We start from the raw sequence: 72,089 nt of genomic DNA on the forward strand, positions 1-72,089 counted from the left end.
GCATTGAATATTTTTTCTGACAGAATATATTCAGAGCAATTTTGTTTTTAACATTGGTGTGCCTAGTTTATATGTAGAATTTTTTCGATTCGCTTAAATATAGAATTTCTGTATTTTACATGAGAGAGCATACTGAGTTAATGTATATACTGCAAAACAGAGTAGAATAAGGCATTGTATATTTTTTTTAACAGACTATATTCAGAGCCATTTTTTATTAACGTTGGGGCGTGTAGATATTATGAAGAGTTTTTCAGTCCACGTAAAATTAGAATTTCATTATTTTACATGAGAGAGCATACTGAGTTGGTGTATATACTCCAAAACAGAGTAGAATAAGGCATTGTATATTTTTTCCAACAGACTATATTCCGAGCCATTTTCTTATAACTTTGGGGCGCCTAGATATTATTTAGATTTCTTTCGATTCGCGTAAAATTAGAATTTCGGTAATTTACATGACAGAGCATACTGAGTTGGTGTATATGCTCCTAAACCGAGTAGAATAAGGCATTGTATATTTTATCTAACATACTATATTCCGAGCCATTTTCTTTTAACTTTGAGGCGCCTAGATATAATTTAGATTTTTTTGGATTCACGTAAAATTATAATTTCTGCATTTTACATGAGAGAGCTTATTGAGTTGGTGTATATACTCCAAAACAGAGTAGAAAAGGGCATTGTATATTCCTTCTTACAGATTATATTCAGAGCAATTCTGCTTTCAACATTGGGGTGCGTGGATAATATTTAGATTATTTTCGATTCGCTTAAATATAGAATTTCTGTATTTTACATGACAGAGCATACTGTGTTGGTGTAAATACTCCAAAACAGGGTAGAATAAGGCATTGAATATTTTTTCTGACAGAGTAGATTCAGAGCAATTTTGTTTTTAACATTGGGGTGCCTCGATTATATGTACATTTTTTTCGATTCGCTTAAATATAGAATTTCTGTATTTTACATGAGAGAGCATATTGAGTCGGGGTATATACTCCAAAACAGAGTAGAATAGCGCATTGTATATTTTTTCTGACAGATTATATTCAGAGCAATTTTGTTTATAACATTGGGGTTCCTAGATAATATTTAGATGTTGTCGATTCGGGTAAAATTAGAATTTCTTTTTTTACATGAGAGAGCATACTGAGTTGGTGTATATACTCCAAAACAGAGTAGAATAAGGCATTGTATAGTTTTTCTGACAGATTATATTCAGAGCAATTTTGCTTTTAATATTGGGGAGCCTAGATTATATTTAGATTTTTTTCAATTCGCTTCAATATAGAATTTCTGTATTTTACATGAGAGAGCATATAGAGTTGCTGTATATACTCAAAAACAATGTAGAATAGGGCATTTTATATTTTTTCTAACAGATTATATTCAGAGCAATTTTGTTTTTAACATTGTGGTGCCTAGAAAACATTTACATTTATTAGATTCGAGTAAAATTAGAATTTCTGTATTTTACATGAGAGAGCATACTGAGTTGGTGTATATACTCCAAAACAGAGTAGAGTAAGGCATTGTACATTTTCTCTAACAGACTATATTCAGAGCCAGTTTCTTTTAACTGTGGGGTGCCTAGATATTATTTAGATTTTTTTCAATTCACGTAAAATTAGAATGTCAGTTTTATATGTGAGAAGGCATATCGAGTTGGTTTATATAATCCAAAAAGGGTAGAAAAAAGAATTGTATATTTTTTCTGAACAGATTATATTCAGACCAATTTTGCTTTTAACATTTGTGTGCCTAGATAATATTTAGATTTTTTTCGATTCACGTAAAATTAGAATTTTGGTATTTTACATGAGAGAGCACACTGAGTTGGTGTATATACTCCAAAACAGAATAGAATAAGGCATTTTATATTTTCTCTGACAGATTATATTCAGAGCAATTTTCCTTTTAACATTGGGGTGCCTAGATAATATTTAGATTATTTTCGATTCGCTTAAATATAGAATTTCTGTATTTTACATGAGAGAGCATATGGAGTTGGTATATATACCCCAAAACAGAGTAGAAAAGGGCATTGTATATTTTTTCTGACAGTTTATATTCAGAGCAATTTTGCTTTTACCATTCGGGTGACTAAATAATGTTTACATTTTTTTCGATTCACGTAAAATTAGAATTTCCGTATTTTACATGAGAGATCATACTGAGTTGGTGTATATACTCCAAAACAGAGTAGAATAAGGCATTGTATATTTTTTCTGACAGACTATATTCAGAGCTATTTTGAATTTAACATTGGGGTGCCTAGATTATATTTAGATATTTTTCGATTCGCTTTAATATAGAATTCCTGTATTTTACATGAGAGAGCATACTGAGTTGGTGTATATATTCCAAAACAAAGTACAATAAGGCACTGTATATTTTCTCTAACATACTATATTCCCAGTCATTTTTTTTAAATGTGGGGTGCCTAGATATTATTTAGATTTTCTTCGATTCGCGTAAAATTAGAATTTCGGTATTTTAATTGAGAGAGCAAACTGAGTTGGTATATATACTCCAAAACAGAGTAGAATAGGGCATTGTTTATTTTTTCTGACAAACTATATTCAGAATAATTTTGTTTTTAACATTGGGGTGCCTAGTTATTATTTAGATTTTTATCAATTCACGTAAAATTAGAATTTCGGTATTTTACATGAGAGGGTATACTGAGTTGGTGTATAGACTCCAAAACAAAGTAGAATAAGGCATTGTATATTTTTTCTAACAGACTATATTCAGAGCCATTTTATTTTAACTTTGTGGCGCCTATATATTATTTAGAGTTTTTTCGATTCACGTAAAATTAGGATTTTGGTATTTTACATGAGTGTGCAAATTGAGTTGGTGTATATACGCCAAAACAAATTAGAAAACGGCATTGTATATATTTTCTGAGAGATTATATTCAGAGCAATTTTGCTTTTAACATTGTGGTGCCTAGATTGTATTTAGATTTTTTCGATTCGCTTAAATATAGAATTTCTTTATTTTACATGAGAGAGCATATTAAGTTGCTTTATATAATTTAATACAGAGTAGAAAGGGGCATTGAATATATTTTCTGACCGATTATATTCAGAGCAATTTTTCTTTTAACATTCGGGTGCCTAGATAATATTTAGATTTTTCTCGATTCACGTAAAATTAGAATTTCTGTATTTTACATGAGAGAGCATACTGAGTTGCTGTATATACTCCAAAACAGAGTAGAAAAAGGCATTGTATATTTTCTCTAACACACTATATTCAGAGCCATTTTCTTTTAAGTTTGGGAGGCCTAGATATTATTTAGATTTTTTTTGATTCGCGTAAAATCAGAATTTCGGCATTTTACATGAGAGAGCATAATAACTTGGTGTATATACTACAAAACAGAGTCCAAAAAGGCATTGTATATTTTTTATGACAGATTATATTCAGAGCAATTTTGCTTTTAACATTGAGGTGCCTAAATAAATTTTAGATTTTTTTCCATTTGCTCAAATACAGAATTTTTGTATTTTACATGAGAAAGCATATGGAGTTGGTGTATATACTCCAAAACAGAGTAGAATAAGGCATTATATATTACTTCTGACTGATTATATTCAGAGCAATTTTGTTTTTAACATAGGAGTGCCTAGACAATATTTAGATTTTTTCGATTCGAGTAAAATTAGAATTCCTGTACTTTACATGAGAGAGCATATGGAGTTGGTGTATATACTCCATAAAAGAGTAGAATAGGGAATTGTATATTTTATGTGACAGATTATATTCAGAGCAGTTTTGTTTTTAACATTGGAGTGCCTACAGTATATTTAGATTTTTTGATTCGGGTAAAATTAGAATTTCTGTATTTTACATTTGAGAGCATATTGACTTGGTGTATATACTCCAAAAAAGAGTAGAATAGGGCATTGTATATTTTTTCTGACAGATTATATTCAGAGCAATTTTTCTTTTAACATTGTGGTGCCGAGATTGTTTTTAGAATTTTTTCGATTCACGTAAAATTAGAATTTCAGTATTTTACATCAGAGAGCATAGTGGGTTGGTGTATATACTCCAAAAGAGAGTAGAATAAGGAATTGTATATTTTTTATAACAGGCTATTTTCAGAGCCATTTTCTTTTAACTTTCGGGCACCTGGATATTATTTAGATATTTTTTGATTCGCGTAAAATTACAATTTTGTTAATTTACATGAGAGAGCATATAGTGTTGGTGTATATACTACAAAACACAGTAGAAAAGGGCATTTTATATTTTTTCTGACAGATGATATTCAGCGCAATTTTACTTTTAACATTGGGGTGCCTAGATAGTATTGAGTTTTTTTCGATTCGCTCAAATATAGAATTTCTGTTTTTTACATGAGAGAGCATATGGAGTTGGTGTATATACTCCAAAACAGAGTAGAATAGGGCATTGTATATTTGTTCTGACACATTATATTCAGAGCAATTTTGTTTTTAACTTTGGGGTGCCTAGATAATTTTTAGATTTTTTCGATTCGTGTAAAATTAGAATTTCTACATTTTACATGAGAGAGCATACTGAGTTGGTGTATATACTCCAAAACAGAGTAGAATAAGGCATTGTATATTTTTTCTGACAGACTATATTCAGAGCCATTTTCTTTTAACTTTGGGGTGCCTAGATGTTATTTACATTTTTTTCCATTCGTGTAAATTTAAAATTTCAGTATTTTACATGAGGGAGCATACTGAGTTGATGTATATACAATAAAACAGAGTAGAATAAGTTATTGTGTATTTTTCCTTACAGACGATATTCAAAGCCATTTTCCTTTAACTTTAAGGCGCATAGATATGATTTAGATTTTTTTTAATTTGCGTAAAATTAGAATTTAGGTATTTTACATGACAGAGCATATTGAGTTGCTGTATATACTCCAAAAAAAAGTGGAGAAGGGAATTGTATATTTTTTCTGACACACCGTATTAAGAGCAATTTTGCTTTTAACATTGGGGTGCCTATATAACATTTAGATTTTTTTCGATTCACGTAAAATTAGAATTTCAGTATTTTATATGAGACAGCATAATGAGTTGGTGTATATACTCCAAAACAGAGTACAATAAGGCTTTGTATATTTTTTATAACAGACTATATTCAGAGCCATTTTCTTTTATCTTTGGGGTGCATAGATATTATTTAGATTTTTGTCGATTCGCGTAAAATTATAATTTAGGTATTTTACATGACAGAGCATATTGAGTTGGTGTATATACTCCAAAACAGAGTAGAAAAGGGCATTGTATATTTTCTCTGACAGATTATATACAGAGCAATTTTGCTTATAATATTGGGGTGCCTGGATAATATTTAGATTTTTTTCGATTCACTTAAATATAGAATTTCTGTATTTTACATGAGAGAGCATATGGAGTTGGTGCATATATTCCAAAACAGAGTAGAATAGGGCATTGTTTATTTTTTCTGACATACTATATTCAGAGCAATTTTGTTTTGAACATTGGGGTGCCTAGATATTATTTATTTTTTTTTCGATTCATGTAAAATTAGAATTTCGGTATTTTACAACAGAGAGAATACTGAGCTGGTGTATAGACTCCAAAACAAAGTAGAATAAGGCATTTTATATTTTTTCTAACAGACTATATTCAGAGGCATTTTCGTTTAACTTTGGGGCGCCTAGATATTATTTAGATTTTTTTTTATTAGCGTGAAATTATAATTTCCGTATTTTCCACGAGAGAGCATATTGAGTTGGTGTATATACACCAAAACAGAGTAGAAAAGGGCATTGTATATTTTTTCTGACAGATGATATTTAGAGCAATTTTGCTTTTAACATTGGGGTGCCTAGATAATATTTAAATTTTTTTCGATTCACGTAAAATGAGAATTTCCGTATTTCACAAGAGAGAGCATACTGAGTTGGTGTATATACTCCTAAACCGAGTAGAATAGGGCATTGTATATTTCTTCTGACAGATTATATTCAGAGCAATTTTGTTTTTAACATTGGGGTTCCTAGATAATATTTAGATTTTTTTCGATTCACGGAAAATTATAATTTCTGTATTTTACATGAGTGAGCATACTGAGTTTGTGTATATACTCCAAAACAGAGTAGAAAACGGCATTTTATATTTTTTCTGACTATATTCAGAGCAAATTTATTTTTAATATTGGTGTGCCTAGATAATATTTAGATTTTTTTATTCACGTAAAATTTATATTTCCGTATTTTACATGAGAGAGCCTATTGAGTTGGTGTATATATTCCAAAACAGAGTAGAAAACGGCAGTGTATATTTCTTCTGACAAATTATATTCAGTGAAATTTTGCTATTAACATAGGGATGCCTAGATAGTATTTAGATATTTTTCGATTCGCTTAAATACAGAATTTATGTATTTTCTATTAGAGAGCATATTGAGTTGGTGAATATACACCAAAACAGAATGGAAAAGGGCATTGTATATTTTTTCTGACAGATTATATTCAGAGCAATTTGCTTTTAACATAGGGATTCCTAGATAATATTTAGATTGTTTTCGATTCGCTTAGATATACAATTTATGTATTTTTTATTTGAGAGCATATTAAGTTGGTGTATATACACCAAAACAGAGTAGAATAGGGCATTGTATATTTTTTCTGACAGACTATATTCAGAGCTATTTTGTTTCAAACATTGGGGTGCCTAGATAATATTTAGATTTTTTCAATTCGGGTAAAATTAGCATTTCGGTATTTTACATGAGAGAGCAATAGTTAGTTGGTGTATATACTCCAAAACAGAGTAGAATAAGGCATTGTATCTTTTCTCTAACAGACTATATTTAGAGTCGTTTTCTTTAAACTTTGCAGCGCCTATATATTATTTAGAGTTTTTCGATTCTGGTAAAATTTAAGTTTCGATATTTTACATGAGAGAGCATAATGAGTTGATGTATATACTCCAAAACAGAGTAGAATAAGGCATTGTATATTTTTTATAACAGACTATATTCAGAGCCATTTTCTTTTAACGTTGGGTCGCCTAGATATTATTTAGATTTTTCTCGATTCGTGTAAAATTAGAATTTTGGTATTTTACAAGACAGAGCATATTGAGTTGGTGTATATACTACAAAACAAAGTGGAAAAGGGTATTGTATATTTTTTCTGACAGATTAAATTTAGAGAAATTTTGCTTTTAACATTGGGGTGACTAGATAATATTTAGATTTTTTTCGATTCGCTTAAATATAGAATTTCTGTATTTTACATGAGAGAGCATATGGAGTTGGTTTATATGCTCCAAAAACTAGTTGAATAGGGCATTGTATATTTTTTCTGACAGTTTATATTCAGAGCAATTTAGATTTTAACATTAGGGTGCCAAGATAATATTTAGATATTTTTCAATTCGCTTAAATATAGAATTTCTGTATTTTACATGAGAGAGCATATGGAGTTGGTGTATATACTCCAAAACAGAGTCGAATAGGGCATTGTATATTTTTCAGAGAGTTTATATTCAGAGCAATTTTGATTTTTACATTGGGGTTCCTAGATAACATTTAGATTTTTTTCGATTCACCTAAAAATAGAATTTCGGTATTTTACATGAGAGAGAACACTGAGTTGGTGTATATACTCCAAAACAGAGTAGAATAAGGCATTGTATGTTGTTTCTGACAGATTATATTCAGAGCAATTTTTCTATTAACATTGGGGTCCCTAGATTATATTTAGATTTTTTTTGATTCACATAAATATAGAATTTCTGTATTTTACATGAGAGAGCATATGAAGTTGGTGTCTATACTACAAAACAGAGTAGAATAGGGCATTGTATATTTTTCTGACAGATTATATTCAGAGCAATTTTGGTTTTACATTGGGGTGCCTACATAATATTTAGATTTTATTTGATTCTCGTAAAATTGGCATTTCGGTGTTTTACACAAGAGAGCATACGGAGTTGGTGTATAAACTCCAAAAGAGAATAGAATAGGGCATTGTATATTTTCTCTAACAGACTATATTCAGAGCCATTTTCTTTTTGCTTTGGGGCGCCTAGATATTATTTAGATTTTTTTCAATTCACGTAAAATTAGAATTTCGGTATTTTACATGAGAGAGCATATGGAGTTGGTGTACATACTCCAAAACGGAGTAGAATAAGGCATTTTATATTTTCTCTGACAGATTATATACATAGCAATTTGGCTTATGATATTTGGGTGCCTAGATAATATTTACATTTATTGCAATTCGCCTAAATATAGAATGTCTGTATTTTACATGAGAGAGCATATGTAGTTGGTGTATATACTCCAAAACAGAGTAGAATAGGGCATTGTATATTTTGTCTGACAGATTATATTCAGAGCAATTTTGTTTTTAACATTGGGGTGACTAGATAATATTTAGATTCTTTCGATTTGGGTAAAATTAGAATTTTTCTATTTTACATGAGAGAGCAAACTGAGTTGGTGTATATACTCAAAAACAGAGTAGAATAAGGTATTGTGTATTTTTTCTAACAGACTATATTCAGAGCCATTTCCTTTTAACTTTGGGGCGCCTAGATATTATTTAGATTTTTTTGGATTCGCGTGAAATTAGAATTTTTGTATTTTACATGAGAGAGCATATTGAGTTGGTGTATATACTCCAAAACAGAGTAAAAAAGGGCATTGTATATTTTCTCTGACAGATGATATACAGAGCAATTTTGCCTATAATATTTGGGTGCCAAGATAATATTTAGATTGTTTTTGATTCGCTTAAATATAGAATTTCTGTATTTTACATGAGAGAGCATATGGAGTTGGTGCATATACTCCAAAACAGAGTCCAATAGGGCATTGTTTATCTTTTCTGACAGACTATATTCAGAGCAATTTTGTTTTTAACATTGGGGTGTCTAGATATTATTTAGATTTTTTTCGATTCACGTAAAATGAGAATTTTGGTATTTTACATCAGAGAGAATACTGAGTTGGTTTGTAGACTCCAAAACAAAATAGAATAAGGCATTTTTTACTTTTTCTAACAGACTATATTCAGAGGCATTTTTGTTTAACTTTGGGGCGCCTAGATATTATTATTATTATTTTTTTTTTTTTAATTTTTTATTTGATTATAGGTTTTTGGGTACATGAGCAGAGCATACGAGACTGTTGCGTAGGTACACACATGGCAGTGTGCTTTGCTTTTCTTCTCCCCTTCACCCACATTTGGCATTTCTCCCCAGGCTATCCCTCCCCACCGCCCCCTCCCACTGGCCCTCCCCTTTTCCCGCCAATAGACCCCAGTGTTTAGTACTCCCCTTTCTGTGTCCATGTGTTCTCATTTTTCATCACCCACCTATGAGTGAGAATATGCGGTGTTTCATTTTCTGTTCTTGTGTCAGTTTGCTGAGGATGACGTTCTCCAGATTCATCCATGTCCCTACAAACGACACGAACTCATCATTTCTGATTGCTGCATAATATTCCATGGTGTATATGTGCCACATTTTTCCAATCCAGTCTATTATCAATGGGCATTTGGGTTGATTCCAGGTCTTTGCTATTGTAAACAGTGCTGCAATGACCATTCGTGTACACGTGTCCTTATAGAAGAACGATTTATAGTCTTTTGGATATATACCCAGTAATGGGACTGCTGGGTCAAATGGAATTTCTATTTCTAAGGCCTTGAGGAATCGCCACACTGTCTTCCACAATGGTTGAACTAATTTACACTCCCACCAACAGTGTAAAAGTGTTCCTTTTTCTCCACATCCTCTCCAGCATCTGTTGTCTCCAGATTTTTTAATGATCGCCATTCTAACTGGCGTGAGATGGTATCTCAATGTGGTTTTGATTTGCATCTCTCTGATGACCAGTGACGATGAGCATTTTTTCATATGATTGTTGGCCTCATATATGTCTTCTTTCGTAAAGTATCTGTTCATATCCTTTGCCCACTTTTGAATGGGCTTGTTTGTTTTTTTCCTGTAAATCTGCTTGAGTTCTTTGTAAATTCTGGATATCAGCCCTTTGTCAGATGGGTAGACTGCGAAAATTTTTTCCCATTCTGTTGGTTGCTGATCCACTCTAGTGACTGTTTCTTTTGCCATGCAGAAGCTGTGGAGTTTCATTAGGTCCCATTTGTCTATTTTGGCTTTTGTTGCCAATGCTTTTGGTGTTTTGTTCATGAAGTCCTTGCCTACTCCTATGTCCTGGATAGTTTTGCCTAGATTTCCTTCTAGGGTTTTTATGGTGCCGGGTCGTATGTTTAAGTCTCTAATCCATCTGGAGTTAATTTTAGTGTAAGGTGTCAGGAAGGGGCCCAGTTTCTGCTTTCTGCACATGGCTAGCCAGTTTTCCCAACACCATTTGTTAAACATGGAATCCTTGCCCCATTGCTTGTTTTTGTCAGGTTTATCAAAGATTGTATAGTTGTATGTATGTTGTGTTGCCTCCGGTACCTCTGTTTTGTTCCATTGGTGTATATCTCTGTTTTGGTACCAGTACCATGCTGTTTTGATTACTGTAGCCTTGTAGTATAGTTTGAAATCCGGTAGTGTGATGCCCCCCGCTGTGTTCTTTTTGCTTACAATTGACTTGGCTATGCGGGCTCTCTTTTGGTTCCATATGAAGTTCATGGTGGTTTTTTCCAGTTCTGTGAAGAAAGTCAGTGGTAGCTTGATGGGGATAGCGTTGATTCTGTAAATTACTTTGGGCAGTATAGCCATTTTCACGATATTAATTCTTCCTAACCATGAACATGGAATGTTTCTCCATCTGTTTGTGTCCTCTCTGATTTTGTTGAGCAGTGGTTTGTAGTTCTCCTTGAAGAGGTCCCTTACGTTCCTTGTGAGTTGTATTCCAAGGTATTTTATTCTTTTTGTAGCAATTGCGAATGGCAGTTCGCTCTTGATTTGGCTTTCTTTAAGTCTGTTATTGGTGTAGACGAATGCTTGTGATTTTTGCACATTGATTTTATATCGTGAGACTTTGCTGAAGTTGTTTATCAGTTTCAGGAGTTTTTGGGCTGAGGCAATGGGGTCTTCTAGGTATACTATCATGTCGTCTGCAAATAGAGACAGTTTGGCTTCCACCTTTCCTATTTGAATACCCTTTATTTCTTTTTCTTGCCTGATTGCTCTGGCTAGAAGTTCCAGTACTATATTGAATAGGAGTGGTGAGAGAGGGCATCCTTGTCTAGTGCCAGATTTCAAAGGGAATGCTTCCAGTTTTTGCCCATTCAGTATGATATTGGCTGTTGGTTTGTCATAAATAGCTTTTATTACTTTGAGATACGTTCCATCGATACCGAGTTTATTGAGGGTTTTTAGCATAAAGGGCTGTTGAATTTTGTCAAATGCCTTCTCTGCATCAATTGAGATAATCATGTGGTTTTTGTTTTTGGTTCTGTTTATGTGGTGAATTACGTTGATAGACTTGCGTATGTTGAACCAGCCTTGCATCCCCGGGATGAATCCTACTTGATCATGATGAATAAGTTTTTTGATTTGCTGTTGCAATCGGCTGGCCAATATTTTATTGAAGATTTTTGCATCTATGTTCATCATAAATATTGGCCTGAAGTTTTCTGGTTTTTTGAAAAGATCAACAAAATAGACAGACCACTAGCCAGATTGATTTAAAAAAAGGGAGAGAACATCCAAATAGATGCAATAAAAAATGATAAAGGGGAAATCACCACAGATTCCACAGAAATTCAAACCATCATCAGAGAATATTACAAACAACTATATGTGCATAAACTAGTAAACCTGGAAGAAATGGATAAATTCCTGGACTCCTGTGTCCTCCCAAGCCTAAACCAGGAGGAAGCTGAAACTATGAATAGACCAATAACAAGGTCTGAAGTCGAGGCAGCAATTAAGAGCCTACCTCACAAAAAAAGCCCAGGTCCAGACGGGTTCACAGCCGAATTCTACCAGACACACAAAGAGGAGCTGGTACCATTCCTTCTAAAACTATTTCAAACAATCCAAAAAGAGGGAATCCTTCCCAAATCATTTTATGAGACCAACATCATCCTGATACCAAAACCCGGCAGAGACCCAAGGAAAAAAGAAAACTTCAGGCCAATATCCATGATATTATTTAGATTGTTTTTGATTCGTATGAAATTATAATTTCCGTATTTTCCACGAGAGTGCATATTGAGTTGGTGTATATATGCCAAAACAAATTAGAAAAGGGCATTGTATAATTTTTCTGAGAGATTATATTCAGAGCAATTTTGCTTTTAACATTGTGGTGCCTATATTGCATTTAGATATTTTCGATTCGGTTAAATATAGAATTTTGGTATTTTACATGAGAGAGCATACTCAGTTGGTGTATATACTCCAAAACAGAGTAGAATAGGGTATTGTATATTTTTTCTGACAGATCATATTCAGAGCAATTTTGATTTTAACATTGGGGTGCCTAGATAATATTTAGATTTTTTCGATTCAGGTAAAATTAGAATTTCTGTATTTTACATGAGAGAGCACACTGAGTTGGTGCATATACTCCAAAAAAGATTAGAATAAGGCATTGTGTATTTTTTCTAAAAGACTATATTCAGAGCCATTTTCCTTTAACTTTGGGGCGCCTAGATACTATTTAGATTTTTTTCGATTCACGTAAAATTAGAATTTCGTTATTTTAAATGAGAGTGCATATGGACTTGGTGTATATACTCCAAAACAAAGAAGAAAAGGGCATCGTATATGTTTTCTGACACATTATATTCAGAGAAATTTTGCTTTTATTATTCGGGTGCCTAGGTAATATTTAGATTATTTTTGATTTCCGTAAAATTAGAATTTCGGTATTTTACATGAGAGAGCATACTCAGTTGGTGTATATACTCCAAAACAGAGTAGAATAAGGCATTGTATATTTTTTCTGACAGAATATATTCATCGCAATTTTGCTTTTAACATTGGTGTGCCTAGATAATATTTAGATTTTTGTCAATTCGCTTAAATATAGAATTTCTCTATTTTAAATGAGAGAGCATATGGAGTTGGTGCATATACTCCAATACAGAGTAGAATAAGGCATTGTATATTTTTCCTAACAGACTATATTGAGAGCCATTTCCTTTTAACTTTGGGGTGCCTAGATATTATTTAGATTTTTTTCGATTCGCGTAAAATTAGAATTTCGGTATTTAACATGAGAGAGCATACTGAGTTGGTGTAGACACTCTAAAACAGAGTAGAAAAGGGCATTGTATATTTCTTCAGACAGATTATATTCAGAGCAATTTTGCTTTTAACATTGCGTTGCTTAGATAATATTTAGATTTTTTTGGATTCACGTAAACGTAGAATTTCGTTATTTTACATAAGAGAGCATAGTGAGTTGGTGTATATACTCCAAAACATAGTAGAATAGGGCATTGTATATTTTATTAACAGACTATATTCAGAGCCATTTTCATTTAACTTTGTGGCACGTATATATTATTTAGATTTTTCTCGATTCACGTAAAATTAGAATTTCGGTATTTTACATGAGAGTGCATATTGAGTTGGTGTATATTCGCCAAAAGAGAGTAGAAAAGGGCATTTTATATTTTTTCTGAGAGATTATATTTAGAGCAATTTTGCTTTTAACATAGTGGTGCCTAGATTATATTTATATTTTTTTCAATTCGCTTAAATATAGAATTTTGGTATTTTACATGAGACAGCATATTGAGTTGGTGTATATACTCCAACACAGAGGAGAATAGGGCATTGTATATTTTTTCTGACAGATTATGTTCAGAGCAATTTTGTTTTTAACATTGGGGTGCCTAGAAAATATTTACACATTTTCAAATAGGGTAAAATTAGACTTTCTCTATTTTATATGAGAGAGCAAATTGAGTTGGTGTATATACTCCAAAACAGAGTAGAATAAGGCATTGTATATTTTTTCTAACAGACTATATTCAGAGGCATTTTCTTTTAACTTTCGGGCACCTAGATATTATTTAGATTTTTTTCGATTCGCGTAAAATTAGAATTTCTCTATCTTACATGAGAGAGCATACTGAGTTGGTGTATATACTCCAAAACAAAGTAGAATAAGCCATTGTGTATTTTTTCTGACAGGTTATATTCAGAGCAATTTTGTTGTTAACATTGGGGTGCCTATATAATATTTAGATTTTTTTCGATTCGCTTTAATATAGAATTTCTATATTTTACATGATTGAGCATATGGAGTTAATTTATATACTCCAAAACAGAGTAGAATAAGGCATTGTATATTTTTCTAACGGACTATATTCACTGGCATTTTCTTTTAAATTTGGGTTGCCTAGATATTATTTAGATTTTTTTCTATTCACGTAAATTAGTATTTCGGTATTTTACATGAGAGAGCATATTGAGTTGGTGTATACACTGCAAAACAGAGTAGTAAAGGGCATTGTATATTTCTAATGACAGAGTATATTCAGAGAAATTTTGCTTTTAACATTGGGTTGCCTAGATAGTATTTAGATTTTTGTAGTTTCGCTTAAATATAGATTTTTGGTATTTTACAAGAGAGAGCATATGGAGATGGTGTATATACTCCAAAACAGAGTAGAAAAGGGAATTGTATATTTTTTATGACAGACTATATTCAGAGAAAATTTGTTGTTAACATTGGGGTGCCTAGATAATATTTAGATTTTTTTATTCACGTAAAATTTGAATTTTGGTATTTTACATGAGAGAGCATACTGAGTTGGTGTATATACTCCAAAAGAGAGTAGAAAGGGCATTGTATATTTTTTCTAATGGACTATATTCAGAGCCATTTTATTTTAACTTTGTGGCATCTAAATATTATTTAGATTTCTTTTAATTCACCTAAAATTAGAATTTCGGTATTTTACCTGAGAGTGCATATTGAGTTGGTGTATATACGCCAAAACAGATTAGAAAAGGACATTGAATATTTTTTCTGAGAGATTATATTAAGAGCAATTTTTCTTTTAACATTGTGGTGCCTAGATTGCATTTAGATTTTTTCGATTCTTTTAAATATAGAATTTTGGTATTTTACATGAGAGAGCATATGGGGTTGGTGTATATACTGTTAGAGTAGAATAGGGTATTGTATATTCTTTTCTGACAGATTATATTCAGAGCAATTTTGCTTTCAACTTCGGGGTGCCTACATAATATTTAGGTTTTTTTCTATTCACGTAAATTTAGAATTTCTCTATTTTACATAAGAGAGCATACTGAGTTGGTGAATATACACCAAAACAGAGTAGAATAGGGCATTGTATATTTTTTCTGACAGATTATATTCAGAGCAAGTTTGTTTTTAACATTGGGGTGCCTAGATAATATTGAAATTATTTTGAATCGGGTAAAATTCGAATTTTGGTATTTTACATGAGAGAGCATACTGAGTTGGTGTATATACTACAAAACAGAGTAGAATAAAGCATTGTATATTTTTTCTAACAGAATATATTCAGTGCCATTTTCTTTTAACTTTGGGGCGCCTAGATATTATTTAGAATTTTTTCGATTAGCATAAAATTAGAATTTCGGTATTTTACATGAGAGAGCATATTGAGTTGTTGTATATACTCCAAAACAGAGTAGAATAGGGCATTGTATATTCTTTCAGACACATTATATTCAGAGCAATTTTGTTTTTAACATTGGGGTGCCTAGATAATATTTAGATTTGTTTTGATTCGCTTAAATATAGAATTTCTGTATATTCCATGAGAGAGCATATGGAGTTGGTGTATATTCTCCAAAAAAAAAGTAGAATAGGGCATTGTATATTTTTTCTGACAGATTATATTCAGAGCAACTTTTCTTTTAACTTTGGGGTGCCTAGATAATATTTAGATTTTTTTAGATCCACGTAAATTTGGAATTTCTCTATTTTACATGAGACAGCATAGTGAGTTAGTTTATATACACCAAAAAAGAGTAGAATAGGGCATTGTATATTTTTTCTGACAGATTATATTCAGAGAAATTTTGTTTTTAACATTGGGGTGCCTAGATAATATTTAGATATTTTCAATTACGGTAATATTATAATTTCGGTATTTTACATTAGAGACCATACTGAGTTGGTGTATATACTTTAAAACAGAGAAGAATAAGCCATTGTATATCTTTTCTAACAGACTATATTCAGAGCCATTTTCTTTTAAGTTTTGGGCGCCTAGATATTATTTAGATTTTTTTCGATTCACGTAATTTCGAATTTCTGTATTTTACGTGAGAGAGCATATTGAGGTCTTGTATATACTACAAAAAAGAGTAGATGAGGGCATTTTATATTTTTTCTGTCAGATTATATTAAGAGCAATATTGCTTTTAACATTGGATTGCCTAGATAATATTTAGATTTTTTTCCATTCGCCTAAAATTAGAATTTCGGTATTTTAACTGAGACAGAATACTGAGTTGGTGTATATACTCCAAAAGAGAGTAGAATAGGGCATTGTATATTTTCTCTGACAGATTATATTCAGAGCAATTTTGTTTTTAACATTGGGGTGCGTAGATAATATTTAGATTTTTTTGATTCGGGTAAAATTAGAATTTCTTTATTTTACATGAGAGAGCATACTGAGTTGGTGTATATACTACAAAACAGAGTAGAATAGGGCATTGTATATTTTCACTGACAAATGATATTCAGAGCAATTTCGCTTTTAACATTAGGGTGACTACATAATATTTCGATTTTTTTCGGTTCACATAAATTTAGAATTTTGGTATTTTACATGAGAGACCATATTGAGTTGGTGTGTATTCTCAAAAACAGAGTAGAATAAGGCATTGTATATTTTTTCTCACAGACTATATTTAGAGCCATTTTCTTTTAACTTTGGAGCACATAGATATTATTTAGATTTTTTTTGATTCACGTAAGATTAGAATTTCGGTATTTTACATGAGGGAGCATATTGATTTGGTTTATATACTCCAAAACAGAGTGGAAAAAAGCATTGTATATTTTTTCTGACAGATTATATTCAGAGCAATTTTGCTTTTAAGATGCGGGTGCCTAGATAATATTTAGATTTTTTTCGATTCGTTTAAATACAGAATTTTTGTATTTTAAATGAGAGAGCAAGTTGAGTTGGTGCATATACACAAAAACAGAGTAGAATAGGGCATTTTATATTATTTCTGACAGTTTATATTCAGAGCAATTTTGTTTTTAACATTGGGTTGTGTAGATAATATTTACATTTTTTTTTGATTCATGTAAAATTATAATTTCAGTATTTTTACATGAGAGAGCATACTGAGTTGTTGTATATACTCTAAAACAGAGTAGAATAGGGCATTGTATATTTTTTTTTACAGATTATATTCAGAGAAATTTTGTTTTGAACATTGGTTTGCCTAGATAATATTTAGATTTTTTCGATTTGGGTAAAATTATAACTTCTGCATTTTACATGAGAGCATACTGAGTTGGTGTATGTACTCTAAAACAGAGTAGAACTAGGCATTGTATATTTTTTCTAAAAGACTGGATTCAGAGCCATATCCTTGTAAGTTTGGGGCGCCTAGAAATTATTTAGATTTTTTACGATTCGCATAAAATTAGAATTTTGGTATTTTAAATTAGACAGCATACTGCGTGGGTGTATATACTCCAAAACAGAGTAGAATAGGACATTGTATATATTTTCTGACAGATTATCTTCAGAGCAATTTTGTTTTTAACATTGGGGTGCCTATATAATATTTAGATTTTTTCATTTCGGGTAAAATCATAATTTCGGTATTTTACATAAGAGAGCATACTGAGTTGGTGTATATATTCCAAAACAGAGTAGAATAAGGCATTGTATATTTTCTCTAACACACTATTTTCAGAGCCATTTTCTTTTAACTTTGGGGCGCCTAGATATTATTTAGCATTTTTTGATTCGTGTAAAACCAGAATTTCGGTATTTTATATAAGATAGCATATTACCTTGATGTATATACTACAAAACAGAGTCGAAAAAGGCATTGTATATTTCTTCTGACAGATTATATTCAGAGCAATTTTGCTTTTAACATTGGTGTGCCTAGATAATTTTTAGATTTTTTTCGATTCGCTTAAATAGAGAATTTCTGTATTTTCCATGAGAGAGCATATGGAGTTGGTGTATATACTCCAAAACAGAGTAGAATAGGGCATTCTATATTTTTTATGACAGATTATATTCAACGCAATCTCGTTTTTCACATAGGGGTGCCTAGATTATATTTAGATTTTTTCGATTCAGGTAAAATTAGAATTTCTCTATTTTACATGAGAGAGCATATTGAGTTGATGTGTATACTCCAAAACAGAGTAGAATAGGGTATTGTATATTTTTTCTGACAGATTACCTTCAAAGCAATTTTGTTTTTAACATTGGGGTTCCAGATAATATTTAGATTTTTTCGATTTGGGTAAAATTATAATTTCTGCATTTTACATAGCATACTGAGTTGGTGTATAAACTCCAAAACAGAGTAGAACAAGGCATTGTATGTTTTCTCAAAAAGACTATATTCAGAGCCATTTTCTTGTCACTTTTTTGTGCCTAGACATTATTTAGATTTTTTCGATTCTCGTCAAATTATGATTTCGGTATTTTAACTGAGAGAGCATACTGAGTTGGTGTATATACTCCAAAACAGAGTAGAAAAGGGCATTGTATATTTTTTTCTGACAGATTATATTCAGAGTAATTTTGCTTTTAACATTGGGGTGCCTAGATAATATTTAGATTTTTTCGATTCGGGTAAGTTAGAATTTCGGTATTTTACATGAAAGAGCATACTGTGTTGGTGTATATACTCCAAAATAGAGTAGAACAAAGCATTCTATATTTTTTCTAACTGATTATATTCAGAGCCATTTTCTTTTAACATTGGGGTGCCTAGATATTATTTAGATTTATTTCGATTTGCGTAAGATTAGAATTTCGGTATTTTACATTAGAGAGCATATTGAGTTGGTGTATATACTCTAAAACATAGTATAAAAGGGCATTGTATATTTTTTTTGACAGATTATTTTCAGAGAAATTTTGTTTTTAACATTGGGGTGCCTAGATAATATTTAGATTTTTTTCGTTTCTCTTAAATGTATAATTTCTGTATTTTACATGAGAGAGTATATGAATTTGGTGTATATACTCCAAAACAGAGTAGAAAAAAGCATTGTATATTTTTTCTGACAGATTATATTCAGAGCAATTTTGCTTTTAACATTGGGGTGCCTAGATAATATTTAGATTTTTTTTTGATTCGCTTAAATAGAGAATTTCTGTATTTTACATGAGAGAGCATACGGAGTTGGTGTATATACTCCAAAACAGAGTGGGAAAGGGCATTGTATATTTTGTCTGACAGATTATATTCAACGCAATTTTGTTTTTCACATAGGGGTGCCTAGATTTTATATAGATTTTTTTGATTCGGGTAAAATTAGAATTTCTGTATTTTACATGACAGAGCATACTTAGTTGGTGTATATTCTCCAAAACAGAGTAGAATAAGGCATTGTATATTTTTTGTAACAGCCTATATTCACAGCCATTTTCTTTTAACTTTGCGGCGCCTAGATAGTATTTAGATTTTTTTGGATTCGCTTAAATATAGAATTTCTGTATTTTACATGAGAGAGCATGTGGAGTTGGTGTATATACTCCAAAAAAGAGTAGAATAGGGCATTGTATATTTTTTTCTGACAGATTATATTCAGAGCAATTTTGTTTTCAACATTCGGGTGCCTAGATAATATTTAGATTTTTTCGATTCGGGTAAAAATACAATTTCTGTATGTTACAAGAGAGAGCAGACTGCGTTGGTGTATATACTTTAAAGCAGAGTAGTATAAGACAATGTATATTTTTTCTAACAGAAAATATTCAGAGCCATTTTCTTTTAACTTTTTGCAGCCTAGGTCTTATTTACATTTTTTTCGATTTGCATAAAATTAGAATTTCTGTATTTTATATGAGACAGCATAGTGTGTTGGAGTATATACTGCAAAACAGGGTAAAAAAGGACATTGTATATTTTTTCTGACAGATTATATTCAGAGCAATTTTGCTTTTATTATTGGGATGCCTAAATAATATTTAGAATTTTTTCAATTCACGTAAAATTATAATTTCGGTATTTTACAGGAGAAAGCAATCTGAGTTGGTGTATATACTCGAAAACAGAGTAGAATAAGGCATTGTATATTTTTTTGACAGATTATATTTAGAGCAATTTTGTTTTTAACATTGGGGTGCCTAGATTATATTTAGATTGTTTCGATTCGGGTAAAATTAGAATTTCTGTATTTTACATGAGAGAGCATATCGGGTTGGTGTATATACTCCAAAACGGAGTAGAATAAAGCATTGTATATTTTCTATGACAGAGTATATTCATAGCCATATTCTTTTAACTTTGGCGCGCCTAGATATTATTTAGATTTGTTTCGATTCGCGTAAAATTTGATTTTCTGTATTTTATATGAGAGAGCATATTTAGTTGGTGTGTATACTCCAAAACAAAGTAGCAAAGGGCATTGAATATTTTTTCTGACAGATTATATTCAGAGAAATTTTGTTTTTACCATTGGGGTGCCTAGATAATATTTAGATGTTTTTTGATTCGGGTAAAATTAGAATTTCTGTATTTCACATGAGAGAGCATATGGAGTTGGTGTATATACTCCAAAACAGAGTAGAATAGGGTATTGTATATTTTTTCTGACAGATTACCTTCAAAGCAATTTTGTTTTTAACACTGGGGTGCCAGATAATATTTATATTTTTTGATTTGGGTAAAATTATAATTTCTGCATTTTACATATGAGCATACTGAGTTGGTGTATATACTTCAAAAGAGAGTAGAACAAAGCATTGTATATTTTCTCTAAAAGACTATATTCAGAGCCATTTACTTGTAACTTTTTTGTGCCTAGATATTATTTAGATTTTTTTCGATTGTCGTCAAATTAGAATTTCAGTATTTTAACTGAGAGAGCATACTGAGTTGGTGTATATACTCCTAAACAGAGTAGAATAGGGTATTGTATATTTTCTCTGACAGATTATATTAAGAGCAATTTTGCTTTTAACATTAAGGTCTCTAGGTAATATTTAGATTTTTTTATATTTGCTTAAATATAGAATTTCTGTATTTCACATGAGAGAGCATATTAAGTTGGTTTATATACTTTAAAACAGAGTAGAAAAGGGCATTGTATATTTTCTCTGACAGATTATATTCAGAGCAATTTTGCTTTTAACATTCGGGTGCCTAGATAATATTTAGATTTTATTTGATTCACGTAAAATTAGAATTTCAGTATTTTACATAAGAGAGCATACTGAGTTGCTGTATATCATCCATAACAGAGTAGAATAAGGCATTGTATATTTTCTCTGACAGATTATATTCAGAGCAATTTTGCTTTTAACATTAAGGTGCCTAGGTAATATTTAGATTTTTTTCGATTCGCTTAAATATAGAATTTTTGTATTTTACATGAGAGAGCATAAGGAGTTGGTGTATATACTCCAAAACAGGGTAGAATAGGGCATTGTATATTTTTTCTGACAGATTATATTCAGAGCAATTTTGTTTTTAACATTGGGGTGCCTAGATAATATTTAGCTTTTTTCGATTCGGGTAAAATTAGAATTTTGGTATTTTACATGAAAGAGCATACTGACTTGCTGTATATACTCCAAAACAGAGTAGAATAAGGCATTGTATATTTTTTCAAACAGACTATATTCAGAGCCATTTTCTTTTAACATTGGGACGCCTAGATATTATTTAGATTTTTTTCCATTCTTGTAAAATTAGAATTTTGGTATTTTAAATGAGAGAGCATATTGAGTTGGTGTATATACTCCAAAAAAGAGTGAAATAGGGCATTGTATATTTTTTCTGACAGATTATTTTCAAAGCAATTTTGGTTTTATCATTGGGGTTCCTAGATAATATTTAGATTTATTTCGATTCACGTAAAAATAGAATGTCGGTGTTTTACATGAGAGAGCACATTGAGTTGGTGTATATACTCCAAAACAGAATAGAATAAGGCATTGTATATTTTTTCTGACAGATTATATTCAGAGCAATTTTTCTATTAACATTGGGGTCCCTAGATTATATTTAGATTTTTTTCGATTCTCATAAATACAGAATTTCTGTATTTTACATGAGAGAGCACATGAAGTTGGTGTCTATACTACAAAATAGAGTAGAATAGGGCATTGTATATTTTTCTGACAGATTATATTCAGACCAATTTTGTTTTAACCTTGGTGTGCCTACATAATATTTAGATTTTTTTTGATTCTCATAAAATTAGAATTTCGGTATTTTACACGAGAGAGCATACTGGGTTGGTTTATAAACTCCAAAAGAGAGTAGAATACGGCATTGTATATTTTCTCTAACAGACTATATTCAGAGCCATTTTCTTTTAGCTTTTGGGCGCCTAGATATTATTTAAATTTTCTTCGATTCATGTAAAATTATAATTTCAGAATTTTACATGAGAGAGCATATGGAGTTGGTGTATGTACTCCATAACAGAGTAGAATAAGGCATTGTATATTTTTTTTGACAGATTATATTCAGTGCAATTTTGTTTTTAACATTGGGGTGTCAAGATAATATTTAGATTATTTCGATTCGGGTAAAATTAGAATTTCGGTATTTTACATGAGAGAGCATATGGAGTTGGTGTATATACTCCAAAACAGAGTAGAAAAGGCCATTTTATATATTTTCTGACAGATTATATTCCGAGAAATTTTGCTTCTAACATTCAGGTGCCTAGATAATATTTAGATTTTCGTTGATTCACGTAAAATAAGAATTTCGGTATTTTACATGAGAGAGCATACTGAGTTGGTAAATATACTCCAAAACAGAGTAGAATAGGGCATTGTATATTTTTTCAAACAGACTATATTTAGAGCCATTTTATTTTAACTTTGTGGCGCTGATATATTATTTATATTTTTTTCGACACAGGTAAAATTAGAATTTTGGTATTTTACTTGAGAGTGCATATTGAGTTGGTGTATATAAGCCAAAACAGATTAGAAAAAAGCATTGTATATTTTTTATGAGAGATTATATTCAGAGCAATTTTGCTTTTAACATTGTGGTGCCTTGATTGTATTTAGATTTTTTTCGATTCGCTTAAATATAGAATTTTGGTATTTTACATGAGAGAGCCTATGGGGTTGGTGTATATACTCCTAAACAGAGTAGAATAGGGTATTGTATATTTTTTCTGGCAGATTATATTCAGAGCAATTTTGTTATTAACATTGGGGTGCCTAGATAATATTTAGATTTGTTCGATTCAGGTAAAATTATAATTTCTGTGTTTTACAAGAGAGAGCACACTGAGTTGGTACATATACTCCAAAAAAGATTAGAATAAGGCATTGTTTATTTTTTCTAACAGACTATATTCAGAGCCATTTTCTTTTAACTTTGAGGCACCTAGATATTATTTAGAATTTTCGATTCGCGTATAATAAAATTACGCTATTTTACATGAGAGAGCATATTGAGTTGGTGTATATACACAAAAACAGAGTTGAAGAGGGCATTGTATATTTTTCCTGACAGATTATATTCAGAGGAATTTTGCTTTTAACATTGTGGTGCCTCGAAAATATTTAGATTTTATTTTGATTCACGTAATATTAGTATTTCAGTATTTTACATGAGAGAGCATACTGAGTTGGTGTATATACTCCAAAACAGAGTAGAAGACGGCATTGTATATTTTCTCTGACAGATTATATTCAGAAGAATTTTGCTTTTAGTATTGTGGTGCCTGGAAAATATTTAGATTTTTTTCGATTCACGTAAAATCAGAATTTCGGTATTTTACATGAGAGTGGATATTGAGTTGGTGTATATACGCAAAAAGAAAGTAGAAAAGGGCATTCTATATTTTGTCTGAGGGATTATATTCAAAGCAATTTTGCTTTTAACATAGTGGTGCCTAGATTGTATTTATATTTTTTTCAATTCGCTTAAATATAGAAATTTGGTATTTTACATGAGAGAGCATTTGGAGTTGGTGTATATACTCCAAAACGGAGGAGAATAGAGCATTGTATATTTTTTCTGACACATTATATTCAGAGCAATTTTGTTTTTAACATTGGGGTGCCTAGAAAATATTTAGATTATTCGAATAGGGTAAAATTAGAATTTATGTATTTTACATGAGAGAGCATACTGAGTTGGTATATATACTCCAAAACAGAGTAGAATAAGGCATTGTATATTTTTTCTAACAGACTATATTCAGAGGCATTTTGTTTTACCTTTGGGGCACCTAGATATTATTTAGATTTTTTTCGATTCGCGTAAAATTAGAATTTCGGTATTTTACTTGAGAGAGCATTTGGAGTTGGTGTATATACTACAAAACAGAGTAGAATAGGGCATTGTATATTTTCTATGACAGATTATATACAGAGTAATTTTGTTTTTAACATTTGGTTGCCTAGGTAATATTTAGATTTTTTCGATTCACGTAAAATTAGAATTTCTGTATCTTACATGAGAGAGCATACTGAGTTGGTGTATATACCCCAAAACAGTGTAGAATAAGCAATTGTATATTTTTTCTGACAGATTATATTCAGAGCAATTTTGCTTTAAACATTGTGGTACCTAGATAATATTTAGATTTTTTCGATTCGGTTAAATATAGAATTTCTCTATTTTACATAAGAGAGCATATGGAGTTGGTGTATGTACTCCAAAACAGAGTAGAATAAGGCATTGTATATTTTTTTTGACAGATTATATTCAGTGCAATTTTGTTTTTAACATTGGGGTGTCAAGATAATATTTAGATTTTTTCGATTCGGGTAAAATTAGAATTTTGGTATTTTACATGAGAGAGCATATGTAGTTGGTGTATATACTCCAAAACAGAGTAGAATAAGGCATTGTATATTTGTTCTGACAGATTATATTTAGAGCCATTTTCTTTTAACTTTGTGGTGCCTAGATATTACTTGGATTTTTTTCGATTCGCGTAAAATTAGAATTTCGGTATTTTACATGAGATAGCATATTGAGTTAGGGTATACAGTCCAAAACAAAGTACAAAAGGGCATTGTATATTTTTTCTGATAGATTATATTCAGAGCAATTTTGCTTTTAACATTCGGGTGCCTACATAATATTTAGATTTTTATCGATTCACGTAAAATTAGAATTTCAGTATTTTACAAGAGAGAGCATACTGAGTTGGTGTATACACTCCAAAACAGAGTAGAATAAGGCATTGTATATTTTTTCTAACAGACTATATTCAGGGCCATTTTCCTTTAATGTTGGGGCGCCTAGATATTATTTAGATTTTTTTCGATTCACGTAAAATTAGAATTTCAGTATTTTACATGAGAGAGCATATTGAGTTCGTGTATATACTCCAAAACAGAGTAGAGAAGAACATTGTATATTTTTTCTGACAGATTATATTGAGAGGAATTTTGTTTTTAACATTGGGGTGCCTAGATAATATTTAGATTTTATTGATTTGGGTAAAATTAGAATTTCTGTGTTTTACATGGGAGAGCATATTGACGGTGTATATACTCCAAAACAGAGTAGAAAAGGGCATTGTATATTTTTTCTGACAGAGTATATTCAGAGCAATATTGCTTTCAACATTGGGGTGCCAAGATAATATTTCGATTTGTTTCGATTCACTTAAAATTAGAATATCTGTATTTTACATGAGAGAGCATACTGAGTTGCTGTATATACTTCGAAACAGAGTAGAATAGGTCATTGTATATTTTTTCTGACAGATTATATTCAGAGCGATTTTGTTTTTAACATTGGTTGTCTAGATAATATTTAGATTTTTTCGATTCAGGTAAAATTGAAATTTGTGTATTTTACATGAGAGCCCATATTGAGTTGGTTTATATACTACAAAACAGAGTAGAAAAGGGCATTGTATATTTTTTCTGACAAAGTATATTAAGAGCAATTATGCTTTTTACATTTGGGTGCCTAGAGAATATTTAGATTTTTTTCGATTCGCTTAAATAGAGAATTTCTGTAATTTACCTGAGAGAGCATATTGAGTTGGTGTATATACTTCAAAACAGAGTAGAAAAGGGCATTGTATATTTTTTCTGAAAGATTATATTCTGAGCAATTTTGCTTTTAACATTGGGGTGCCATGATAATATTTAGATTTTTTTCGATTCACATTAAATTAGACTTTCTGTATTTTACATGAGAGAGCATACTGAGTTGGTGTATATACTCGAAAACAGAGTAGAATAAGGCATTGTATATTATTTCTAACAGACTATATTCAGAACCATTTTCTTTTAACTTTGGGCGGTCTAGATATTATTTAGATTTTTTTCAATTCACGTAAAATTACAATTTCGGTATTTTACATGAGAGAGTATATTGAGTTGGGGTATATACTACAAAATAGAGTAGAAAAAAGCATTGTACATTTTTTCTGACACATTATATTCGGAGCAATTTTGCTTTTAACATTGGGGTGCCTAGATAATATTTAGGTTTATTTGGATTCGCTTAAATATAGAATATCTGTATTTTACATAAGAGAGCATATTGAGTTGGTGTATATACTACGAAACAGAGTAGAATAGGGCATTGAATATTTTTTCTGACAGATTATATTATGAGCAATTTGTTTTTAATATTGGGGTGCCTAGATCATATTTAGATTTTTTTCTATGTGGGTGAATTTAGAATTTCTGTATTTTACATGAGAGAGCATATTGAGTTGGTGTATATACTACAAAACAGAGTAGAAAAGGGCATTGTATATTTTTTCTGACAGATTATATTCAAAGAAATTTTGCTTTTAACATTGGGTTGCCTATAACATAATTAGGTTATTTTCGATTCACGTAAATTTAGAATTTCGGTATTTTACATGAGAGAGCATACTGAGTTGGTGTATATACTCCAAAACAATGTAGAATAGGGTTTTGTGTATTTTTTCGGTCAGATTATATTTAGAGCAATTTTGTTGTTAACATTGAGGTGCCTAGATAATATTTAGATTTTTTTCGATTTGCTTAAGTATAGAATTTCTGAATTTTACATGAGAGAGCATACTGAATTGTTGTATATACTCCAAAACAAAGTAGAATAAGGCATTGTATATTTTGTCTAACAGACTATGTTCAGAGCCATTTTCATTTAACTTTGGGGCGCCTAGATATTATTTAGATTTTTTTTGATTCTCGTCAATTTAGAATTTAGGCATTTTACATAAAAGAGCATATTCAGTTGGTGTATATACTCCAAAACAAAGTAGAGAAGGGCGTTGTATATTTTTTCTGACAGATTATATTCAGAGAAATTTTGCTTTTAACGTTGGGGTTCCTAGATAATATTTAGATTTCTTTTGATTCACGTAAAATTGGAATTACAGTATTTTTCATGAAAGAGCAAAATGAGTTGGTGTATATACTCCAAAACAGAGTAGAATAGGGCATTGTGTATTTTTTCTGACAGATTATATTCAGAGCAATTTTGTTTTTAACATTGGGGTGCCTAGATAATATTTACATTTTTTTGATTCGGGTAAAATTAGAATTTCTGTATTTTACATGAGAGAGCATAGTGAGTTAGTGTATATACTCCAAAACAGAGTAGAATAAGGCATTGTATATTTTTTCTAACAGACTATATTCAGAGTCATTTTCTTTTAACTTTGTGGTGCCTAGATATTATTTAGATTTTTTTCGATTCGCGTAAAATTAGAATTTCGGTATTTTACATTAGAAAGCATATGGAGTTGGTGTATATACTCCAAAACAGTGTAGAATAGGGCATTGTATATTTTCTCTGAGACATTATATTCAGAGCAATTTTGTTTTAAAAATGGAGGTGCCTAGATAATATTTAGGTTTTTCCATTTCGGGTAAAATTAGAATTTCTGCATTTTACATGAGAGAGCATACTGAGTTAGTGTATATACTCCAAAACAGAGTAGAATAAGGCATTGTATATTTTTTCTAACAGACTATATTCAGAGTCATTTTCTTTTAACTTTGTGGTGCCTAGATATTAATTAGAATTTTTTTGATTCCCGTAAAATTAGAATTTCGGTATTTTACATTAGAGAGCACATGGAGTTGGTGTATATACCCCAAAACAGAGTAAGAAAAGGGCATTGTATATTCTTTTCAACATTGTATATTCAGAGCAATTTTGCTTTTTACATTGGGGTGCCTAGATTATACTTAGATTTTTTCGATTCGGGTAAAATTTGAATTTCGGTATTTTACATGAGAGAGCATATTGAGTTGGGGTATATACTACAAAATAGAGTAGAAAAGGGCATTTTATATTTTTCTGACAGATAATATTCAGAGCAATTTTGCTTTTAACATTGGGGTGCCTAGATAATTTTTAGATATATTTCGATTCACATAAAATTGAATTTCAGTATTTTACTTGAGAGAGCATACTGAGTTGGTGTATATACTCCAAAACAGTGTAGAATAGGGTTTTGTATATTTTTTTCTGACAGATTATATTCAGAGCTCTTTTGTTTTTAACATTGGGGTGCCTAGATAATATTTACCTTTTTTCAATTCGGGTAAAATTAGAATTTCTGTATTTTACATTAGAGAGCACACTTAGTTATTGTATATACTCCAAAACAGAGTAGAATACGGTATTGTATATTTTTTCTGACAGATTATATTCAGCGCAATTTTGCTTTTAACATTGGGGTGCCTAGATAATGATTAGATTTTTTTGGAATGTCTTAAATATACAATTTCTTTATTTTACATGAGAGAGCATATGGAGTTGGTGTATATACTCCAAAACAGTGTAGAGTAGGGCATTGTATATTTTCTCTGAGATATTATATTCAGAGCAATTTTGTTTTAAAAATTGGGGTGTCTAGATAATATATGGTTTTTCTCAATTCGGGTAACATTAGAATTTCTGTATTTTAAATGAGAGAGCATACTTAGTTGGTGTATGTACTCGAAAACAGAGTAGAATAAGGCATTTTATATTTTTTCTTACAAACAATATTCAGAGCCATTTTCTTTTATCTTTGGGGCGCCTAGATATTATTTAGATTTTTATCAATTCACGTAAATTTAGAAATTCTGTATTTTACATGAGAGAGCATACTGAGTTGGTGTATATACTCCATAACACTGTAGAATATGGCACTATATATTTTTTCTAAGAGACTATATTCAGAGCCATTTTCTTTTAGGTTTGCGGTGCCTAGATATTATTTAGATTTTTTTCTTCGTGTAAAATTAAAATTTCGGTATTTTACATGAGAGAACATACTGAGTTGGTGTATATACTCCAAAACAAAGTAGAATAAGACATTGTATACTTTTTCTAACAGACTATGTTCAGAGACATTATCTTTTAACTTTGGGGCGTCTAGATATTATTTAGATTTTATTCGATTCGCGTAAAATTAGAATTCTGGTATTTTACATGAGAGAGGATATTGAGTTGGTTTATATACTCCAAAACAGAGTAGAAAAGGGCATTGTATATTTTTTCTGACAGATTATACTAAGAGCAATTTTGCTTTTAACATTGGGGTGCATAGATAATATTTAGATTTTTTTCGATTCGCTTAAATATAGAATTTCTGTATTTTACATGAGAAAGCATATTTAGTTGGTGTATATACTCCAAAACAGACTAGAATAAGGCGTTGTATATTTTATCTAACAGATTATATTCAGAGCAATTTTGTTTTTGAAATTGGGCTGCCTAGATAATATTTAGATTTTGTCGATTCGGGGAAAATTATAATTTCTGTGTTTTACATGGGAGAGCATATTGAGTTGGTGTATATAATTCAAAACAGAGTAGGAAAGGGCATTGTATATTTTTTCTGACAGATTATATTCAGCGCAATTTTGATTTTAACATTGGGGTGCCTAGTTAATATTTAGATTTGTTTTGATTCACTTAAAATTAGAATTTCGTTATTTTACATGAGAGAGCATGCTGAGTTGGTGTATATACTTCAAAACAGAGTAGAAAAGGGCATTGTATATTTTTTATGACAGATTATATTAAGAGTAATTTCGCTTTTAACATTGGGGTGCCTAGAGAATATTTAGATTTTTTTCGATTCGCTTAAATATAAAATTTCTGTAATTTTTCATGAGAGAACATATGGAGTTGGTGTATATACTACGAAACAGAGTATAATAGGGCATTGTACATTTTATCTGACAGATTTTATTCAGAGAAATTTTGTTTATAATATTGGGGTGCCCAAATAATATTTAGATTTTTTTCGATTCCAATAAAATTAGAATTTCTGTATTTTACATGAGAGAGCATACTGAGTTGGTGTATATACTCCAAAAAAGAGTAAAATAAGGCATTGTATATTTTTTCTAGAAGCCTATATTCAGAGCCATTTTCTTTTAAGTTTGGGGCGCCTAGATATCATTTAGATTTTTTTCGATTAGCGTAATATTAGAATTTCAGCATTTTACATGAGAGAACATATTGAGTTCGTGTATATAATACAAAACAGAGTAGAGAAGGGTATTGTATATTTTTTCTTAAAGACTATATTCAGAGTAATTTTGCTTTAATCATTAATGTGCATAGATAATATTTAGATTTATTCAATTCGGGTAAAATCAGAATTTCTGTATTTTACATGAGAGAGCACACTGAGTTGGTGTATATACTCCAAAACACTGTACAATAAGGCATTGTATATTTTTTCTAACAGACTATATTCAGAGCCATTTTCTTTTACCTTTGGGTCGCCTAAATATTATATAGATTTTTTTCGATTTGCATAAAATTAGAATTTCTGTATTTTACATGAGAGAGCATATGAAGTTGGTGTATATACTACGAAACTGAGTAGAATAGGGCATTGTATATTTTTTCTGAGAGACTATATTAAGAGCAATTTTGTTTTAACATTGAGATGCCTACATAATATTTAGATTTTTTTGATTCGGGTTAAATTAGAATTTCTCTATTTTACATGAGAAAGTATACTGAGTTGGTGTATATACTCCAAAACAGAGTAGAATAAGACATTGTATATTTTTTCTAACAGACTATATTCAGAGCCAATTTCTTTTCATTTTATTGTGCCTAGATAATATTTAAATTTTTTTCGATTCACTTAAATACAGTATTTCCGTATTTTACATGAGAGAGCATACTGAGTTGTTGTATATACTACAAAACAGAGTAGAAAAGAACATTGTATATTTTTTCTGACAGATTGTAGTCAGAGCAATTTCAATTTTAACATTGGGGTGCCTATATAATATTTGGATTTTTTTGTTTTGGTTAAAATTAGAATTTCTGTATATTACATGAGAGACCATATTGAGTTGGTGTATATAGAAGGAAACAGCATAGAAATGGGCATTGTATATTTTTTCTGACAGATTATATTCAGAGCAATTTTGCTTTTAACATTGGGGTGCTTAGATAATATTTAGATTTTTTTGATTCGGGTAAAATTAGAATTTCTGTATTTTACATGAGAGAGCATACTGTATTGGTGTATATAATGCAAAACAAAGTTGAAGAAGGCATTGTATATTTTTTCTAACAGACTGTATTCAGAGCCATTTTCTTTTAACTTTGGGGCTCCTAGATATTATTTAGATATTTTCCGCTTCACGGAAAATTATAATTTCAGTATTTTACGTGAGAGAGCATATTGAGTTGGAAATATACTACAAAATAAAGTAGAAAACGGCATTGTATACTTTTTCTGACAGATTATATTCAGAGAAATTTTGCCTTTAACATTGGGGTTCCTAGATAATATTTAGATTTTTTTTCGATTCACGTAATATTAGAATTACGGTATTTTACATGAGAGAGCATAATGACTTGGCTTATATACTCCAAAACAGAGTAGAATAGGGCATTGTATGTTTCTTCTGACAGATTATATTCAGAGCAATTTTGTTTTAACATTGAGGTGCCTACATAATATTTATATTTTTTCAATTCCGGTAAAATTAGAATTTCTTTATTTTACATGTGAGAGTACACTGAGTTTGTGTATATACTCCAAAACAAAGTAGAATATGGCATTGTATATTTTTTCTAACAGACTATATTCAGAGCCATTTTCTTTTAACTTTGGGGCGCCTAGATATTATTTAGATTTTTTTTGATTCGTGTAAAGTTATAATTTCAGTATTTTACATGAGAGAGTATATTGAGTTGGGGTATATACTACAAAACAGAGTAGAAAAGGGCATTGTTTACTTTTTCTGACAGATTATATTCAGAGCAATTTTGCTTTTAACATTTGGGTGCCTAGATAATAATTAGATTTTTATTGATTCGCTTAAATATAGAATTTCTGTAATTTTACATGAGAGAGCATATGGAGTTGGTGTATATACTACGAAACAGAGTAGAATAGGGCATTGTATGTTTTTTCTGCTGGATTATATCCAGAGCAATTTTGTTGTTAATATTGGGCTGCCTAGATAATATTTAGATTTTTTTCGATTCAGGTAAATTTAGAATTTCTGTATTTTAGATTAGAGAGAATAGTGAGTTGGCATATATATTTTAAAACAGAGTAGAATAAGGCATTGTATAGTTTTTCTAACAGAGTATATTCAGAGTCATTTTCTTTTAACTTTGGGGCCCCTAGATATTATTTAGATTTTTTTCGATTCGGGTAAAACTAGAATTTCTGTATTTTACATGAGAGAGCATACTGAGTTAATGTATATACCCCAAAACAAAGTAGAATAAGGCAGTGTATAATTTTTCTAACAGACTATATTCAGAGTCATTTTCTTTTAACTTTGGGACGCCTAGGTATTGTTTAGATTTTTTTCGATTCACGTAAAATTAGAGTTTCGTTATTTTACATGAGAGAGCTTATTGAGTATGGTTATACACTAAAAAACAGAGTAGAAAAAGGCATTGTATATTTTTTGTGACAGATTATATTCAGAGCAATTTTGCTTTTGACATTGGGGTGCCTAGATAATATTTAGATTTTTTCGATTTGCTCAAATATATAATTTCTGTATTTTACATAAGAGAGCACATGGAATTGGTTTATATAGTACGAAACAGAGTAGAATAGGGCATTGAACGTTTTTTCTGACACATTATATTCAGAGCAAATTTGTTTTTAATATTGGGGTGCCTGTATAAAATTTAAAATTTTTTCGATGCGGGTAAAATAAGAATTTTTGTATTTTACATGAGAGAGCATATTGAGTTGGTATATATACTAAAATACAGAGTAGAAAAGGGCATTGTATATTTTATCTGACATTGTATATTCAGAGCAATTTTGCTTTTTACATTGGGGTGCCTAGATTATATTTAGATTTTTTCGATTCCGGTAAGTTATAATTTCTGTATTTTACGTGAGAGAGCATATTGAGTTGGTGTATATACTACAAAACAGAGTAGAAAAGGGCACGGTAAATTTTTTCTCACAGATTATATTCAGAGAAATTTTACTTTTAACATTGGAATGCCTAGATAATATTTAGGTTTTTTTCGATTCACGTAACATTGAATTTCGGTATTTTACATGAGAGAGCATACTGAGTTGGTGTATATACTAAAAAACAGAGTAGAAAATTTTATTGTATATTTTTTTGACAGACTATATTCAGAGCAATTTTTCCTTTATCATTGGGTGCCTAGATAATATTTAGATTTTTTCGATTCGGGTAAAATTAAAATTTCTGTATTTTACATGAGAGAGCATATTGAGTTTGGGTATATACTACAAAACAGAGTAGAAAACGGCATTGTATATTTCTTCTGACCGATTATATTCAGAGCAATTTTGCTTTTAACATTGTGGTGCCTACATAATATTTAGATTTTGTTTCGATTCACGTAAAATTAGAATTACGGTATTTAACATGAGAGAGCATAATGACTTGGTGTATATACTACAAAAGAGAGTAGAATAGGGCATTGTACATTTCTTCTGACAGACTATTTCAGAGCAGTTTTGTTTTTAATATTGGGCTTCATAGATAATATTTAGATTTTGTCGGTTCGGGTAAAATTAGAATGTCTGTATTTTACATGAGAGAGCATACTGAGTTGGTGTATATACTCCATAACACAGTAGAATATGGCACTGTATATTTTTTCTAACAGACTATATTCAGAGCCATTTTCTTTTAGGTTTGCGGCACCTAGATATTATTTATATTTTTTTCGCTTCGTGTAAAATTAAAATTTCGGTATTTTACCTGAGAGAGCATATTGAGTTGGGGTATATACTAGAAAACAGAGTAGAAAAGGGCATTGTATATTTCTTCTGACAGATTGTATTCAGAGCAATTTCGCTTTTAACATTGGGGTGTCTAGGTAATATTTAGGTTTTTTGATTCCGGTAAAATTAGAAATTCTGTATTTTACACAATAGAGCATATTGAGTTTGTGTATATACTACAAAAAAGAGTAGAAAAGGGTATTGTATATTCTTTCGGACAGACTATATTCAGAGCAATTTTTCTTTTATCATTGGGTGCCCAGATAATATTTAGATTTTTTCGATTTGGGTAAAATTGGAATTTCTGTATTTTACATGAGAGAGCATACTGAGTTGGTTTATATACTCCAAAACGGAGTACAATAAGGCATTGTATATTTTTCCTAACAGAGAATATTTAGAGCCATTTTCTTTTAATTTTGGGTCGCCTAGATATTATTTAGATTTTTTTCACTTCGCATAAAATTAGAATTTCAGTTTTTTACATGAGAGAGCATATTGAGTTAAGAATATACTACAAAACAGAGTAGAAAATGGCATTGTATATTTTTTCTGACAGATTATATTCAGATCAATTTTGCCTTTAACATTGGGGTTCCTAGATAATATTTGGATTTTTTTTCGATTCACTTAAATTTAGAATTACGGTATTTTACATGAGAGAGCATAATTACTTGGTTTATATACTCCAAAGCAGAGTAGAATAGGGCATTTTATATTTTTTCTGACAGATTATATTCAGAGCAATTTTGTTTTAACATTGAGGTGCCTACATAATATTTAGATTTTTTCAATTCAGGTAAAATTAAAATTTCTGTATTTTACACGAGAAAGCATACTGAGTTGGTGTATATACTCCAAAACAGAGTAGAATAAGACATTGTATATATTTTTTAACAGACTATGTTCAGAGCCATTATCTTTTAACTTTGCTGTTCCTAGATAATATATAGATTTTTTTGATTCACATAAATACAGAATTTCTGTATTTTACATGAGAGAGCATACTCAGTTGGTGTATATAGTCCGAAACATAGTAGAATAAGGCATTGTATATTTTTTCTAATAGACTATATTCAGAGCCACTTTTTTTTTAAATTTGGGGCGTCTAGATATTATTTAGATTTTATTCGATTCGTGTAAAATTAGAATTTCGATATTTTACCAGAGAGGATATTGAGTTGGTGTATATACTCCAAAACAGAGTAGAAAAGGGTATTGTATATTTTTTCTGACAGATATTACTAAGAGCAATTTTGCTTTTAACATTGGGGTGCATAGATAATATTTAGATTTTTTTCGATTCGCTTAAATATAGAATTTCTGTATTTTACATGAGAGAGCATATTGAGTTGGTTTATATACTCCAAAAAAGACTAGAATAAGGCATTGTATATTTTATCTGACAGATTGTATTCAGAGCAATTTTGTTTTTAACATTGGGATGCCTAGATAATATTTAGATTTTGTCGATTCGGGTAATATTATAATTTCTGTGTTTTACATGAGAGAGCATATTGAGTTGGTGTATATAATTCAAAACAGAGTAGGAAAGGGCATTGTATATTTTTTCTGACAGATTATATTCAGCGCAATTTTGCTTTTAACATTGGGGTGCCTACTTAATATTTAGATTTGTTTCGATTCACTTAAAATTAGAATTTCTTTATTTTACATGAGAGAGAATGCTGAGTTGGTGTATATACTTCAAAACAGAGTAGAAAAGGGCATTGTATATTTTTTCTGACAGATTATATTCAGAGTAATTTCGCTTTTAACATTGGGGTGCCTAGAGAATATTTAGATTTTTTTCGATTCGCTTAAATATAAAATTTCTGTAATTTTACGTGAGAGAGCATACGGAGTTGGTGTATATACAATGAAACAGAGTATAATAGGGCATTGTACATTTTTTATGACAGATTATATTGAGAGAAATTTTGTTTATAATATTGGGGTGCCCAAATAATATTTAGATTTTTTTCGATTCCAATAAAGTTAGAATTTCTGTATTTTACATGAGAGAGCATACTGAGTTGGTGTATATACTCCAAAAAAGAGTAAAATAAGGCATTGTATATTTTTTCTAGCAGACTATATTCAGAGCCATTTTCTTTTAAGTTTCGGGCGCCTAGATATCATTTAGATTTTTTTCGATTAGCGTAATATTAGAATTTCGGCATTTTACATGACAGAACATATTGAGTTCGTGTATATCCTACAAAACAGAGTAGAGAAGGATATTGTATATTTTTTCTGAAAGACTATATTCAGAGTAATTTTGCTTTAATCATTAATGTGCATAGATAATATTTAGATTTATTCAATTCAGGTAAAATTAGAATTTCTGTATTTTACATGAGAGAGCACACTGAGTTGGTGTATATACTCCAAAACAGTGTACAATAAGGCATTGTATATTTTTTCTAACAGACTATATTCAGAGCCATTTTCTTTTACCTTTGGGTCGCCTAAATATTATTTAGATTTTTTTCGATTCGCGTAAAATTAGAATTTCAGTATTTTACATGAGAGAGCATATTGAGTTGGTAAATATACTACAAAATAGAGTAGAAAAGGGCATTGTATATTTTTTCTGACATTATAATCACAGCAATTTTGCTTTTAACATTGGGGTGCCTAGATAATATTTAGATTTTTTTCAATTCCCTTAAATATGGAGTTTCTGTATTTTACATGAGAGAGCATATGGAGTTGGTGTATATACTCCAAAACAGTGTAGAAAAGTCATTGTATATTTTTTCTGACAGATTATATTCAGAGCAATTTTGTTCTTAACATTGCGGTGCCTAGATAATATTTAGATTATTTTTCGATTCACTTAAATAGAGAATCTCTGTATTTTACATGGGAGAGCATATTGAGTTGATGTATATACTACAAAACAGAGTAGAAAAGGGCATTGTATACTTTTCCTGACACATTATATGCAGAGCAATTTTCTTTTAACATTCGGGTGCCTAGATAATATTTAGATTTTTTTCGATTCACGTGAAATTAGAATTTCGGTATTTTATATGAGAGAGCACACTGAGTTGCTGTATATACTCCAAAACAGAGTAGAATAGGGCATTGTATATTTTCTCTAACATACTATATTCAGAGCCATTTTCTTTTAAGTGTGGGGCGCCTAGATATTATTTAGTTTTTTTTCAATTCACGTAAAATTACAATTTCGATATTTTACATGAGAGAGAACACTGATTTTGTGTATATACTCCAATACAGAGAAGAATAGGGCATTGTATTTTTTTCTGAAAGATTATATTCAGAGCAATTTTGCTTTTAACATTGGCCTGCCTAGGTAATATTAAATTTTTTTCGATTCGCTTAAATATAGAATTTCTGTATTTTACATGAGAGAGAATATGTAGTTGGTGTATATACTCCACAAAAGAGTACAATAAGGCATTGTATATTTTTTCTAACATAGTATATTCAGAGACATTTTCTTTTAACTTTGGGGCGCCTAGATATTTTTTAGATTTCTTTCAATTTGCATAAAATTAGAATTTCGTTATTTTACATGAGAGCGCATTCTGGGTTGGTGTATATGCTCCAAAACAGAGTACAATAAGGCATTGTATATTTCTTCTAACAGACTATATTCAGAGCCATTTTTTGTAACTTTTAAGCGCCTGGATATTATTTAGATTTTTTTTGATTCGCATTAAATTAGAATTTCGTTATTTTACATGAGAGAGTATATTGAGTTGGTGTATATACTCGAAAACAGAGTACAAAAGGGTATTGTATAATTTTTCTGACAGATTATATTGAGAGCAATTTTACTTATAACATTGGGGTTCCTAGATAATATTTAGATTTTTTTCGATTCGCTTAAATATAGAATTTCTATATTTTACTTGAGAGAGCATATGGAGTTGGTGTATATACTCCAAAACAGAGTAGAATAAGGCATTCTATATTTTTTTTAACAGACTGTATTCACAGCCATTTTCTTCAAACTTTTAAGTGCCTAGATATTATTTAGATTTTTTTTTGATTCGCGTACAATTAGAATTTCGGTATTTTAAATGAGAGAGCATACAGAGTTGGTGTATATACTTTAAAACAGCGTAGAATACGGCATTGTATATTTTCTCTGACAGTTTATATTCAGAGCAAATTTAGTTTTAACATTGGGGTGCCTAGAATATATTTAGATTTTTTTTTGATTCACGAAATATTAGAATTTCGGTATTTAACCTGAGAGAGCATACTGAGGTTTTGTATATACTTTAAAACAGAGTAGAATAAGGCATTTTATATTTTTTCTGACAGATTATATTCAGATCAATATTGTTTTTAACATTTGGGTGCCTAGATAATATTTAGATTTATTTCGATTCGCTTAAATATAGAATTTTTTTATTTTTCACGAGATATATTCTCCAAAACAGAGTAGAATAGGGCATAGTATATTTTTTCTAACTGATTATATTAAGAGTAATTTTGTTTTTAACATTGGGGTGCCTAGGTAATTCTTGGATTTTTTCGATTCGGGTAAAATTAGAATTTCTGTATTTTACATGAGAGAGCATACTGATTTGGTGTATATACTCCAAAAAAGAGTAGAATAAGGCATTGTATATTTTTTCTAACAGACTATATTCAGAGCCAATTTCTTTTAACTTTGAGGCGCCTAGATATTATTTAGATTTTATTTCGATCCGCCTAAAATTAGAATTTCGTAATTTTACATGAGAGAGCATATTGAGTTGGTGTATATACTACAAAACAGAGTAGAAAAGGGCATTCTATTTTTTTTCTGGCAGATTATATTCAGAGCAATTATGCTTTCAACATTGGGGTACCTAGATAATATTTAGATTTTCTTCAATTCAAGTAAATTTAGAATTTTGGTTTACATGGGAGAGAATACTGAGTTGGTGTATATATTCCAAACCCGAGTACAATAGGTCATTATATATTTTTTGACAGATTACATTCAGAGCAATTTTGTTTTTAACATTGGTGTGCCTCGATAATATTTAGATTTTTTCGATTTTGGTAAAATTAGAATTACTCTATTGTACATGAGAGAGCGTACTGATTTGGTGTATATACTCCAAAACAGAGTAGAATAAGGCATTGTATATTTTTTCTAACAGACTATATTCAGAGTTAATTTCTTTTAACTTTGAGGCGCCTAGATATTATTTAGATTTTTATCGATCCGCCTAAAATTAGAATTTCGTAATTTTACATGAGAGAGCATATTGAGTTGGTGTATATACTCCAACCCAGAGTAGAAAAGGGCATTGTATATTTTTTCTGACAGATTATATTCAGAGCAATTTTACTTTTAGCATTTGGGTTCCTAGATAATATTTAGATTTTTATCGTTTCAAGTAAAATTAGAATTTCAGTATTTTACATGAGAGAGCATATTGAGTTGGTGTATATCCTCCAAAACAGAGTAGAATAAAGCATTGTATATTTTTTGAAACAGAGTATATTTAGAGCCATTTTCTTTTAACTTTGGGGCGCCTAGATATTATTTAGATTTATTTCGATTCACGTAAAATTAGAATTTCTATATTTTACATGAGAGAGCATACTGATTTGGTGTATATACTCCAAAACAGAGTAGAAAAGGGCATTGTATATTTTTTCTGACAGATTTTATTCAGAGCAATTTTGCTTTTAACATTGGGGTGAGTCGATAATATTTAGATTTTTTTTGATTCGTGTAGAATTAGAATTTAAGTATTTTACCTGAGACAGCATATTGAGTTGGTGTATATAAGCCAAAACAGAGTAGAAAAGGGCATTGTATATTTTTTATGACAGATTATATTCAGAACAATTTTTCTTTTAACATTGGTGTTCCTAGGTAATATTTAGATTTTTTTCAATTCGGATTAATTTAAAATTTCGGTATTTTACATGAGAGAGCATACTGAGTTGTTTTATATACTCCAAAACAGATTAGAAGAAAGCATTGTATATTTTTTCTGAAATATTATATTCAGAGTAATTTTGCTTTTAACATTGGGGTGCCTAGATTATATTTAGATTTTTATCAGTTCATGTTATTTTATAATTTTGGTATTTTACATGAGAGAGCATATTGAGTTGGTGTATATACTCCAAAACAGATTAGAAGAGAGCATTGTATATATTTTCTGAGAGGCTATATTCAGAGCAAGTTTTCTTTTACCATTGGGGTGCCTAGATAATATTTAGATTTTTTTCTATTTGTGAATAATTAAAATTTCGGTATTTTACATGAGAGAACATATTGATTTTGTGTATATACTCCAAAACAGAGTAGAAAAGGTCATTGTATATTTTTACTGACAGTTGACATTCGGAGCAATTTTGCTTTTAACATTGGAGTACATAGATTATGTTGAGATTATTTTCTATTCGCGTAAAATTTGAATTTCTAGATTTTTCATGAGAGAGCATATTGCATTGGTGCATATACTCCAAAAGAGAGTAGAAAAGGGCATTGTATATTTTTTCTGACAGACTATATTCAGAGCAATTTTCCTTTTAACACTGGAGTGCGTAGATAATATTTAGGTCTTTTCGATTCGTGTAAATTTAGAATTTCTGTATTTTACATGAGAGAGCATATTGTGTTGGTGTATATACCCCAAACATGGTAGAAAAGAGCATTGTATATTTTACCTGAGAGATTATATTCAGAGCAATTTTGCTTTTAACATTGAGGTGCCTAGATAATATTTAGATTTTATTCGATTTGCGTAAAATTGGAATTTCTGTATTTTACATGAGAGAGCATACTGAGTTGGTGTATATACTCCAAAACAGAGTAGAAAAGGGCATTGTATATTTTTACTGACAGTTGACATTCGGAGAAATTTTGCTTTTAACATTGGAGTACATAGATTATGTTGAGATTATTTTCTATTCGCGTAAAATTTGAATTTCTAGATTTTTCATGAGAGAGCATATTGCGTTGGTGCATATACTCCAAAACAGAGTAGAAAAGGGCATTGTATATTTTTTCTGACAGATTATATTCATAGCAATTTTGCTTTTAACTTTGGCGTGCCTAGGTAATATTTAGATTTTCTTCGATTCGTGTAAATTTAGAATTTCGGTATTTTACATCAGAGAGCATATTGATTTGGTGTATATACTCCAAAACAGACTAAAATAGGGCATTGTATATTTTTTCTGACAGATTATATTCAGAGAAATTTAGTTTTTACATTGTGGTGCCTAGATAATATTTTGATTTTTTTCGATTCACGTAATATTAGAATTTCCGTATTTTACATGAGCGAGCATATTGAGTTGGTGTATATACTCCGAAACAGAGTATAAAATGGCGTTGTATATTTTTGCTGAGTGATTGTATTCAGAGAAATTTGGATTATTACATTGGGGTGCCTAGATAATATTTAGATTTTTTCTGATTCGCGGAAATTTAGTATTTCGGTATTTTACACGAGAGAGCATATTGAGTTGGTGTATATACTCCAAAACAGAGTAGAATAGGGCATTGTATATTTTTTCTGACAGATTATATTCAGAGCAATTTTGCTTTTAACATTGAGGTGCCTAGATAATATTTAGATTATTTTCGATTTGCGTAAATTTAGAATTTCTGTATTTTGCATGAGAGAGCATATTGAGTTGGTTTATATACTTTAAAACAGAGTAGAAAAGAGCATTGAATATTTTTTCTAAGAGTTTATATTCACAGCAATTTTGCTTTCAACATTGGGGTGCCTAGATTATATTTAGATTTCTTTCGATTCGCGTAAAATTAGAATTTCGGTATTTTACATGAGAGAGCATATTGAGTTGGTGTGTATACTCCGAACAGAGTAGAAATGGGCATTGTATATTTTTTCTGACAGATGATATTCAGTGCAATTTTGCTTTTAAGATTGGGGTGCCTAGATAATATTTAGATTTTTTTATATTGGCGTAAATTTAAAATTTCGGTATTTTACATGAGAGAGCCTATTTATTTGGTGGATATACTCCAAGAAACAGTAAAAAAGGGCATTGTATATTTTCTCTTACACACTATATTATATGCAATTTTTCTTTAAGCGGTGGTGTACATAGAAAATATTTATATTTTTTGTAACCGTGTAAATTGAGAATTTAAATATTTTACATGAGAGCTTATTGATATGGTGTATATACTCCAAAACAGTGTAGAAAAGGTGCTTGTATATTTTTTGGAACAGATTTTCTTTAGAGCAATTTTGCTTTTAACATTGTGTTACATAGATAATATTTATATATTTTTTATCCGCGTAAATTTAGAATTTTAATATTTTACATGAGAGAGCATATTGATTTGGTGTATATACTCCAAAAGAGTGTAGAAAAGGGCATTGTATATTTTTTCATACAGATTATCATTAGAGCAATTTTGCTTTCAGCATTTGGGTAATTAGATAATATTTATGTTTTTCTATTCACGTATATTTAGAATTTTGTTATTTTACATGACAAAGAATATTGAGATTGTGTATATACTCCAAAAGAATGTGGATGAGGGCATTGTATATTTTTTCTAACAGATTATTTTTCGAGCAATTTTGCTTATATCATTCGGGGACATAGAGGATATTTATATTTATTTCTAACAGCGTAAATTTAGATTTTCAGTATTTTACATTAGAGAGAATGTTGAGATGGTATATATACACCATAAGAGAGTATAAAAGAGCATTGTATTTTTTTCTAACAGAGTATCTTCCACACAATTTTGTTTTTTACATTGTGGTGCATAGAGAATATTTATATTTGTGTCTAACCACGTAAATTTAGAATTTTTGTATTTTACATGTGAGAGAATATTGAGATTGTGTATATACTAAAAAAGAGTAAAAAAGGCATTGTGTATTTTTTCTAACTGAGTGTCTTTAGAGTAATTCGGTTTTTAACATTGAAGTCAAACGGAAATACTTACAATTTGTCTATCCACGTAATAATAGAATTTCCATGTTTTACAAGAGGGAATATGGAGATGGTGTATATACTTTAAAACAGAATAGAAAAGGGCATTGTATATTTTTTCTAACAGAGTATTGTCAGAACAATTTTGTTTTTAACGTTGGGGTAAAAAGAGAATATTTATATTTTTAGTAATTTTGTGTTTAACATTTGTGTTAAAATGAGTATGTATATATTCTGTAACCGCATAAAATTAGAATTTCCATATTTTACAAGATAGAGAATATTGAGTCGGTGCATATACTTTAAAACATAGTAGAAAATTGCATTGTATATTTTTTCTATCAGAGTGTCTTCAGAGTAATTTTTTTAAGGTTAAATTAGAGTATTTATATTTTCTGTAACTGCATAAAAATATAATTTTTGTATTTTACAAGACAGCCACTATTGTGACGGTGTATATACTTTAAAATAGTGTAGAAAAGGGCCTTGTATATTTTTTCTAACACAGTATTTTCATAGTAATTTACATTGTGTGTGGGGAGCAAATTTCTCAAATCCCTTTGAACATATTCTCCCTCTCCCCTGTTTTTCTCTTTGCTCACTATTGAATCATGTTCAGGTTTCTTGAATTCTTATCTTTTCCCTATGAGCATTTTAGCTTCTGTCCACTTCTAATTTCAGAATTCTTCAGCTACCAAGACCCACCTCCTCAGAGAGTTGCTGGAGATTTTAGTAACAAAAATTTTCTCTGTCACATTTAGGAGACGTGCTTCCTTATCTTAATTCTATCAAGCTGGGTGAATTTACACAAAACACTTTATATCTTAGAACCAGTTTCCTCTCTGCAGAATGTAGCTAACCTCTGTTCTGTGGTCAAAAGGATCATCAAAATAAAAAATAATCATAGTTAATATGTGTGGCTTACTAACCATGTTCTAGAAACCATGTCAAGTGCTTTCTGCAGATGGTTCCACTTTTATTATACTATTGGAACTATCGTCAACCCTACTTCGCAGACTACTAAATTGAGTGTCTGAGCTGCTAAGCCACTTGTCCAACGATATACAGCCAGTAAGTAACAGAATGAGGATCAGCATTTGAGATAGAAATATTCTACACAAAATGTACTGTTACAGTGAAACTAGAGTGGTATCATCTCAGATAAGCGTTCATGCCTGTTCGCTTATCGAATCGGCCGAATACATTAAATGCATTCAGGAGATTGGGAGACATTGTTTAAATTTTCCCCAAAACCCAGAAGAACTCAAAAGTACTCATTGTCTTGGCCTTATTGGTATTTGACTATGAATACAATAGATCCCATAGAAGCAAGTCTAGTAGAGTGGCCTTGGAAAAAGGCTGGGATTTAGGAGCAGGTTTAGGCAACTCAAGCCTTCTCGGCTTCCATTTTCTCATCTGTACTTTCATAATTCTGATTTTTAAGAGCACCTTTGTTGAAAGTAAAGGTTCAGTGAAACAGCACAGATGAAGTCCTTCCTATTTGGTCTGGCAGGTAGTAGTTGCTCAACACGTCTTGTCTATTAATGACGACCACAATGATCATAGTGGACTAATAATGAATTGATAAAATATGATTATGTAAGTTCAAATGAGTTTTGATCTCGCCCCTCTCCTCTGTTTCATATGGTTTTTATGTTCTACATTGTATGGCTTAACGTTGGCAGGTGGGGGATTTTGATAGACACATGATAAAATCAGAAGCCCAAAGACTTGTATTTTCATCACAGAAATGTATTACTTCCTTGAGTTGTGACCTGGAGAGAGTTACTTTGTCAAGTTAACCATACTTGAAAAAATAATCATAAATATACCTGCCCTTTCTCGTCATCTCAGCCTCTCCGCAGTCAGTGTGAGATACCATTGGTATAGTGTATATGAAGGGGTTTGCAAGCTCTGGAGTGCTGTATGTATGCTTTTTGCCTCTTCAATTGTGAGTGGTGTTTTCCCATTCTCCTTAAATGACCCAACACTACGCTCTTGGTAAAATAAATGCATTTGTGCATGAACATTTGGCAAATAATAAGAGCTGCATTTGCAAGAATTTTTCCCTTGAACAGCCAAGTGAGCCACTATGAGCTGCACTGTAGCAGTGACATTTACAATAATTTGTTCAGAAGAGCAATTGCCAACTTGCCTATTTGACTAGTATGGAGTACCATACGTTGTTTAGGGCGATGAGATCAGTAAACCAGCAATTTGGTAGAGCCATCAGAGAAGAGGATGAAAAGAAATGAATATCTGAGATCCTGAGTTTCCAATCAGATCAAGAAAAAGAAGCCTATAAGAATAGGTCCCATTTATTTGGGGGAGAAACATACACCGCTTTGTATGAAGGCTTCATTTTCTAGGAATATTTTCTAATGCTTTCAAAAACATTGTGATATATGTAGGACTATTCCCATTTTACAGATGAGAAAACTGAGGCTATGAGGTTTAAGTCACTAGTCTGCTCCTTCTTCCATTCTGGTTTTTAGAAAATGGTGCCACCACCTATCCAGTCACACAAGCCAAAGTCCTATGAGTGAGCTCTGGTTTATCCCTTTCTCTCTCACTTCTCATATCCAACTTACCATTCAGGCCTGCTGATTTTAGTTCTTAAATATCCCTTAGCTTCTGTTTTTTCTTTTCATTAAAATTCTCATTGCAGCCCTTCTGTGGATTACCTCCTGGCCTTCCACCTGTGTGTCTGTGTCCATGTTGTCTCCAGTCTGTCCTCCACGTAAGTCAGACCATGCCCCATACCTCCCAGTCCTTCTTAGAATGAGGACAAACCTCCTCACCATGGCCACAGTCTTCTTTCCATTTCTCTGTCCTCGTGGCGTGCCCCTCCTCTCTGCTCTGCACTGCAAAGACTCAGCATCGTGTACTGGCCAAGGTCCAGGTCCCCCTGCACCACATATTTGCCAGGAATGCCAGATCGTCCTTACTTTGCCCACTTACTGCCCACTCATGCTTCTGATCACGGTCCCTCCCTAGGGGAAACCTTTCCTGACCTTTGTAACTAAAGCAAAGCCTTCTCCTGGGTGCTCTCATTGTTCCAGAGACTTGCCTGCACAGCACTTGTACCAGTTAAACCTTTACATTAACTGGAGTGACAGATATGTTAGTGTCCACTGCTGCCTCGCAGGAATAAAGCCAGAAAAGGTAAGGCCCTATCTGTGTGCATTTCTACAGTTTAGTGTGCTTAGTGAGATATTGTTTAAGAAGAATGAGTTGGACATGACAGCATGGCTAGAAAGTGATGGATTGAGGATTTAAACATACTTCTTTCTGGTTCTAGAGAGTTGGCTGCTAACACTATTCACTCTGGGACAGTGTCATTTTAGGACTGATAAGGGTACTTTTTGCTACGATCAAATATATTTTGGGTCCATCAGATGAAGTTTGATAAAAGTGGGTTATTAAGAACCCTCTGATAAGCAGAGCTGCCTGACCAAGATTTTCAGATTTTGCATCAAAGAGAAAAGTAATGAAAGTGGGCTGATGGGAGGGGAAGGAGGGCTGAAAAGTGAAGCAGGAACAGGTATTTCTATAGTGCCCTTGACCCTGCCTTTCTCTGTTCTTCACTCTGGCTGAAATTGACCACCCTGAGTGCGTTCAGATAATGATAAATTATCTCTGTCACACTGTGTGTGTGTGTGTGTGTGTGTTTGACTATGTAAAAAAGAGGCAGCTTCTGTGAATAAATGAAGCCTTGTAATTAAGGAATTTGTTGCAAATGGCAAGATGCATTGGTGCTTGGTCCTTAGTACTCCTCGCTGAGGCCACATTTCCTTGAACTGGCTTGTATTTGCCACTGACACTACTAGCAGCAGGATGGAGGGGAGGAAGACACCAGGTGTTGCAATGCTTAGCGCCTGCTTTCAGCTTTGCTGCAAACTAAAACACTGACTGACTGTGGTTAACCCCCTAACCTCTTTGAGCCTCAGTTTTTTCATCTGAAAAAATCAATGATGGTTTGAATTTCTTCCGAATATGACATTCAGTTATCTCTCTCTCCATTGTGGAAGCACTGGGAGCTATTGTTCTCCTGTCTCTGGTGGTCGTTATGACTTCTGCATTATCAAGGAGCCCTCTCTAACCTAAATAACCCCCCAAAGAAATTAAGTTTGTAGTCATTTCTGCCTGGTAAGTGAAATGACAAGAGAAAAGAGCTAGTTGTCCATAGCCCTGTGGATGGCCAATTAATGGGATCTGTGCAAACAGTTGCTTATAGAGCCATAATTTGCCTTTCGTTTTCCTTTGCAACTCAGAAAAAAGTGAGTAATTTTCAAAGAGCCTCTCATTGAACATATTTTTTAAAAACATGTCATTGGCAAAAGGGGCACTTGGTTGCTTGATTGCCATATATCTCTGAGTATGTGGAACAGTTAATTTTAGCTGGGGGTAACTAGCTGAGAAGAAAGCTGCAGCATCTTGGAGGCAGAAGAATCTTTGTATGTCTTATGGTGGCATGGAGAAAGCAAAGCGAAAGGGCAGAGTATAAAAGGTTGTTAACTAGATAAGGGGTCAGCTGCATTTCCTCTGGCTGCTCAGAGGTGAGGCCCTAAAGCAATGGAGACAACATTGTGGGTGGGAATGTGTTTTCAGGGTCTAATTAGTTTACCCAAGAAAAGCAAAAAAGAGAAAGGGCTAAAAATATGTAGATTGTAAAATTCATGGCTTCATTTGCTCTTCTTTGCCTTTGAAACCTTTTTAAAACCTTATAGTAGAACAATTTGTAATCCTTGAAGCCTTTTGCAACCACTCTTGTCAGCTTGTCTAAGGCCACCGTAACTTATCAGCTACTGGGGAAAGTTGTTTAAACTCTCTAAGCCTCCTTTTTACCCAATGGTTCACTTAGGGGCACCAATTCCTAGTGTTTCTGCCTGAGTTATTGTTTTTCAGATCCCATAATTGTTTGCATATGTGCTCTATAAGATGCGTCACCTAGCACATGTTGTGGGCAACCTCAGGTGTAGCAGTTAGGACATCTTTGTGCCTGGATTTGGCTGTTACTAACAAGACGGAACGGGGAGGAAGGGCAGAGTAGACTACTGTAGAATTTTTCTGGATTCTTTTGGTTTCTCCAGAAAATGATACTGTTCTTATATTTAAAGATAACTATCTGCCTAGGCGTATTGAAATTCTAAGGTTGACACCACTTTGCATTGATCCTAGGGCAGGGTTTCAGGATTGCTGGAACAGCATCATCCTTTTGCAGTATAGATTTCAGTCAGCAGGCTGGTCATGGCCTCCTTAGTGTGCCATCTTCTTACTGATGGTGGGCGTCAGTGGGCTGGACTCACAGTTTCCATCTCTTAGGCTGGGCAGGCCCATGGTGGCAATGGTAAAAATTTCATGGGAACATACATCAGAAGTAATAAGAAATCCATCTTCTTAAAGCCTTCATAGGAGATTTCCTGAAGATTTATAAAAGGCACTTCATTGATCAAATGACTCTGATGTTTCCCCTCACTGGAAGAAATTCAGGTCACCAGCCCACTTAAAATCATTGTGTTCTCCTTTTGCAGTAACCTCTGCTCATATAACTTCTTTATGGCATATTATATACTATTAACTTAATATCCTGATTAGTGGAGCTAGCAAACACTCAGTATCACTATAAACTGCAGTATCATAACTGACTTCCTTTAAAAATCATCTAATGTTTCTTTAAAATCACTGGTGCTTTTGCAAAGTAGTTCATATTTAGGAATATGAACATTTTATCATGCTGGAAAATTATTTGAATTCCTTTTCATTTAAAACCTATAGCTTTCTATTTAATCTAGCTTTCACAAATATTTTATTTGCCCACTATAGAAAAATCGAGTTTAGAGATAAATGTAAAGTCACTCATAGCTCCATCCAAAAGTCAACAACTCTTAATATCATTATTTTTGTCCTTGTTCTCAGTATTTTTGCTGAATCTATGTTTCATAGAGTTTCATCATATGTCAGATAAACCTGCATATATATGAGTTTTTAAATAATACATTTTTATTGTCATAAATGAAATACACATTTAATATGGTATGACTAGGACATATAGAGAGATATAACAAAGAAAATTAAAGTCATTTAAAATCTTACCAAATCTAATAACCATAAACCTTTCGATGTATTTTCTCAAAATACTTTTTCCTATGCCTTTTATATTTTCTTGATTATCAAGTACTTCAAGCGTATAGAAAAGACAGAAACTAATATAAGCAGCAATGGAAAATTTTAAAATATGGGTATTTTTCTGCATGTGTTTCAGATTGTTTAGTTTTTGTTGTCCTTTGCCCTCCTCATGTGTCCCTTTATTTTCCTGGCAAAACAAAGCATTACAGATATAGTTGCAGCTTCCTATACTCAATTTTATTTTTCTAAAACTTATTGATATTGAAATGTCTACCTCTGGTCTACTTACTTTCCCTGCCGAATAATACTTTACCATATGGAAATACCAGGATGTACAATTACATGCATAGTGCCATATACATTTGTTTACAGGTTTCTTGGGAAGAATCTCTCTTACTGTGTTCCCAGAAGAGGGATTGGTAAATTGTAGGGGAGGCTTGTCTTCATTTTTACTATGAATTTCCAATTGTTTAAAGTAGTTGTAACAATTGGTATTCCCACAGGAAATGTGGGGAAACTTGTTTTGTGTTTGGCTTCACTTGATATTCCTAGGCTTTTACTTTTTGTTTGTCAATCTTATGAATGTAAAATGGTATGTTTTAATTTATATTGTGCGCAGACTTTATTATTCGGGACACATGTAACCTTTCTCATGCACCACTGTCATGGATTTGTTTTCAATTTAACTCATTTATTAAGCACGGAAAATTGTGAGGTTTCTCAAAGATGGCGATGAGAACTGCTGATGGATTTGCTGCATTAGATCCACCCTCTCCAGCTCTGGCCCTCTAGTGTCAGTATTTCTGCCTTCCATTTCTAGTGCTTCCTCTTTTCAGGTTCTGGGAACATTCTGGCTGTAGAAATCAGTTGCAGTAATTGGAAGAACTTTTACTAAAGTGACTTACTTGTCTTCTTACTTGGTAATTATGCAGACTGTAAAATATATTTATGAAAAAATTCAAGTTATATACAAAACCAGACACTACCAAAGCATATATAAAGTTCATGATCCCTTTTATTTTTCTCTTCTTCCTCTTCCAATATATAACCACTTGTAGAGAGCCCCTACTATTTCCTTTGTATTTATGTTTATGTCCAAATGCAATAGATATTCTCTAACATATCTCCTTGGATCCATGAGAAGAAGGTGAATGTAATTTTTAAAAATGAATATGATATCTCTACATCAGCACAGTATTGCATTATACGGAAATAAGAGAAAGAATCTAACTCTTCCATGGACATTTAGGTTGCTTGTAGTTTTCTATTATTTTAAACAGTGTTGTGGAAAACGGTCTTGTAAATGTCTTTGGACATCGATGTGAAAATTGTCTCAGGAGATATTTGTAGAAATGCTATTTACATGGTCTTTTTTGCCTACTTTATTCATTTTTATTTAGAACATTTTATAGAACATTAGGAATTGGCGACTTCTAAGTAGGTGTAAAACACAGTACCGGGCCAGGTATGGTGGCTCACGCCTGTAATCCCAGCACTTCGGGAGGCCGAGGCGGGTGGATCACGAGGTCAAGAGATCGAGACCATCCTGGTCAACATGGTGAAACCCCATATCTACTAAAGATACAAAAAATTAGCTGGGCATGGTGGTGCGTTCCTGTAGTCCCAGCTACTTGGGAGGCTGAGGCACGAGAATTGCCTGAACCCAGAAGGCGGAGCTTGCAGTGAGCCGAGATCACGCCATTGCACTTCAGCCTGGGTGGCATGAGCGAAACTCCGTCTCAAAAAAAAAAAAAAAAAACAGAAAAAACACAGTACCTTGATTCTCTGAGCTTTATGTTCTGTTTGAAGCAGGGGAAGTGACAGTAACTACCTGTTAGGGTGATTTTAAGGATTAAATGAGATACTGTGTACAAAGTTTATAGCATAAGTTTTGGATCACAGCAGAGACTAGAAAGTTCAGTTTTGCCTCCTCTTAGTCGGTCCCGAACCCAAATATACTTTTAAATATTCTTTCAGCACAGATTTTAAAGTTTGATAGAAATAGAATTATATAGTGATCACTCCATATGTAAGGTTTCTTTTAGTCAAGAAAATGTTTTTGATATTCAGCCATGTTGTTACACATGTCAATAGTTCTTTCCTTTTTTATCCTCATATCTCAGGTCTTAAAAAAGGAATACTGCAAAAACAAAAATGAAACAATATTCCCGCTTGTATTCGGTTTTGGTCTACAGTTGACATTGTTCTCAAGTATCACTAACAGGTTCCCATGGAGAGAAATATTTATTTTCTGTCCACAACATAACAGGAATTATAACAGATGCAGAAGGCCTACTAGCCCTGTGTGAAAATCATCATGTTGACTATATTTCTCAAAAGTTAAACTCAGGTGTAGGGGCAGCTGTCAGTCTTTGTTTCCTCACTATCAATCCCACCACTTTTATTTTTTCATTTGGGGAAAAATAATAATGACTGTAAGAACAATGAAAAAATAATAAAAGGACAGTAAAAAGGTTGAATGCACTGGCTGTGGCAGGGAGCAATCAGAAATGGTTTGTTATTTCCCTTCACTTTATCAAAGTTGCTACGTGGACTCATTCTTACCCACCTGTTGGGTAGAATCTTTGATATTTTCTATTTCACTGAGCAATTTAAGATATTAAGAAATTCTGTCTAGTTCAAAACAGGAGCAGAAAACCAAGCACCACACTTTCTCACTCATAATTGGGAGTCGAACAGTGAGAACACATGGACACAGGGAGGGAACAACACACATTGGGGCCAGTTGGGGGTCAGAGGAGGGTGAGACGGGGAGACCATTAGGACAAATAGCTAGTGCATGTGAAGCTTAAAACCTAGATGAACGGTTGATAGGTGCAGCAAAGCACCATGGTACACATATACCTATATAATAAACCTACACATTCTGCACCTGTATCCTGGAACTTAAGAAAAATCCTGTTTAGTTTAATTTCCAAACTCAAAAATCTCATTCAGCTGAAAACTTAACCCTTTTTTACATATTTTAACACATAAAATAATCAACAATGAAAACAGGTAGAGGTTGAGCATCTCTGATCCATAAACCCCAAAATCCAAAATATTCCAAGATCTGAAATTCATCCACATCGATGGCTGAGATAGTGATATGTGTGCTTTCTGATGGTTCAATGTATACAAACTTTGATTCGTGCACAAAATTGCTAAAAATATGAAAATTTTATTTGCGTTATGTGTATGAGGTGTACGTAAACATAGGTGAATTTTGTGTTTAGATTTCAGTTATATCTTTAAGAGATCTCTTTATGTATATGTAAATGTTCCAAAATATGAAAAAAGTTTAAAATCCAAAAGACTTCTAGTCCCAAAAAATTCAGATAAGGAATATTCAACCACTACATCTAATAAGTCATGGATACTTTGAAATGAAATTTTAAAAGTATTTAAAGAGTCCAAAAGACATCAGGAGAAAAGGGACAGGACAAAAAGTGGGGAAGGGGATGCAAACAAAAACAAACAAAATAATGAAACAAACCATTAAATTGTAAGCTTGAATCCAATTACATCATTCAACCACTAATAAATCTATATTTAATAACGTTAAATGTTAATGAATCATACCACATACTCCAATTCAAGTGCAGAGATTGCCAGAATTGATTTAAAAAACCCACAAGACCCAGTGCTGTATATGAAATACACACTTTGAATAAAAAAAAAAAGACAAATATACGTAGGTCTAAATAAGTACATTTGAATTTTTTTAAGACAGTGTCCTACTCTATCTCCCAGGCTGGAGTACAGTGGTGCGATCTCTGCTCACTGTAAACTCCGCCTCCTGGGTTCGAGCAATTCTCCTGCCTCAGCCTTTTGAGTAGCCGGGAATACAGAAACCTGCCACCACGCCTAGCTAAATGTTGGGGTATTTTTAAGAAAGCTGGGGTTTCACTGTATTGGATAGGCTTGTCCTAAACTTTTGACCTCAAGTGATCTACCTGCCTCAGCCTCCCAAAGTGCTGGGATTGCAGGTGTGAGCCACTGTACCTGACCCTAAATGAGTACATTTAAAATGATATACTATGCAAACAGTCAGTAATGGAAGTGTGAAGAAGCTATATTAATACCAAATAAAATATGCTTAAGTCAAAACAGTATTTCCGAAGATAAAGAGGGATAGTTCATGATTACAGAAGAGTCATTTCATCAAAAAATGGATTAAAAATAATTTGTGCGTCAATTTGCACAAAACAAAATTGAACTAAAGGAATAAACAAACAATCCACAATTTTTATTAGTGATTTTAATACCCATCTCCCAAGCAATTGATAGATAAACTAGACAAAATCTTAGTCAAGATGCAGATGACCTGAACAACACTCTCCACCATCTTAAACAAACCAATGGAAGACGACACCCAATAACCACAGAATACTGTATGTTTCAAGTACATGTAGTGTTCACTAGGATAGGTCACATGCTAGGTCGTAAAACAAGACTGAATAGATTAAATCAAATTGAATTCATGCAGTGTATGTTACCTGACCACAATAGGATTAAAACAGAAATTAACAATAAGAGAACTAGGAAAGCTCCAAGTACTTGGAGATTAAATATAATACACAAGCCCAAGAAGAAATCAAAAGGTAGAATATAAAATATTTTATTCTAAGGGATAATCAAAATACAACATGCCAACACTTATGAATTACAGCTATGGGAGTTCCCAGAGGGAAGTATAGCCGTACATGCTTATACTGCAATAGAAGAAAAAGAGAAAGGTCTAAAATCAATGACGTAAATGTTCACCTAAAGAAGATTTAAAACACACACACACACACACACACACACACACACACACACACACACAGAGCAAAGAAAACTCCAACGAAGTAGTAAAAAGGAAACAATAAAGGTAAAAGTGCAGAGATAAACCAAATTGAAGACAGACAAAATAATAGAGAAAACTAACAAAGCAAAGAAGCTGGTTGTTTTAAAATATCAACATTAATAAACCTTAAGCTACTCTGATCATGAAAAAAAGAGAGGAAACACAAATGGTCAGTATCAATATCAGAAGTGAAAGCGAAGTGAAACTATCACTACAGATCCTGCAGACGTGAAAAGGATAATAAGAGACTATCATAAACAACGTCATGGTGACAAATTCTGCAACTTAGATGAAATGAACAAAGTATCTGAAAAATACAACAAAAACTAACACAAATTTTGCAGAAAATGTGTCTGGGGAAATTAAAAGATACATTAAACAAAAGAATATGCAAGCCACAGCCTGACAGAAAATGGTCATAAATCTATTTTCAGTAAAGAGCCTGATTTCCAGAATACATAAAGCAGTTTTATAACCTGAAAATAAGGCTGGGCACAGTGGCTCACACCTGTAGTGCCAGTACTTTGGGAGGCCGAGGAGGATGAATGAATTAAGGCCAGGAGTTTGAGACTAGTCTGGGCAACATGGTGAGACCCTGACACCTAGTATAAGTACAAAAAATTAGCCTTGTATGTTGGCTAATATCAATACAAAAAGTTAGCCTGGTATCAGCTAATTGGGAGACTGAGGTGGGAGGATCGCTTGAGCCCAGGAAGCAGAGGCTGTAGTGAGCCAAGATTGCACCATTGCCTTCCAGCCTGGATGACAGAACAACTAAAAGAAAAAAAGATAACAATTACTGTTTAGAAGGGGAAAAAATTTGAGGAGCCACTTTGCAAAGATAATATACAAGTGGGACAAAATGGTTAACATCAAGGAAATGCAGATTAAAACCACAGTGAGATACTACTACACACCCCACAAAATAACTAGGTTCGGAAAGACTAAACACCAAATGTTGGCAAGAATACAGCACAACTATAACTATTGCTAATGGGACTATAAAACAGTACAACTACTTTGTCAAATTTCTGGAATTTTCTTATAGAACGAATATACATCTCATCTATAATAAATGTCCGAGTTAGGAATCTACCCCAATTAGTGAAAATACATGTTAATAAAAATACTTATAGAAGACCACAATAGCTTTACTCATAATAATCAAAAGTTGAAAATATTTCTGGTGACCACAAATAGAGGATCAGGTAGCGAACTACGTTATTTCATAGCATGAAATACTACTCAGCAATAAAAATGAAAGAGATACTGATATGTGTAACCTGACTGATAAATATAAAAATTATTTTGTGGACTGAAGGGAGCCTTATATATAGGGTTGTCACAACATGATTCAAGTTACGTGGAATTTCTAAAGTTGGCAAACTTAGTCTACAATGAAAAAAATCCAAGGGTACAGAGCTGGAGACTGAGACAAGTCATGAGGAAACTTTCTGGGATTGTATTAGTCCGTTTTTTCACTGCTGATAAAGACATACGTGATACTGGGTACTTTATTCAAAAAAGGTTTAAGGGACTCACAGTTGCACCTGGCTGGGGAGGCCTCATCATCACGGCAGAAAGTCAAAGGGACATCTTACATGGTGGCAGACAAGAGAGAAATGAGAAACAAGCAAAAGGGGTTTCCTCTTATAGAAGCATCAGCTCTTGTGAGACTTATTCACTATCACAAGAACAGTATGGGGGAAACTGTCACCATGATTAAATTCTCTCCCACCAGGTCCCTCCCCCAACACGTGGGAATTCTGGGAGCTACAATTCAAGAAGAGATTTGGGTGAGGACACAGCCAAACCATATCAGGGATTATAGTAATGTTCTTTATTTATAGAGTTTTGGGTTACACATATGTATACTTTTGTCAGAATTCGGTAAATACATACTTAAAATTTTTGCATTTCATCATTTGTAAACTTTACACCAAAAGGAAAAAAAAAGGTACCAAATTCTAGTTAATGCGCGTTGAGTTACTGATGTCTGCAATTTACTTTAAAATTCCTAAAAACTATAATGGATTACTGGATGGATTGAAAGATGGATCTATGGATGGACATGAGATAAAACAAGACTCCAAGTTGGTGAAGATACAGTTAAAGTGTTCACTGTAAAGTTTTTTCAACTTTGCTGTACGTTCATAAATGTTCATGATAAAATATCAACGAAAACAATTTTCATCCCTCCTCCTCTGTGACAGCCTCAGCCTGAGAAACCCACAGTGGGAAGGGAAAGGAGGGCAGTGTGTTTGTTTATGACCACCCACCCTCACCTCTTAGCAGTGCTTTCTGGCTCTTCTAGGGTTGGATAGGGGCAGGGAGAAAGGAGAGACAGAGGAACAGATAGGGCCTTATTGAATAGTTCAGCTGTATTATGGTGTCACATTTTAGGAGCAGGCATGCAGTATTGGGCCCTTTCTCATGCGTTCCTGAGAAATTCTCCTGGTAGGGATCTCTGACAGCAGTTCACTACCTCAGGTAATACAGTTTCTAGGAAGCCACTAAGAGCCCTCCTACCACCTGCCTCTGGGGGTCCTGGGCAGCCTCTTCCTTACCCCTGGCAGGAAGCTTTTCAGGGCAGCGTCCTCCTTAAAATCAATGGTTTTCTCGATTATGGAATTCCTATTTGGCCCATATAAAACATGCAAACACCTTTGTTTGGCTTAACTTGAAGTACGGGCCACTCCCAGCTCCAGTCTTTATCGCTTCTATCTGCCCCATTATTTCAACTTGGCCACAGCCTTTTGCCTTTGGATTGTATTCAGATGGGATAGCAGTTCCCGTGTTCTCCAGCCTTCAGGGACGTGAGCTAATCGGTTTGAATGGTTAATTAGAAGTTCCTGTTCAGGCAGCTCATTAGCTTTAAAATGAAGCAGCAGCCTTTTCCCATCCATGAGAATTGGGTGAGGATGGAGTTCATACAACACACAACCCTTTCAAAAGTCTTCAGTGTAATTAAAAAAAATGCCCAGCGTGGTGGCTCACATCTGTAATCCCAGTACTTTGGGCAGCTCAGGTAGGCAGATCATAAGGTCAGGCTTTGGAGACTACCCTGGCAAACATGGGGAGACCCTGTCTCTACTAAAAATTAAAAAATTAGCTGAGTGTAGTGGTGGGCCCCTGTAATTCCAGCTAGTCAGGAGGCTTAGGCAGGAAAATCACTTCAACCTGAGAGGCAGAAGTTTTAGTGAGCCGAGATCATGCCACTGCACTCCAGCCTCGGGAACAGAGCAAGACTCTGTCTTAAAAAAGAGAATTTTTAGTCCTGTCCTATAAAGGTAAGAGGTAGATAATAACCTATTCTGGCAAAACTGGTTCTTGCCCACACCATTTGAAAAGTCTAGAACCTGATTGTAAATGAAAGGATTCTTGACAACTACTGTTTGGCGCTTGATCTTTGACTCCAATGCCAAACTTGGAGAAGACAGCATGTTTCCACTGTTCTGAAAACAGTAGCTAATCTGTGCTTCCCTTTGCTGTCTCGAGTATAGTAAAACATTTATGAGGTACAGAGGCTTGCAGAAAAGTATTTTAGAAGTGGAGTCAGAACTCTACTGTGGAAAGGGGGCTGAGAGAATCGTGAATCCGATTCCTTCTCTTGCCAGAGGAGACTCAGATTTGTGATGTGGTTTCTCTGGGTAAACATGAGTCAGTAACAGAAGAGATCAGTCAAACTCTGGTCCACTGCTTAGAAATTAGTGTTTTATGACCTCCCCTCTGCCAGGGAAATAAGCATGAAGACAGCGCTTTTCCTCCCACTATTTTTAAAACTCAGATGAGCAGGTGTTCTATTGCTCCACGTGGTGCGCTTTTGAACTGAGAGGGACTGAGCACGGAGAAGCCCGAGTAGCACTGCCCCCACCCCGTGCCACCTGAAACTCATCATGCTGCTTTCTTTGGAGCGGCTGCCCATTTAAAAGAAGACTTAAGGGGTTTCATTTGGCTCTGTGATTCTGCTGGAAGGAGGCCTGAGTAAGGTTGAACTGAGGTTGCAGAGGAAAGGAGCCGTTTGTCCCATAACCTGAACAAAACAAAACTATGATGAAGCAGCATTGTCCATCTGAGGTAATACCCAAGGTACATTGCCTCATGTCAAGAAAATCAAGGACGTGAATACACATGGAGTGAGGTTAAAAATGGAGGTTTTACAGGCAAAAGAAGAAAAGAGAACATCTCTCTCTTCTGCAGAGAGAGAGAGAAGGGCTTCTGAGTGTGTTTTCTGGTGAACTGCACAAGGTTTTATAGACTTGTTGAGGAGGTGGTGTTTGATTTACATAGGGTCCAAATATGGGTTGGACCAGGTGAGAGCTTTACATAGCTCGTGAAGAAGCTGGCTATCCACCCGAATCTTCTTATGCATATAGGTTTTCTACTTGGCCAGTGCATGTTGTCTGTCCCTTACTGCACTTGTGGTTGATAAAGAAAAAGGAAGATAAAGCCGTCAGGTTGAGCATGCCTGGCACCCAAGTAGCCTCCTATTGTTACAGCTGCTGGCATTCGCCTGTGCAAGCTTCCAGCTTGCTTTTCTATATGTGCAGCTCGATTTTACAGGCCGCTCTTTGTTAGAAATGGTTTTGGGGCTGCTTTTTATTCAAAGGGGAACCTTACCAAAGACTTCCTTACTTTCAATCTCTGACTAAATAATTTCTTTAGAACTCCTGTATCAATGGGACTTCTGGATTACAGTTGAAGTAGTTTTGGCTGATCATCAACTCTGCCTCCACTTAATAGTGAATGCTTTTATTTTCTATGTTTCAAGGAGGGTCTCTTTGCTTCTTGCCCTTCTTCAGAATAGCAGTGTGGAAATTGCACTTAAGAACACCTGTTGGGCACAGTGGCTCACACCTGTAATCCTAGAAATTTAGGAGGCTAATATGGGAAAATTGCTTCAGGCCAGGAATTTGAGAGCAGTCTGGGCAACATAGCGGTACCCCATCTCTCAAAAAAAAATTACTGGGTGTGGGGATGCATACCTGCTGCCCTGTTGGCCCAGCTTCTGTCAGGAGGCCATGGCAGAAAGGTCACTTGAGCTCAGGAGTTTGGGGCTGCAGTGAGCTATGGTCATGCCACTGTACTCCAGCCTGGGTGACTCCATCTCTTGAAAAACACAACAAAAACCAACAAAAGCCCACTTTCTATCTGGAATGGGAACTGGTAGAGCCTTATGACAGTGAGTGACTCAGAGGCAGAGCAAACGTTTGGCCACAGTTTTAATGGTGCAATTTGAACCCTGTGTTTGTCCTACTGACCAAGGCTGTGGCTGTCTTAGGGACCTCCATATGGTCTGGCCTTGGAGGAGAAGAAACTCTTCTTGTTCAACACTTTCTGTTTGTGGAGCCCAAGACAAGAACTTTATGTTTGTTTCACAGATGAGAGGTTGCTAAATAGCTTGCTTAGAATCACACAAGTCAGAGGTAGGAGGGCCACGTTCTTTAACCAGTTTGTGAGTAGATGTCTTCCCAAGAACGTACAGCTGATGGCATAATGCTGACCTTAAGCCTAGGTTAATCCAATTGATGTTTAATGAAAAGCAATAGATTTCCTCCTGTAGCCCAAGAAAGAGCCACTTGACTACAGCTAATCGGTGAGAGAAATACCTCTATCAAAGGAATAGGTGATCAGAATTCATGGGCAGCAATGGGACATAGGAATGTGGAAATGAGAGGTGTGGGCTCCAGGGATGCTGGAGAAAACTCCTCCTCCAGTATTCCCTAACTCTCGAATGCTGCTGTCTTTTCAATACAAATACAAACCCACTCTGTTGTTTTACACTGCCCCGTGCCCTGAATCTCTTGTTTGTGGACTGTATCCTCCAGTAACTTATTCAAGCAAGGATACACTGAAGCAAATTGTTCTGAAATATGACTTTATTTCTTCTTACACTTACATGACTGGTGGGGCATAGAATTTTTGATTGAAAATAATTTCCCATTCAAGTTTTAAAGATACTACTCCATTATTTCCCAGCTTCTGGTAGTGCTGTTGAGAAGCCTGAAATCATTCTGATTTCTGATTCTTTGTAAATACTGTTTTTTAAAAAACTTTTCTGAAAACTTAGGAGAGCTGTTTTCCTCTGTCATATATTGCAGATTTTCAAGACAATGTTCCTTGGTGTGAGTTTGTGTTCATGTGTTTAAACCTAGGAGGTTATGTTATTCAACTTGAGAAGTTGCCTTTTTTTTTTTAACTTTAAGTCCAAAGGTTCAAGCACAGTTTGTTATTTAGGTAAAGTCTGTCATGAGGTTTGTTGTACAGATCATTTCAATACTCCGGTATTAAGCCTAGTCCCATTTAGTTGTTTTTCCTGATCTTCTTCCTTCTCTCATTCTCCACTCTCTGAAAGGCTCTAGTGTGTGTTGTTCTTCCGCCTGTTGTATGTTCCTGTGTTCTCCTCATTTAGCTCCCACTTGCAAGTGAAAATATCTGGTATTTGGATTTTGTGTTCCTGCGTTAGTTTGCTAAGAATAATAGTCTCCAGCTTCATCTATGTCCCTGAAGAGAACACGATCGCATTCTTTTGTGGCTGCCTAGTGTTTTTTGTTGTATATGTACCACATTTTCTTTATCCAGTCTACCATTGATGGGCATTTAGCTTGATTCCATATATTTGCTATTGTGAACAGTACTGCCATGGACATATGCGTGCACATGTCTCTATAACAGAAGGATTTATATTCCTTTGGGTACATACCTAGTAACCCATTACTAGGTTTGCTGAATCAAATGGTATTTCACTCTTTACGTCTTTGAGGAATCATGACACTTTTTCACAATGGCAGAACTAATTTGCATTCCCGAATACAGTGTGTAAGTGTTGTTTTTCTCTCTAACCTTGCCAGTATGTGGTTTTTTTTTTTTTTTGCTTTAATAATTGCCATTATGACTGGTGTGAGATGATATCTTATTATAATTTTCATTTGCATTTCTCTAATAATCAGTGACGTTGAGCTTTTTTAATATGATTGCTTGTTGCATATATGTCTTGTTTTAAGTGTCTGTTTATGTTCTTTGCCCACCTTTTTATGGGTTGTTTATTTTCCTCTTGTAAATTGAATTTCCCTACCGATGTTTGATATTAGATTTTTGTGGAATGCATAGTTTACAAACATTTTCTCACATTCTGTAGGTTGTCAGTTTTCTCTGTTGATAGTTTATTTTGCTGTGTGAAAGTTTCTCATTTTAATTTGACCCCAGTTTTCAATTTTGCTTTTGTTACCTTTTCTTTTGGCATGTTCATGATGAAATCTTTGCCTGTGCTTATGTTTTGAATGGCATTGTCTCGTGTCTTGCAGAGCTTTTATAGTTTTTGGTTTTACATATCAGTGTTTGATCTATCTTGAGCAAATTTTTGTATGTAATGTAAAGAAGGGGTCTAGTTTCAGTCTTTTGCATATGGCTATCCAGTTATCCTGGCATCGTTTATTGAATAGGGAGAATCTTTTCCCCCTTGCTTGTTTTTGTTAAGTTTGCCAAAGATCAGATAGTTGTAGAAGCTTGGTTTTGTTTCTGGATTCTCTATTCTGTTCCATTAGTCTATGTGTTTGTTTTTGTACCAGTACTATGCCGTTGTTTCCTGTAGCCCTGTAATGCAGTTTGAAGTCTGGTAGCGTGTCGCTTCCAGCTTTGCTCTTCTTGCTTAGGGTTGCCTTGGCTGTTTTTGGTTCCACATAAATTTTTCAAAAGCTGGTTTTCTGAAAAAAATAATAAAACTCAACCTACTTCTTAACATTTTTCAAGAACCCAAATGAAATCATGACTGCTCTTGGAGATGGCACTCTGTATGTTTCAATTTACTACCCAGTAACTGCTCTATTAAAATCATACTGGTTAAAAAATAATAAACTTGAAGCTAGACCAATGAAGGAGAAAGGGAAGAGATTCAAATAACCACCATCAAAAACAATAAGGGCAATATTACCACTGACCCCACAGAAATACAAACCACCCTTACAGAATATGATGTACAACTGTAGGCACTCTTTTTTCTTTAATTTTGAGATGAAGTTTTGTGCTTGTTGCTCAGGCTGGAGGACAATAGTGAGATCTCGGCTTAGTGCAACCTCTGCCTCCTGAGTGAGTTCAAGCTATTCTCCTGCCTCAGCTTCCTGAGTAGCTGGGATGACATGCATGTGCCACCATGTCTTGTTAATTGTGTATTTTTAGTAGACATGGGGTTTCTCCATGTTGATCCAGCTTGTCTTGAACTCTCAATCTCAGGTGATCAATCCACCTTGACCTCCCAAAGTTCTGGGATTGCAGATGTGAGCCACTGAACCTGAAAAAATTGAGAAATCTAGAAGAAACTCATCAATTCCTGGTCACAACCACCCTCCCTGAGATGCAAGTTTGGTTTAACATATGCAAATTGATAAATGTCATCGTCACATAAACAGAACTAAAGAAAAAAATTACCCACATGATTATCTCAATGGATGCAAAAACAGCTTTTGATAAAATTCAACTTTCATGTGTGTTAAAAACTCTCAATAAACCAGGTATTGAAGGAACATACCTCAAAATAATAAGAGCAACATGTGACAAAACCACAGCCAGCATCATACTGAATGGACAAAAGCTGAAAGCATTCCCCTTAAAAATTGGCACAAGATAAAGATGCCCTCTCTCCCCACTCCCATTCAGCATAGCTTTGAGGGTGTTCTTTGCTCTTGGGTTTCTAATTCTTTTAATTGTGATGTTGGGTAGTTAACTTGAGATCTCAATTTTGTTTTTGAGATGGAGTGTTGTTCTCTCAACCAGGCTGGAGTGCAGTGGTGTGATATGGGCTCACTGCAACATTTATCTCCTGGGTTCAAGCAGTTCTCCTGCCTCAGCCTCCTGAGTACCTGGGATTACAGGTATGTGCCACAACACCAGCTAATTTTTGTATTTTTAGTAGAATGGGGTTTCACCATGTTGGTCAGGCTGGTCTCAAACTCCTGACCTTGTAATCTGCCCGCCTTGGCCTCCAAAAGTGCTGAGATTACAAGAGTGAGTCACCGCAGCTGTCCCGAGTTCTCGCTTCTTGATGTGAGCATTTAGTACTATAAATTTCTCTCCACACTACTTGACTAGCTGCATCCCAGAAACTCTGGTAAGTTGTACCTTTGTTCTCATTACTTTCAAAGAACTTCTTAAACTTCTTGATTTCTGCCTTAATGTCATGATTTACCCAGGAGTCATTCAGGAGCAAGTTACTCAGTTTCCATGTAAGTGTATGGTTTTGAATGAATTTCTTAGTCCTGATTTCAAATGTGATTTCATCTGCTTTGTGACCTAAGGTATCTTCTATACTTATGAATGATCTATGTGTTGAGTTGAAAAAATGTGTATTCTGCAGTCATTGGATGAAATGTTCCTTGAATATCAGTTCCATTTGGTCTGTAGTAGAGATTAAATTTCATGTTGATTGGTTGGTTTTCTGTCTGGAAGATCTGTCCAGTGCTGAATGTTGGGTGTTGTAGTCTCCAGCAATTACTGTGTTAGGGTTTATCTCTCTCTTTCTTATTTGCTGCGTGTGTCTGTTCTTTTTTCTCTCTCTCTGTCTGTCTCTATATCTGTCTTTGGAATTCTGATCATTTTAGTGTTGAACCTGTTCAAATTTTCTTCCGGATTTCAACTTTTTTCTTATCGCTATTTCTGGAAGACATAAGGTTCATCTACTCAACTTTGTTGTCTTACTATTCTAACAAGAATTTTTCACAAGTTCTGCTGTCATATTTTTAATTTCTAAGCGTTTACTTTTTCTTTAAATTTGGTTCTTGTTTCATGAAAATGGTAACACTTTTATCTCTTCGAGAACATTCATATGGGTTTCAGAAGGTCTTATCTCCTAGCACAGTCCTCATTCAGGCTGCATTTATGTGTCTTGTTGCTCTGGTCTCGGCCATTCATGTTAGAAGCTTTGCTCAGATGCCTGGTGACCCTTAGCTGTCTGTGTCTGTTAGAAAAAAATGGAGCACTGAAAAGCTAAAAGCTGATGGAAGTTCTGTGATTGTAACATTTTGTGGGTGGTGGTCTTGCTGGGTCAGACCTTTTCTTCTTGAGCAAGAGAGATTCTCTGTAGAGAAAAATCATCTTAACTTCTGACCAAGTGTATCTGCCACCCTCATTGGAACTCAGTGGTAGGAAAACCTGGAGGATCTCAGTGTTCAGTGTGTACATTTAAGCACTTGTGTCTAGAGAGCTCCTGCCTAGAGACACCAAATTTTACTGTGTAGAGAGGAAACCTCCACCCTGCCACCACCGTGGGATGCAGGCACCGATTCTAGGGAGAGGATCTGGGATCTACCTACTACTGAAACATAAATTCCCTAGGTAGATTTAGCTGCCAACTCTTGAACCGTTGGGGATCCTGGTTGCCTTCCTGCCACTGGCTTGGGATTTAGCATCTCTGGGTCTACTGTCAGGTGTCACTGACAGCTTCTGCTTGCCAGTTTTCTATATGCTGAAGGGATTGTCTTTATTTTCTTTTTATCTTTGTTGGTTTATTTATTTTTAATCATCCCGTGTTAATGTGGTTTAATGATGGAGTGAAGGCATATGCAGGTATTCAACCAAACATCTTAGCTGAAGTCTGTGTATTTCTCTTGTAGTAAAATCTTGATAATTCTATGTTTAAGTTAATCAAATTTTTATATATGCATTCTGATTTGGGGATGGAGAGAGAAAGAAAGAGAGACTCAGACGGACAGAGACAGGGTGAGAGAGAGAGGCTACTGTGACAAATCTGTGGGTCTGTGTATTTGGAAGTCAATAGGAATTTAACCCTGTTTTCTGTCTAAAAAGCAGGAGTGTCCAGACAATGGATCTGGAACTAGGCTAAGAATCTTTGAGGCAATGGCGCAGATCCAGTTGTGTTCAATTTGTAGTCCTTAGGCTGAAAGGGAAAATAACGTAAAACACATTTTTAAAAATTTCTGGCTGGGCGCGGTGGCTCAAGCCTGTAATCCCAGCACTTTGGGAGGCCGAGGTGGGTGGATCACAAGATCAAGAGATCGAGACCATCCTGGTCAACATTGTGAAACCCTGTCTCTGCTAAAAATACAAAAAATTAGCTGGGCATGGTGGTGCGTGCCTGTAATCCCAGCTACTCGGGAGGCTGAGGAAGGAGAATTGCCTGAACCCAAAAGGCGGAGGCTGCGGTGAGCCGAGATTGTGCCATTGCACTCCAGCTTGGGCAACAAGAGCGAACCTTCATTTCTAAAAAAAAAAAAAAATTTTCTGAAAGTGGTGTTTTCTGATTTGCCCTCAGATAATTAGATATAGAAGGGAGCCATACATTTTTGGCTAACTCAGCATTCGTTGCTCCATTCAGCGAATTCATCTTTATATTCATGTTCTTTCTCTCCAGCTTAATATCCAAAATTTAAAAGTGAGGAATGCAGAATAGTTGAACTAAAAGAAACAGATCAAACACAACCTGCCTCTTCTTCCTCTCACCCAAAGAAAACCATTGTTAACATTTTGCTATATTCTCTTTATGTACTTTTCTCAGGTACTTTTATTCGAATATATTTTTGATCATAAAATTGTCTTAGACAATAAGTTGTCAGAGAAGAACACCCACTCTTTTTACACTCCAGGCTTCCATCTTGAAGGTGACTGACTTGGGAATCCTGTATTTTAACAAGATATGATGTTGATATGGAATCTTTTATTTGACTGTTCTGAGGTGTTCTCTTTTTAGCATACTCTCCTTCATTCCCTTCTTCCCTGCTATGCACACACATACACATTCACACATACATGCATTCTTTCTTTCTCTCTCACATGCACATTCTCATATGCAAATACAAGCATGCTCATACACATGTGCACACACACAGGCACGTTCATGCACACACTCACACTCATATGAACCAACATGCACATACACACTCTCCTTCATCTCTTTCCTTTCTGCTACACACACACACTCTAACACTCATATGCACATGTGCACACACACATATGTACAACATGCAATGTGTCAGAAGGCCATGTAGAAAATGATTGTTACTCTCCAAAAGGAAGGACACCCACACTTTTGCAATGGAAAAAAACAGTTCTGTTTTTGTAAAAAAAAAAAAAAAGAAAAAAAAAGAATTTTTTATTAGGCCTAGAAAGAAACTTAAAAAGTGATTCTTCTTTTATCTGATCGGAACTTGGGTATGTGCACACACCCGTGTGACAGAAAGAGCCAGGGAGAGAGGGAGGGAGAGGAGGTGAAGGCAAGAAGAGAGAGGGCGATTAAAAAGCAAGTGCACTGTGGCAAGCTCGTCTGGACTAAGTGAGAAGCAGGCGGTTGTGGTGATGAGATAGGAGCTCGGAATGCTTCCTGGTACCAAGACTGTCATAAGTGGAATTGGGGTCTGAAAAAGTGACAGCAAAATTCAGCGTTCCTTTGACAACCACTCAGAAAATAGAATGTGAGGAAGCAGGAGGAAGGGAAGGTGTGGGGCCAGACATGAGAATGCACCCCGCTGCTCCATGAATGCCTAGAAATGCTGGTCACTTATAGGGCACAGGTGAGGGGAAGTCTGGACTGGTGGCAGTAGTGCTGCCAAGCCATGTAGCCTGCTCTCTCAAGGGTGAATGTTCTTGCATAAGTAGTGGGGAAGATTATTCCCTAGTTTTTATAGGCCCCATTTGTCCTAGACACAGATTTTAATGTTCTCAGGTGATCCCTTGCTTGATTGTCTGTGTAACAGATCAGCAATTTTTTTTTTTTTCTGGAAAGGACTAGGCAGTAAATATTTTGGGCTTGGCAGCCCATATGGTCTCTGTCACAGCTACTTATCTCTGCGGTTGTGGTGTGAAAGCAGCCATAGAAATGGGTAATAAAGGAGTGGGGCTGAGTTCCAAAGTACTTTTATGAGAACTGAAAATTGCATTTTATATAATTGTTGACATGTCCCAAGATATTGTTACTTTTTTGAATTCTTTCACATTCGTGGCTCATGAGCTGTCTGACAAGAGACGACAGGCAGGAATTGGTGGATGGGCCATGGTTGCCCAAACCCTGTGTCCAAATCATGGCATTGTACAAGCAGGAGGGATCTCTGACCCTCTCTTTTTTTCCTCTTTCCTTCTTTTCAGTTTCTCATTGTGCTGATTTGGAAACCAGAAATCGAAAGCTCTGGGAAGTGAACTCTTTCTGACTTAACCTGTTAGTGGCAGTGTTAGGATAAAATGTCAGGTCTCAAGGAGCACTTCTTAGAGCCCAGATCAGACTGAATGCTGCTTTTGTGATTGCAGAAGGCATACCATCCTCTGGTACACTAGCTCCTTAGCGTCACCCTGAATCTGAAACTTAGTTCTTCATAAAGTCTTTTGTTCTATGATTCCTCAGTGCGTCATTTGCTAATTTGCGCCAGTTATTCTGTTTAACACAACTGAGATATAGACATAAGCAAAGTTCCTACCCTTTAGGAACTCACTTCTTCAGGGCCTGGTTTTGATAATCCAGACAAAGCTACTTAAATGTAGTTTTATCCTTAAAAGCAAAATCAGCTGCACTTATGTAAGTTACAATAATAATTAGAATTTAGGAAAAATCCATTCTTAAAACAAGAAGGCAAAGAGAACAAAAAATAAACATCCAAGTCACCCTCTGACTGTGCGTTGGTTTTAAAACAACAAGACTATTATTTTAAGTGAACACAAGGAAAATTTTGCTACCAAGCGAGTACAATTTCTAACAGGTGATACATCGACTCCTCTGATTCCAGACATTTCCGAAAGTGCCCTTACTACCTACATTACTTCCTTCTGTAAAGCTCTACTGATTAAGACTTTATCTTTTGTGGTTGGATTTTTGCTTTTGGAATTACAACCTGCTTTTCAAGTCACATTTTGTAAATTAGTTGAGGTATCTTGCTGAGTGATAAAGTCTGAGTCAAAATTTCCTGAAAAGTGCCTCGTGAACTCGTGAGGCATCATGGCAAAGATCCCAATTGTTGGACTGAGGCAGAGAGGTAGAAAGAAGAACACAGACTTTAAGGTCTGACAGATGTAAGTATAGGTCCCACCTCCACCACGTATTAGATGTGTAATGTTAAATGAGCTACTATACCTCTTTGAGCCTCAGCTTTCCTCTCTGTAAAAAGAAGATGTTAAACCTTTCCTTGCACTATTGTTGTAGGGATTAGAGATGATGTCAATACAAATGTTTCCAGCATGCTCGGTATTCAACGTACCTTGGATAGACTTATTTGGCCAGTTCACTGCAAAGGGTAATATACACGAGTAAGATTTTTTTTTTTCTTCAAAATAGACTTTTTGGGATTAAACTCTAAAAAAAGTGTTAAATAAATGAATCAAGATATTTTTCATTTTTGTTGTTGAAGTATTTGCCTTCTTATGTTTGGTAATGTTAGGATTTTCCACAGAAGAAGTTGACATTTTCCTTCTTAATCATACCGGCGATACCATGTTTCAACACTAGTTACTATTTTCTTTTCGAAAAGTGTCATTTGTCTAGCTTCCCTTGAAAGATCAGCTAAATGTCACATTATCCCTGCTTCTGCTAATCTTTCAAAATGCTCACCACCATAGTCATAACATTTTCTTCATGCTCAAGTTTATTTAAAAAATGTTCTAAAGACAGTGTTGCTGAATATTTATTTGTTTAATAAAAATTAGGCTTTTAAATATAAAAATATAGATTTATTATAAAGCCTCTAGAAAGCAAAGAAAAATAGATTTGAAAAATACCTTGTTTAATCACATAAAGCTAGGCAGAGTTAAATCACTGTTTCCATTTTGGTACATTTTATTTTAATCTTTTCACTATTTTAATGTCCTTCTTTATATCCATAATGGTGATAACATGATGGATATATGAACATGTATATATTATATAAATATATAAAATACATAAATATATCTTTTAAAAATGGTATCTGTAGGCCGGGCGCAGTGGCTCAAGCCTGTAATCCCAGCACTTTGGGAGGCCGAGGCGGGTGGATCACGAGGTCAAGAGATCGAGACCATCCTGGTCAACATGGTGAAACCCCGTCTCTATTAAAAATACAAAAAATTAGCTGGGTTTGGTGGCGCGAGCCTGTAATCCCAGCTACTCGGGAGGCTGAGGCAGGAGAATTGCCTGAACCCAGGAGGTGGAGGTTGTGGTGAGCCAAGATCACGCCATTGCACTCCAGCCTGGGAAACTAGAGCGAAACTCCGTCTCAAAAAATAAATAAATAAATAAATAATAAAAAATAAAAACGGTATCTGTTTGTTTATTATATATAAATATATATCTAATGAGTATATATCTACATATCTACTTCTATATTTATATATCTCCATGATAGAAGTTGGAAAATACTGAAAACTGTAGAGGAGTTCGGAGAAACAACCTATAATCTCATTATACAGAAATAATTTTCTTCCCTTTTGCTTCTCCACATTTTGGCTTAGATCAAATTTAGAAATGATTTTCTTAACGTTTTTGGTATTGTGTTTTTAGAGTATCAAGATGTTGCTGCATATTCTGATTTTTATGTATAGTTGTGACAGGAACACCCACAAAAATAATTGTTCTAGAAAAGAATTTGTTAACAAATATTTTCTTCCAGGAAGTGGTGTATTAGCGTTTTAAAGGAAACATTTCTGGACGTCAAAGTAGACATTGGGCTTATATCAACAGCTCAATCTTTTTTAAAATACGCTTTATTTTTAGAGCAGTGTAAAGTTAATAGTGAGGCATAGTGGAAAGTACAGAGAGTTCCTACATTCCCACCTCCCCAAATGCACAGCCTCCTCCGCTATCAGCCTTCCTCACTAGAGAGGTACATTTGTTACAATGGATGAACCAACATTGACTTATCACTGTCACCCATAGTTTATAATTGACATTAGGGACCATTCTTGCTGTCGTATATTCAGTGAGTTTTGACAAGGGTGTAATGGCATGTGTCTACCATTATAGTAACACACAGAGTAGTTTCATTGCCCTAAACATCCTCTATGCTCTGCCCATTTATCCTTCCCCACTTTTCAACCCCCAGCAATCACTGAACCTTTTGATGTCTCTATAGTTTTGCCTTTTCCAGAATATCATATAGTTGGATTCATATAGTAAGTGGTCATTTGAGATTGGTTTCTTTCACTTAGTAGTATGTATTTGAGTTTCCTCTATGTCTTTTAATGGCTTCATAGCTCACGTGCTTTTTTTCTGCAACAAAAGCCACATTCAAAGATGATTGCTTTCATTGCTGAATAATATTCCACTGTGTCGATGTAGAGGTTTGTTTATCCAGGCACTTACGAGTCTATAGTAACCAGTGTGGAGCCTGGGGAAGCCATAAATGGCCTGGTTGTGGCGAAGACCTGGAGCCTATGTCGATAGGAGCCATGGAGGTTGGAGGCATTAGATCTTAGAGCCATAGGGGAAGGCCTGGAGCTTGGATTGACAGGGTCTGTCCCATAGCCTGTGGCTATAGAAACCTGCCTGGTGTTAAGTTCACTGAATTGTGCCTGGCATTGGAGTTGATGTTGAAGTCAGGTGTTACATTTACTCTCCTCTCTGCACATACATCGTATCTCTTTCCATGCTGCACTACCCAGGTTTAGGGGCGGGGTAATGCAGATAATAGAAAACTCTCTTTTATACTCTATTTTATGCGGGTTTTCTTACTTTTCTACTCCACAAACGTGCTATAACCTCTCACCTGTATTCCTTGTCTCTTTTGAAGACACTTTGATGCACGGATGGCTGTTCAAATTGATGTTTCTGTGAAGGAATAAGTGCTGAAAAGTTCTGTTTTGCCATTTTGTCCATGGCATTCTTCTCTGTTAACTGAAAAAATATTTTTACTGAATAACATATTGTTAACTATTGTCATACCCTTGGTTTAGCTCTGGAAGTTTCTCCTTTAGAGCAAGTTCCTTTCATAGTTCTCTATAGAAAGACTATAGTTGTAAAATGTTGGTAGAGATGATATTTTGTGTGTAGAATTAAGGACCGTTTACACATAAATGTTTAGCGGACAGTAAACATTTGTGAGTAATCTGTTCTTACACACAAAAAGAAGGTCTATAGCTTTAGGAAAGGGAAAATTATCAAGGTTATTCAGACAATATAAAATGAGTTGAGAAAATTGAAGGGAATATTTATACTTGAATGAGACCTCATGGAGAAAGACAAAATAAGGAAGCCATGGGAGAATATTTGCATTCTCGGAACCACAAAAGTGAGGAAAGCCAAGAGCACAGCTGGTGTTGCACCAGATCAAGTAGACATTCCATCAGAGCCTGAACTGAGAATGCACCATTCCTAGTCACCTTGATAACAGCCCCATTTTCTGTTAATAATACTCTATGAGAAAAATCTTGCAAAAATAGTCAAAAGGCAGAGTCACATGTGGTTCAGTGTGTTCCACCTTGGCAGACGGTCTTAGGAGGAGTTTTGGAAGGATCGTGCTGCAGGCAATGGATGAGATAATGATGAGGAAGTTTCCAGCTCTGTATAAAAAGGCAAGCGAAATATATGCTTGTGAATTTTTGGCTGCTTTTTTATGCTGTATTTTCAGATCAATTTTATCCCAGTTAATGTGAATATAAACTCTGATTGTTATGGTTATCTTTCGTGGGGTGGTGTCTATTATTTTGTCAGAAATTGTATCAGGAATTTTATATCAATCACTAAATTACACATTTCCAAGCTGCATATGAATTAGGTATTACTATGATCATTTTACAGATGAAGAAGATGAGACTCAGAGCAATACATAAGTTGCCCAAGGTCAGAGAGCAAGTAAGTACCAGAAATAAAAGCCAGATAAATCTCATTCCCATATCCTTGCTCTTTCTATGATGTTTCAGAGTTGATTACATAAAGAATTGTTCTGTGTGCCCAGGATAATTTACTACCTACTAAATTTAACCATAGGGC

The sequence above is a fragment of the Callithrix jacchus genome, chromosome 20 (assembly GCF_049354715.1).
Source record: "Callithrix jacchus isolate 240 chromosome 20, calJac240_pri, whole genome shotgun sequence".
Classification (NCBI taxonomy): domain Eukaryota; kingdom Metazoa; phylum Chordata; class Mammalia; order Primates; family Cebidae; genus Callithrix; species Callithrix jacchus.